Source organism: Beta vulgaris, chromosome 8 (assembly GCF_026745355.1).
Source record: "Beta vulgaris subsp. vulgaris cultivar EL10 chromosome 8, EL10.2, whole genome shotgun sequence".
NCBI classification, from domain to species: Eukaryota; Viridiplantae; Streptophyta; class Magnoliopsida; order Caryophyllales; family Amaranthaceae; genus Beta; species Beta vulgaris.
Window position 1 is genome coordinate 50500556 of NC_079209.1, and position 64084 is coordinate 50564639.

General features: G+C 34.1%; 5 protein-coding genes across 6 annotated transcripts in view; 2 read left to right on the forward strand and 3 right to left on the reverse strand.

Annotated features, from left to right (window-relative positions):
* Window positions 1-477, reverse strand: part of LOC104901655 (putative invertase inhibitor) — an 858-nt gene extending 381 nt beyond the window's left edge. Inside the window, exon 1 of the mRNA XM_057391292.1 lies at window positions 1-477. This exon is cut by the window's left edge and continues 381 nt beyond it. Coding sequence (XP_057247275.1) covers window positions 1-412 — 412 coding nt within the window. The 5' untranslated portion in view covers window positions 413-477.
* A 13142-nt stretch (window positions 478-13619) lies between these two features.
* LOC104901857 (putative invertase inhibitor) lies at window positions 13620-14340 on the reverse strand. Its single transcript, XM_010689483.3, has one exon. The coding sequence runs from the start codon at window positions 14217-14219 to the stop codon at window positions 13686-13688; it is 534 nt and encodes a 177-aa protein (XP_010687785.3). The 5' UTR covers window positions 14220-14340; the 3' UTR covers window positions 13620-13685.
* Window positions 14341-21708: 7368 nt separating this feature from the next.
* On the forward strand, window positions 21709-30265 carry LOC104901656 (oligouridylate-binding protein 1). Its single transcript, XM_010689249.4, has 12 exons — window positions 21709-22127; window positions 22879-22940; window positions 23294-23396; window positions 23518-23594; window positions 23678-23739; window positions 23826-23913; window positions 24035-24110; window positions 24229-24259; window positions 24477-24596; window positions 26762-26847; window positions 28212-28385; window positions 29699-30265. The coding sequence occupies exons 1-12, from the start codon at window positions 22014-22016 to the stop codon at window positions 29963-29965; spliced, it is 1260 nt and encodes a 419-aa protein (XP_010687551.1). The 5' UTR covers window positions 21709-22013; the 3' UTR covers window positions 29966-30265.
* A 3232-nt stretch (window positions 30266-33497) lies between these two features.
* On the reverse strand, window positions 33498-34933 carry LOC104901657 (hypothetical protein). The gene is made up of 2 exons (XM_010689250.4): window positions 34128-34933; window positions 33498-33871 (listed from the first exon to the last, which is right to left on the reverse strand). The coding sequence occupies exons 1-2, from the start codon at window positions 34751-34753 to the stop codon at window positions 33703-33705; spliced, it is 795 nt and encodes a 264-aa protein (XP_010687552.2). The 5' UTR covers window positions 34754-34933; the 3' UTR covers window positions 33498-33702.
* Window positions 34934-54606: 19673 nt separating this feature from the next.
* LOC125492540 (uncharacterized) lies at window positions 54607-56839 on the forward strand. 2 transcript variants are annotated; one of them, XM_048635149.2, is made up of 2 exons: window positions 54607-55161; window positions 55311-56839. In XM_048635149.2, the coding sequence occupies exon 2, from the start codon at window positions 55519-55521 to the stop codon at window positions 56425-56427; it is 909 nt and encodes a 302-aa protein (XP_048491106.2). In that variant the 5' UTR covers window positions 54607-55161; window positions 55311-55518; the 3' UTR covers window positions 56428-56839. The 2 variants fall into 2 exon arrangements, with proteins under 2 accessions (XP_048491106.2, XP_048491105.2); XM_048635148.2 differs by having other exon boundaries at window positions 54608-55161; window positions 55314-56839.
* The last annotated feature ends 7245 nt before the right edge of the window (window positions 56840-64084 follow it).

The following is a 64084-nucleotide window of genomic DNA, read 5'->3' on the forward strand; positions in this document are numbered from 1 at the left end:
CCATTACAGAGCTCACCTTCACATTAGCATCGACGAAACGATTTTCTCTATAATCGATTGCAGCCTCCGTAAGTGTAACGAGTGAATCCGAGTAAAGCTCTAAGCAATCTTGCAACGCTTGTTTGGTGTCCAAATCCACCTTTTTGTCCTGCAAGAGTTGTTTTATTAAGCATCTTATGTCGGTAACGTTATGTTTGATTAACGTAATAGAGATTAAGCCTAGACGGGTGATATTAGCACAATGGCTAGCTGGGGCAGATTGAAGGGCGTAAACACAGAATTTGTTGTTGATGTTAGGGTCATTTTTGGACGAGTTTTTGCATGTTTGGTTGATGAGATTGCTCGCGCCGCTAGCGCCGAAGAGGAGGAGAAGAGAGAAGAGGAAGGTGTAGGGAGAAGCCATGTTTTCCATTACAATGGTTGAAATTGTGTGATTGTATCGTTTGAGTGAATTAGAGGCAGGAGGGAGTTATAAAGGGTACATGAGTGCATGACACAGAAAGTTTAGGCTCTTTTGAGTGCACTTGCATTTTCTTTCATGTGTTGGGTGTCGCTTTGCATGGGTTGGTACTTGGTAGTGACTAGTGAGTGTAATGCACCTTTTTTTACGTTAGAAAGCCCATAGTATTTGGTTTTGTACAATTGTGAGGCAAGAGTAATGAAGAAGCCCAAAGAGAATGTCAACCTGTTGGCCCATAGAGAATTTCAAACTTGAATAAATACTTGAAATTATGTTACACTTCGTCCGTTTAGAAATAGTTGCACACTTACATTGTGCTTATTATTTACATCTTTCATTTTAATTGTCTTTGGTGATCGATTTATGTTTTACGAAAAACAAAGTTATATGGAATCTTGTTAGATTTGTTTCAATGTATATATTTTTAATAGTAGCTTTTCTACTTATTAATAACTAAAGATATTAATGTTTGAAAAACATATACACGGACATGCGTAAAAATATGAAATGTTGCAACTATTTCTAAACGGAGAAAATATATAGTCCTACTTCAACCTGAAGCAAAATTTCCCAAAAAAAAAGTTGAATTTATTTTTTATTATAGGCATAATTGGCCTCAACACCCTGAAATATAACTCAGGTGTACCCAGCACCACCAATTACGACTAGTAACCTAAACACTACCAACTATGGGGTGGGGTGCATTCCGTACCATAATTGAGGTCGGAAGCCTAATATGTTGCTGAAGATGGTGGGTTTCTATGGTACAGACTGCACCACTTCGTAGTTGGTGGTGTTTAGGCTATTAGTCATAGTTGGTGGTGTTAGGTGCACCCAAACTATAGTACAGGGATTTGAGGCCAATTTGCCTTTATCATATGATTAATATAGATTGACAACTCATAAAAATTTAAATTATTCATAATCTTGTATATGACCTGAGTTGATTTGGCTTGATTTAATTAACTGAAGACTCATCACTATATGTATTAAATTAACTCGAAAAGACTTTTTGACGACATATTTTCCCCCTCAACTCATAATGGGTCGGAAATATACTTTCTCTTACAAATTATTGCTCTCTTATTTTATTTTTTAAAAAACTTAATTTTCACTCACAACGTATTTCTTTGACTATTATCATCTTTAATTTGATAGCTCATAAAGAGTTAAAACTAAAGATGAAAATTGATGAATGCTAGCCCCATATCTCTCTCTCTCAAGGCCTAGACTCCATTATTGATTGTTGGAGGAGATTTAATCGGTTTTTACCGGTGGCAAGCTCCAATTTCTTATTTTTCTTTCTTTTTGAAACAAAATCTGGACTCGTAATGTACATGTTTGACTATTTCATCTTTGATAGCTCATAAAGTGTCAAAAACTAAAAAGAAAACTGATGAATGCTACCCCCCTTCTCTCTCAAGCCTTAGACTCCATTAATGATAATTGGAGGGGTTTTCATCGATTTTTACCAACGGCAAGCTCCAATCACTATCATTGTTTACTTTAGAATTGTAGTTTTCGTTTCCTTTTAAGTTTATAATATTGTTTTCTCCTCCTATAGGGAACATGTGTTTCACTCGATGTACATATTTTTTCTCTACTCATCGCAAACGACTTTTCTTGTTTTTATAAGTGTTTTCTAGAGTCATAGATCTGGTGTGTTACCGTGAAATTGAGTCGTTTATAAAGAATAAAGTGGGGTTAGGGATGGCAATGGGACGGGTCTGGGACGGGTCCATCTGGATCCAGACCCGTGCCCCTTTATTTTTCAAAGATCCAGATCCGTTGGGTCTATATTTTTCAGATCCAGATCCACTGGGTCTAGCGGGTCCTAAATGGGTCCTTCTTAGTTTTAAGTTTTCATCACATTATTGAATATATGTAATTAAAAATTTTCGCCCTAATATATATAGGCTCTTGTATCCATGGTTAAAGCATTCTCTAAATAAAATTTTAAGAATTAACTCATAAAATATTAAGATGTTACAACTTATAAAGTTACATGTCTTAGTGGAGTTACAACACTAACGAGTTCACAAAATCACAACTCATAAAATTTTAGAGTTTAGGTAAAAAAAAATTCTAAATTATAAAAGGGTCCGCAGGGAGGGTCTGGGTCTAGCAGATGTGGACCCGGACCCAGACCCGACACATGCTCTTCGGGACCCAGACCAGACCCGTACCCATTGGGTCTAAAATTTCTGGACCCATATCCTTATAAATGGGTCGGGTCGGGTCCAGGACCCATTGCCATCCCTAAGTGGGATACCAATAATTATCAATCTTACAAGTAATATGAATCAGATAACAACAATTCTCGTAGCTATAACATAAGGTTTAACCGTTTATCCCAAAAGGCTATAAATTCTAGCGATATGTGGGAGAGATATACTACGATGCAAGATTTCCTAGACCATTCTAGTTTAGAGAATAAAACTTATATTTGGTTCGCATTGTTATATAGTTGTTAGATACAAACTTTTTTTGTAGATGTCATATGATTCTTTATTAATAATTGATTTTACTATGAAAAAACTAAAGGTGAAAAGTGATATTAAGTGGAATAATGTATTGAGGTTGTATGGAAAAGCTAATAAGTAATAACTTATGGGGTTTCTTTATTTTCTCTTTTGACAGGAAAGGAATATTTTTAATCCTAAAAAGCCATCCAGCATCTGCAATAAAAATTGACCCTAAAATAATGGAGTAGCTCTTAAAATTTACTGTAATTGTTTCATCAAGAAGCTAAGATATTATTATTTTGACGACTAAACTCTGATATAACTAGCATATTAAGGACTAGCTAATATAACAATAATGCAATTTAAAAGAACAAAGGATGATCTTTTATGAAATTTTGAAAACTCACATGATACCCGTTTCCAAGACCCAGATTTGCAAGCCCAATAAGATTCCCCAAATTTCAACGTAAAAAGTGGACTAGCTACATCTACATACTAGTAGCCTGGCAGGGGTAAAAAAAAAACCGGGTTCCCCATTCCAATATTTGAAATTTGAGGATTTATAAGATTCAAATTCGGAAAAGGGTACCACTAAGACTTGTGTCGTGTCCGAAAATTGGGACCTGATTACTGTTGAGTCCATATTCAATTCTTATATTTTGGGACCTGATACTTATTTGGTATCCGGTGAATCCAAGTTCTTTTTTAGGGGGAAAACGATAATCAAATATTAATAAGGTGAAACATAATCTATTTCCGCCAAGGTAAGAATACCTTGGGGAATGAAGGTTACAAAAGTTTGCTCATTTCCATTACTAGAAGCTAATCTAGCACAAATGTGAGCTACGACATTCCCAATCCTCCTAGCAATCGAAAAAGATGCAAAATTAGGACTAGAAACACACACATCCTTAATTGAAGTTATTTTGAGGAGGAACGAAAGAAGAGAGGAGATGAGAGGAGATAATATAAGAAAAGAGGAGATAAACGACCGAGAGGAGATGAGAGAGGGTTAGGGTTCAACGATTTGAGGGAGGAGATGAGGGGGGCTGATGAATGAGAGAGGAGATAAGGGGGATAAGGTTCCGCATAGGTGGATGAAGGAGGAGATGGATGAGATGGCGTGAAATGGTGAAGGGGGCTAAGGTTATATTTGGGGCAACCCACCAACTAATCCGGATATGATCCCATTGAATCAGTTGAGAGAGAAGAAAGGGTGAGTTATGAAATCTAGGCCAATGCACCAACTAAATTGATCCGAGTATTGGTCCGACCAGATCAATTAACTTTAATTGATCCGATTTTTTCTCAACCAGATTAGTTTAGTTGTGTCATTTGATGTTTTTTTTCACTAATGATTAAATCTAATAGGGATCTTCCATATTTGTGTTGATGAGTAGATTTAACTAAATTGAGAGCATTACTCTCATTTTCGATTTGTTAAAACCTCAAATTATGAGCAATTTGGAGACCCATCTTTACAGTCATAGCTTCTACTAGTATTGCCGATCATCAAGCCATATCTCTACATACTCTAACTACCACTATCCTCCATGTATGGCCATGTCACACAATACCCAAGCCCACCCCTGCTTCGCCCAACACAGCAGCATCTGTGTTCAGTTGTAGCTTCCCACTTGTTGGTAGATGCCACCTTGAGTGCATCATTATGTAGTGTGCATTACTGATTTTGTTGAACACTGAATGAGCATACATGTTGTAGTCAGAACTAGCCAAAGGAAACACACTACACCCAACTCCATACATTGCCAAGGTTTGGGATGAAAATTCAAATTACGATAGGACAACACTGCCTATGCTAGTGGAACAAAAGAGAGCAAGTCATCTTTATTAAGTTTATCTTTCATCAAAACCGAAAGATCCATAAAAGAAGACGATGGAGCATCAACAAGCTAAGATATGAAAAGTAAGGGGAATGTTGTCATCTCGGAGCCACTGAAGGACGCTAAAAATTGGTATAAACTATTGCTTCACATTGCACTTGACATTTCCCATAAACTCCATCCTCAATTACATGCCTATCTTACAATCTCACCTTCGTGGCTAAAGAACCACTGCACGCCCTCCATAGGAAATGGTTCAGTTTTTGTGGACCACCCACACTCCATATTAACTTCCAAACATCACAACTATCGTAGCATCCACCCACGAATATGGCCCAAATGACCTAGCCAATAACTCGATTTGTTGAATAAACAACATAGGGTGTAGACTACCAGTAACAAGTTTCCTTGTGTCTTTTTTCGCTGAGTGGAATTTCCCTTAGCAAGCACTGTATCTTCCATTGCGAGGTGAGAAGCCAAAGCTCCATCATCTAGCACCATTAATTCGTCATTGATTAAATCTGACACCTTTAAATAAGCAGGACTCTTTAAGTTTAGTGTTGCTACTCATGCAGAAGATTCACCATGCATCATGCATCACTTTATACATTAATATCATATGTGTTCCTCACTCGCCACTTTAATCCCTCAAGAAGTAAAGATTTCTCCCCCTAAATTCTTCGCCATACATAGCTCATATCATAGCCATGCCTTAAAGCTAAGAAGTCTTTGTTCTTCTAGTATCTCGATCTTAAAACTCGAGAATCTACAAACTCATCATCCATAGAAGCCAACATCCCTGACAAGTTAACAGAGGTTAATTAAACACCTTCAAATCACATAACTCATTCCACCATTGAACTGTGGAGGATAATTTTTCCCAACTTACCTTATCCATCTTACACTATGTTTCTCCTTCGATCACTGCAGCTGCTTCCACACTCGTTCTCTCAAAATGGAGAACACCATCTTTTTTTTATCTTCCAATTATAGTTGAGAGACCCAAGTACTTTCTCACGACGATTCATTTCGAACAATAAGCATATTTTAGAGATTATGTGTTCTATTTGCATCCATATTTTTGCTAAAAGCCACTTCAAACTTAGTGAAATTAATTTCTTACCAGATGCTAGTTAATATAGGTGAGAATATAATCTCGGCCACTTTGGAGTAATCCTGAAGTGTAGCTCTAGAAAAAAGAATATTTTCATCTACAAAAAAAAAAAAAAGATTTGACATTTGTGGAGCATCATAACACACTTCAACCCCGTGTAACTGTAATCCCCCATAAATTTATGGATTTTACAAATATATACATATATATAATATATATATATAATATATATATATATATATATATATATTATATATATATATATATATATATATATAAACATAATTTAGTTTGAAATGCTTTATTTATTTAAAAAAGTTGACAATTTTGAAAGTCAAAGCAATAATTTTAAGGATTTAAGGAAGTTAAAATATTTTGTTTGAGTATGCTTTGAAAAATATTTAAAATACCATTTGGATTTGAAAGGAGTTTAAAATGGGCTTGAGGAACCCAAATTCTAAGTGGACTAGGAAAAGGATTTCTATTGATGTTAGGAGTTTTAAATCGTCAATCCTATTCATCATAAAACTCTATTGAAACCCAATTGTCTTTTCCTATGCCCAAAAGGAAACATACATATAAATACCTTGAACCCAAATTTTACCCACAAAAAAGAAAATTTCTCTCTCCCCCCTCACATACAACCGACGACACTACTCCTCTCTCCTCTTCCACGTGATTCTTTTCCTTTCATCTTCTTCTTCTTTCTTTCTTTTTCTTCAAGAAACACTTTCTTCTTCACCAAGAAACTTCACAATTTCCACCACCACTGCCATGTTGTTGCTGCTGCCGTCGCTGCAGCAGTGGGTGTCGGCGCCCCTCCTCTTTGTTCTTTTTTATTGTGTTGGTTTAATTCTTTTCTTCCTCCTCAAATTTTAATTAAAGATTATATTTTTATATTTTGTTTTAGTACTAATTATGATTAATTAGAAGCTTTTAGTTACTGCTTTAATGATGAATTTATGATTATATAAATTATGTATTGAAAGAATAAAAATTCAGATTTGATTATTTTATTTTAATTGGCTTTTAATTATCAAAGCATGAATTTTTAGGATGTTAAAGATTGAAAAATCATAGTAGCATGTTATAAACTATGAAATTGATTTAACTTATGAACTTAAACATGTTTAAGTATGTTTAAAGGAATTTTTAATAATTTATAAGTTGTTGGAATTTTAGAAAGGTTGTTCTTAATGGAGTTTTATGGATTTTAATGACTAGTATAGTAGTACTATGCTAGCTAGGTAATATAAGTAATTGAGGTTTTAATGATAAAAACAACTTTTAAATATTTTTAAAAGAGATTCAAAGTATTTTAAATTTGCTGGAAATTTATTTAAAATCCTGATTTTAAATTCTATTGGTTATTTTAGGCGGAGATTACTCTGTAGGCGATTTTTAATGTGTTAAAGGTGGCCTACCAATTTGTTACCTATGTGTTATGTGATGTAGTATCATGATTTTAGGAAGGAAAAGTTGTAGTATCATGTATAGGAAGTTTGTAAGTTCATATATTATTTCTATTATATGATCGGATTTTACATGTTTTATGCTTGTGTGCGAACATGTAAGTATGAGATTTATTTATGAGTTGAATATCATGTTTGTATGGAATATTGATGCAAGCATGTTGGTTGGGAACTTTATTTATTAATTCACATGGGGAAATTAATATATTTATTGAGTTGGATCATGTTTGAACCATGTCTTCCCTTGTATCATTATTTTCACTACTCTATGAGAACTGTGGGACTTATTTGGTAAGTTGATAATTTATGCATTTGAAAGGTAAGTTGGTTGTTGGCTAGGTCCAACAAATAAGAAGAATTGAAATAAGAAGGAATTAATCTTGAGTTGTGAGTTGTATGATCACTTATTTAATCCTAAGATGAAAAGGAATTAAGTTCTGAATGCTTGATTATATTTATATGTATTGCTTGTGTATCATAACAAGTAATAATTTATAAATCATGTAAAGTATAACTTGGATAGTAATAAACTTTAGACTAGTGCATGTCTGAAGTTGGACAATCAGGAATTGGGGTACATGGTGAGCGTGCCATGGCTTTTTCTGGTTTCTCGATATCGCAGGTCATTATGGAATATGGAGTCGCGACCGTATTTTGTTGATGTTGATGCTTTGTTTGTGTATGTTGATCATAGCTTTGCCTTATTGATCTTGCGATAACCCATTCTTGGTAAGCAGATTCTTTAGTGCATTGACATCTACAGGTTTGCAGATGTTGCATTATGGGGACCGGGGACGGATCTGGGAATGGAGAGCTTGTGTAGCAGATTATTTTATCTATTGCTTTAGTAGATACATTCTATTATGTTTTGTTTAAAGTTAACATTAATAGTGTGTGTTTGGTTTTAAAGTTACTTTGATTATTTATTATATTTCAATTATAAAGTTTAGTTATATATTTTCCGTTGCAAAATTCTGAATAAGCCGATACGTTATCACACTGGCGATAATGCTTTGATGATTCTCTAAGTATTATATTGAAAAGCTATTTTGGAAAAGAGAGAATTGTTGGGGTGATACAGTAACTCGCCATAATTTATAGCTTTCACCAAAAGAGAAGAAAAAGCTTCAACACAAAGGAGGAATAATTTTGGGGACAATTGATCTCTCTGCTGAAGTCCTTATGTTGGTATAATGTTTCCCTTTACCTGACAGTTCATTTTGAATCAGTAAGAAACAATTGTCAAACACACAATCACACATTGAACCCACTCATCGCAGAAGTCGAGCTTTAGCATAACTCATTTAAGAAACAACCATTCCACTCGATCATAGGCCTTGAAAGCCATAAACCCCGACTTTTCATGGCATGGAAGGTCTCAAAAGCAACTAAAGCATTATCAGTGATTACTTCGGTGCAAAGAGATGAGGTCCAGTAGAATTATTTTTAGCCGATTGGCCATCACTTTTGAGATTATCTTGTAAATCACATTACAAAGACTAATTGGATTAGAATCACCCATTTGTGTAGACTCTTGGCTTTTTGGAATCAAGAATAGGGAAAATTTCATAAAACTACCTTTTATTATCAACTTTTTTCGAAAAATTACCTTTTAAAAATTTCTTTCAAAAATCTACCTTATACAAACAAATTTCTTTTAATATACTATCATTTTACCATTAATGATGTTTAACCACCAATAATAGGTTCGCCGCAAAATGTTTTTAATTTCTCTCCTACCCACTCGTTTCCCTCGTCTTTCCTCACTACCCCACCGGAAACAACCCTCAAGGCCGCATTCTTCTAATGAATATTATTAACTATAAACATAAAATGATAATATATTGAAAAAAATTTGTTGTTTAAGGTAGTTTTTTGAAAACAAAAATAAAAGGTAGTTTTTGAAAGAAAAAAAAAGGTTGTAAAATGTAGTTTTTTGAATTTTTGCCTTAAATTAGTGCGGGTTTTTATTAAGCTCACATAAATCCACTAAACCATTCCACCAGCTTTGAGTAAAAGCTAAAATACCGGGTCGCACAATATGCCACATTATTAGGTCAAAGAGTGCATGCATACCATCAATAATTGAAGCTTTATTCATATGCATTTGGAACATATAAAAGTGGATCTCCTCTACATGGGTATCTTCACAAGCATGACATTTATCTCATCATGATCCTTTTTTCTATACCAAGAGCCTCATCCAGACCTGAATATGAAGATGAGGAGAAAATTTTAGTTAAATAATCAAAATTAATTCTTGCAACATCCTCCTCCTCTCTTTCCAATTGTAATTCACGTCTTGTAACTTCTTTATACTATTCTGTCATCATAGGTTCCCAGTGAAGTGTCGTTGTCCTTATCCAAGTTAGTTTGTATCTTGTTTATGACCTTCTGCTCTAGCTTCCTTGGTGATGAAAATATGAAGTGTTTTTATCCCCTTCACAAAGTTCAGTTGTTCTCCAATGAGCATGCTAGTAAGACTTCTCTAATTTGTGAACCTCATCAAGCTCCATAGTCAACTCACAACACTTCTCCATCATAACATTGTCCCGAATTCTACTTTGCCAATCTTCAAAATCCTCTTCTTTCAGTTTTCTTTTTTCTTATATATCTCTAAATGTAACTTTGGCCCATGTAGACAACTCCTCAACACAAAAACCAACCTTAGAAGTGATGTATATCCCCACCATTAGAGTATCAGAAGACTTCTGGTATTCATAATATTTTAGTATATAGATATATAATGATATTAGTGCTTTTTAAATGTTAAAATAATATTATCCCTCGTGTCATATTTTCACGTGGAGGGGGTGTTTGGAGGTGCTACCAACGAGATATGGGCTTAGTCATCTAGTTCCTACTATAAGAGCTACTTGTGGGTTATTTGGAGAGGCCAAAGAGTCGGGGTTACATGTGTTGGCTGAGTGTGGACTGGCAAAGAGGGGTGTGGGAGGCTTGCGGGTTACCACACAAGGGTTCCAAGGGGCTGCACTACGTCGCGGATTGGTGGTTACACATGTTCGATACTTTGGAGAATGAGCAGGTATGTTTATTTTTGACTTTGAGTTAGGCAATTTGGGGGGCAACGTGCAAGGCTTTGATGGAGAATGATCTGGCTAAGTCAAACTCTATAGTAGCTTATGCTCAGAAAACTTGTACGAAGCCTTAGAGGCCATACAAACAGAGAAGAAGAAAGGTGGGGGAGGTGAGCAGCACCCGACGGTGTGGAAGGCTCTGGATAGGGGGTGGGTGAAATTTAATGTGGATGTGGGTAGGCTGGGGGAGGTCGTAATGGGATTGGCGTGGCTGGGCTTGATGAGAAAGGCGAGTTGGTGTGATGTGTGGTAGTGCAGACAACGGCATGCTGGATATTCGAGTGGCCGAGGCCAAGGCTTTGCTCACTGGCCTGATGGAAGCTAAGGAGCAGGGATGTGCGCATGTTGTCATGGAGAGTGACAGTTTCCAAGTGATACAATCCCTCCAAAATGGTGTTCGTGGATCGAGTGATTTTCATTTGGTGCTTGATGATATTCTAGCTTTGGTATCTGATTTTGAGTCTGTTATTTTTTTTTTTTTCTTAAGAGAGCAGGGAATAGTGTCGCTCATGCACTATCTCATCTCCAACCTATGGAGATAGGTAAAGGTGTTGGGAGGATGAGTTCCCGGACTTTATTGTTTGTTCTGTTGCTGCTAATGATTTAATAATTAGTTCCATTTTGGGGGGTTTCCTACCAATCTAGTCATCCCTTCTTATCTCCATCCTTTGTGTCCCGTCAAATCTCGAGCTAGAACATACAATTAGGCAATGTTACCGAATGGGTTAAGCTAATTCACCAAATGGATTAAATAATATAATTACAGATTGGTCACTAAATAGATGAAACTGGTCACTTAGTATATTAAGCTAGTTACTATCTTTAGGAAGGTGGTTCATTCACTTCTTAACATTGAGCTTGGGCTGTTGTCTAATTTGAAATTAAAATTAAGTAGTCTTTCATAATGAAGATCTTAAATGATAGAACACTTTCCTAATTGCGCTCATCTTTTTTTAAAAAAAGGAAAATTTCCAATAGTACCCTCCTAGAATTAACTTTTCTCAAAGATGCACCTTCTTCCAGTTTCGTTCCCAATGATACCCTCTTAGAGTCTTTGTATTGACTTAATGCACTCATAGTAGTATTGACTTTTTATTAAATTTATGATTATGGTCTACCACAAATGATCAATAAATAAAACAAAGGATAAGAATATGGTGCCTGATCATATGTGAAGAACATAAATCGAATCAACCACTAGATTCTTTTGATTTAATATTTTGTGGGTAGATTATATTCATATCTTAGTTCCTTATTACACCCTCTTTTCTAGATTTTTGTATTAATTTGTTCATGTAATAATGGGTTTTCAAGACTTTTGTAGTTGATTTATTAATTTGGATTCAAGTTAATAAGGATTTTGTATCTGATTCATTAATTTGGATGTGGGTTTTCTTGATTTTGTTGATGATAATTTCATACTACTAGTTAGGCATACTAAATTTAGTAAAAAGTTAATACTAGGAGGGTACTATTAATAATGAAAATTTAAGATGATGTACTATTGGGAAAAGTCAATAGTAAGAGCGTGCCATTGAGAATGACAAATTAACAAGGTGCACCACAAGGAAAAATCAATACTGAAAAGGTGATATTGAGAATTATCCATCTAGAAAAAAAAACTAATTGAATAAGAATTTTGTTCTCCTTATATTGGACGATTGACTCAATCAAGGTGATATGAGCAACTAACTGATGATCTGAATCCGACACAAAATTAGCGAGTTTGAGTTAAAATTTCCGACCCGTTTGAATAAGCAGGGTGACCCGACATGACCCGCTTATTAATCATGTTGGACCAGAGTTGAACTTTATAACCTAAATCGGACATGACAACCCGTTTAATACTTAAATTTCTATGCTAATATTATTATTGTTAGTTTTACTTGTAATATATGAATATTTTTTTAGCTTAACCTAAACGAGACACAATATTAGTGAATTTGGGTTGAGACATACAACCCATTTAAGTAAGCGAAGTTGACCCGACCCATTTTAAACGAGTCGAGTTTAGATTAAGAAGGTCCAACATATTTACCAGTGAACCCGATATGAGTTTGTCATGACACAATTTGATCCATTACGAGCTCTAGACTTAAAGCCACATCAACCCAATATTATTTCGAAAATGAAATTGAAGCGACGGAAAGGAAAGAAATGGAACACCTATCAGTAAAAGACGGCGGATATTAGCCAGGAGGATCGGTTTGCTACCGATATAACAACATGGCCCATATATAAATTTTATACTATATCTTACTAGAGGTTTTAATGAGCCTATATAGCTCGCAAACTATACGAGCTCAGCTCGAAATTTTCTATAACCGAGCATAGCAGAATTCGATTCGAAAAGTTCGTGAGCGGGCTCGAAATATGTTTTAGCTATATATTATTTTTCATATTATTGAAATTAAATGAAAAGTTATAATTAAATTGTGCACAATACTTGTGAAAAACTCAAACTAAGTAGTCTAGAATATATATATGTAGTATAATTTTTTAACTCAAGTTGAGTTTTAAGGTAAATTAAAGTAGAAAATTGAAATTCGAAAAAACTCGAGTAAAAGTGTTACAAGTCAAGCCAAACAACTCCAAATTTTGTCTCGATTTGACTCATTAACACCCCTATTATAACCTAACAATGAATTGTTTGAAATTGGGAAATGATCTTTACCTGAGCTACCCAATAATCATTATGATTTATGATCAAAAGTTTTCTCGATAAATTAAAATAGGGTTTTTTCATGAGGTACCCCTGTGGTTTTTCAAAATTCAAGGGGTACCCCTAATTTTAAAAAAATGCACCAGATACCCTTATTATTTCAATGAAATTCATGAAATGCCCTTAATGACTAGCAACGTCACGTTTCCGTTAGTCATTAACCCTAATTAACTCTCAATAACTCCCTCTAATCCCAATTATACTTCTAACCCTAACCCTAACCCTAACCCGCAAAACCCTGACCCCCTAACATCTAACCCCAACCTTAATCACCCAACCACCATTACCTCTCTAGACCGCCTTTGCTGATTAATGAAAGAAAAGGATACCGAGATTCCCTTGTAAAACACCTTACTAATTAATGAACAAGCCCTGCTTCTATAAATAATACTATTAATTGTTCAAACTGTTTAGTCATGGTGTTATCACAATAGTAACAACATCTTAACAAAAACAAAACTATCAGTTAAATTAACTCATGAAAAATTTACATATGTAAAAACATAAAACTTATGAAAGCATATTCATAATACTAAGTGCTATAGCAGACAATTGAAAGGTATCATTATTTTGTTTAGTCAAAGGAGAAGTAACACCAACATCTTCAAAACCATCTTCACAAGTATTTGAAGCATCCATAATTGAACTTACTTTCACATTAGCAACATCAAATCTTTTAGCTCTGTAATCTCTTGCAGCTTCACTTATCGTAGGAACCGAATTCGAGTAAAGTTGTAGACAATCTTGCAACTCTTCCTTGGTACAATTATCCACCTTGGTGTTTTCTAGTAAGGTTTTTATCAAGAAAGTGGTAGAATTAACATCATGTTTAACTAGGTTGATGGAGATTAAGCCTAATAGAGTGAGATTAGCGTCGAGACTCGAGGGGGCGGACCGAAAGGCGGTAATACAGAAGTTATAGTCGATGTTTGGGTCATCCATTGATGCATTATTGCATGTTTGGTTAATGAGATAAGTGGTATCAACTAGGGTGGTGAGGAGGAGGAGAATGAAAATGGAGGAAGGAATATTGTTAATCATCATGGTTGTTCTTTATGGTGGGGATTTCCTATACGTTATTCATATAGTGGTTATGATTTTGTAGATAGTGGGAGAGGAGGTGTGAAAGTGTGAAACTACCTTTTGAAATTTTTGTGACGTTGGAAATAATGATGACAAGAAAAAGGAAGATAGTGTATGTTCTAGCTTTATTTGAAGTAAAATACTAACTGTTTGAACTCAATTCTTGGTTATTAAACAGAATAATATATATCAATATTAACATTAAAGTCTTTGACAATATATATTAGGAAAAATTGTTTTAAATAAGTCAACCTTTGTGCGGTATTTCCATTTTAAGTTTACATTTTGATTATCTCTGATTGAGTTAGGCTTGTATGTTTGTTTTCTTATATTGAGTTTTAACATGTTTTACTTGTTTAGTAGGTTACCTATGATATGTGTTACAATGTCCCACCGGCACCCTCTCTTGTTTTAGAAGATGGGGCATTGTAAGACGTATCATAAGTAACCTACTAAACAAGTCACAAACAGATTAAAACGCAATAGAAGAAAACAGACATCCAAGTCTAACTCAATCAGAATTAATCAAAAGGTAGACTTAAAATAAGAAGACCACGTAATGGTTGACTTATTTTAAAACAATTTTTCCTATATATTAATTTCAAATGTCTTAACAAAGTAGTTAACTTTACAATGTCATTGACTCTTCAGATGTTGCACCTTATGTACTTCCTCCGTTTCGTTTTAAATACAACAAAGGCGTATTATTTGTGAGATATAAAATATTTTTGTTGCATTTAAAACGAAACAGAGGAAACATTTATAGACTCTTTGTCTAACTCTTAATTTTAAAATACTGCTTTTTTTTTAACTTAAGAAAAGTAGTTAACTTTACAATGTATATTGAGTACATATATATGAAATTCAATAAATCTAATTAGTCATAACTTGAATTGGATGATAGAATTGAATATATGAAAACTTATATAGTTAATTTTTTGCAGAAAAATTATGAAATACTCGAGATTATAAAAGGTCGATTTGGTCAGGCAGTGTAGCAATATTCAGGGATGAATAAAAGTTTTCTTCTTTTGTCTAGAATGGCGGTTTAAAATGCCAAACAAAAATCAAGTACTTAAGTTTTCGATGGAATTATAGTATGTATGATCAAGATGTATCTTGATTCTTTATGGAGGAAGTGATAGAGAGTATCGTATATTATTAATGTCAAACCAAGAGCTTAAGCTAAGGGTTGGAGTTTTAGGAATATTTTTATACTCTATCATGTCCCTTCAAGCGAGAGCCCATAACACATGCCTCTCTCATACATGCGCTAGATATTCAACTTAGAAAAGAGGGGTGGATGAAATTTGAACCCTTTGATCTTTATGTCATGCTGGCTTTGATACCATGTCAAAGAACCAACCCAACTAAAAACTTAAGCTAACTGTTGAGCCCCAATAATAGTTTTATACTCTATCAATTACTAGAATTTAAATGTTCAAAATTTAATTTGATTCTCTTTTTAGGTGATGTGGTAAGTATTTTGAGAATAATTGTTGATATTTAAACTGACAAGTTTATCTCATAAAATCATTCCATAAACTGATATACAAGTTCAGTTTATGCCATAAACTAAAAAAATACTGCATAAATCGATAAAAAAAAAAAATAGTTTAACTGACAAAAGCATGCTTTTAATTGATACAAAAGTGTCATAAGCTAAAACTCGTCTCATTCATTTTAATGGCTGAGACACAACCAAGATGCTTTGATTAAGGAAGATTGTGATATATTAACTGACAAGGATCCTGCTATTTTTCATTGCATCTAATAAATTCTCCCAATTAGATAACTAATTTAGGAGGATACAATAGGTATCCTACAGGTGATCAATATGGGCTCGACCCAATCATGAGCGGGTTTTGGGAACGAATTTTTGGCCCGCCATTGGGCCTAGCCCGATTTTTTGGGAAGAAATTTTGGGCCACAGACAACTTAATATATGCAAAACTAAATATTTGGTTTGGCCCGAAAAGTCTGCTTGGCCCGGCTCGAATTTGCGGGTTATGGCGCGGGATTCTTGGCCCGAGGCTTTGGCTCAAAATGGACCATTTTTTTGGGCCAAACCCAGCTCGGCCCGACCCGACCGATGATCGTCTCTAGTATACTCCTAGTTATGAGCTTTTTCATTATTTTTATATTGTTATTAGCTATTTGTAGGAATATTTTTATTGCCTATGCGGGATGCGCGCGTATCTGACTAACTCATTGTAAAGGTTCTAGTTTCGAAATTTATTGTTAAAAGGAAGTCGCCAACAAGTACTGAAAGGAAGACTCATAGACATCTTAGGGACATATACAATGCATATTTCCTCGTAATGACTTCATATAATTGATCAATGAACCAAAGATTGAGTTAGGGGTAAGGTTTGGCTCCACTTGATACGATTCATGCCTAGGTTCTATGCAAATAATTAAACACAAAATATGTTCATGCAATCTAAATTTTAATCTATGTTATTAAACAGAAAAAACTAATTTTTGGTGATATATTATTTACGCAATCAAATTATAGAGATTCTAAGTCAATTGTCCAAGTTAATTATCTTATTAAGCATGAGAACGTTTATATAAGTCTTGATTAGCATAATTAAGCATGTGACTGGTGATGATGAAAGCGATAATATAAGCATATAAGCATGGATATGAATAAAATAATACTTCCTCCGTTTTTTTTTAGATGTTACACTTTCTATTTTAGGAAATTTTAAATTAGATGTTACACTTTTATTTTGGGTAATAACTTCTCTCTATCTCTCTCCTATCACATGCTCACATGGGGCCCTTTTGTTTTTCATTCTCTCTATCTCTCTCCACTCCAAAAATTACCTAGGAGTCCGTGATTTGAAAAGTGTAACATCTAATAAAAAACGGAGGAAGTATAGATATATATAAAAAGGAAAGATAAGAGAATTAAGAATATATAAGAGATCAGCGTGAATTATTTGAGGATATATATCATGAAAGTAAATTGTTAGTATATATAATAAGAAATAAATTGAAATTGACTCTCAGGGATTATACCTTTGTCGCTTGTGTCTTGAATAACGATCGACGATAGGAGCAATCTTGAAGCTTGAATGTAAATTTAATGGAGATTTAAATTGTTTAGTTATGTGTCTAAAGTGTTTGAAGTGTTGTAGAGAGAGTTTTTGAGAGGTATTTCGTTATATGACGGTGTAGGAAAGCATCATGAAAAAGTGTGAAAAACCAAGTAGAACACGAGGCTATTTATAGGGAAAACGAAACCCAAAAACCACGTGGAAGATAACAAAAGAGTTGTGCTTGGAGTACGTAGCGTGAGCTCCACGCATGGTCATGCATGCCGTGCATGACACTTGTGCCTGAAGCAGGTTTCCTGCGTCAGTGTAGGTGCTTTGTGTTTCGTTGACTGTCTTGATGTTGCATACATCTTGGGGGTTTAACGCATCTAGATGCACGTTGCGCAACAACAAATCTGACCGATTTTTGTTTGTTACAAGATTTCTTTTATCTTTGATTAAATAATACTCCCTTTGTTCCATACTATAAGTCTTATTTCCTTATAAGGTGTCCCAATATATAAGTACTTTTTCTTTTTTTAATTATTAATTATGTCCAAAATACTCTCATGAAAATAATTTAATTCTAAAAAATGTAATCATAATTTCAGCTCTTAATGCACACATAATTAATGAGAAAATGAGATCTTTTACCCATTGAACTTCTCTACACATTAAACCGTGCAACATTAAATGTTTAGTTTTTATAATTTGTTAAAAGAAAAAAAAAACAATGTAATGTTTTCCAATAAAAATGAATCTATTAATTCAAATGAAACAAAATTCTGCATACCTTAATTCCCGTGTAAACACAGAATCAGGACTTATATTATGGGACGATGGAGTATCTTATAAATTCGAAAATCAGTTATCTTAAGGAATAAAAATATGATTTTCATAATATCTTTTTTATCAAGAATGATTAATATTTGAAAAGTACAATTAATTATCATGAATAATTAATTGGAATTTTTGATACTGGGCTTGGAATAAATAAAGAAACTTTATGTTTGGAATAAATAAAGAGACTTTACGTTCTTAAAACGATTTTGGACTTAGCTTGTTGGATTGCTCTTTTTTTAGATCGAACCAATTATGACGACAGTATGTTTCATCATTGAGTACTAAATGGGAAGACATGATTATGTTTCTACTATACTACCTCCATTTTTCTATCTATACACTTGACAATGTTTACATATTTCAATTTAACTATCATATGTGAATATATATATAAGGAAAAAGTATAATAATGTGGAATCTTAATAGATTTCTCTTGACATGTATTTTCCAGATATCAACTTTTTTAAAGAAATATTTTACTTGTTTATAGTTAGAGATATTAGTGTTCAAATTTATATATTAATAGTATAAGAGTCAAATTGTGTAACTAAAAAAAAAAAAGTGGTATTAAATAGGTTTATCTTCTTTTGGTTGCTTCACTTGTTGGATAACTTGGATTACTGTTTTTTCTTGTGGAATATGGCAGAGACTGCACCTTTTGCAAATTGGGGGGCTCATAGCATGGCTTTACACTTTTGTGATACTCAACCTGTTAGTCTGTTACCTGTAAAGAGACCATGGAATGCCTTACAATACCTTTATAATACCCTACCATCTAGATCAAAGTAGCCCATTAATGTACACAAGAGCCCATCTAAGCACATATAATGACATAATCCAACGACGGGTTAGGTTGGCCCATGTAAAGACTACCATAACAAGAAATGTGAGGTGTTTTCTTGTAAGGTTTATCTAAAGTTTGAATATTATCAATTCATATAGGGGGTTTGGTTAAGATAATTGGGATGAAATAGTCTAAAAATAAGAATTTAATGGATATATTCTTTCATGTTATAGATTTGATATTTTATGGATCTTTATCTAGGTTAAAGAAACTTTTATTTACCCCTTCACTCTCTTTTCTCCATCCAATTTCTTCCTCCCAACCCCACTCCAACCTCCAGTCTCACCCCCATTCTCCATCCTCCACCCTCACCCTCTCGTCTTCTCCTTCACACAAGAAGCCACCACATCAGCACCTGGACGGAAGCCGAGGGCAGAGCCATCCTAGTCGTTGCCTTTCCTAGCCTCATCCCTCATTCTCTCACACAATATGTCTCTTCCTCTCTCCTCCCAGCCCCACCCCAACCTCCAACCTCACCCCTCATTCTCTTTCCTCGCTGAACGCTCAAAGCACTAACAAAATGCCTGCATTACTGAATATAGTGCACCTTATTAGAACTCTCTAAGGCGTGGTTGTGCTCCTTGACAAATTTAGTCACAACCCACTTGTTACCCTTTAACTCAATCTTCAGCTTGGCTTCACATATGTCAGAAGAGTTCCTTTTTCAACCCTTTTTCATACATACAAATTGTCTAAACGACCAACACTATCAATGTTCAATGGTAGCGTTGAACGAGGGTGGAGGAGAGAGAATGAGGGGTGAGGCTGGAGGTTGGGGTGGGGCTGGGAGGAGAGGAGGAGAGAGGGAGAGAGAGGGAAAGGGGATAGAGAATGGGGTGAGGTTAGGAGGAAGAAATTGGAGGGGAAAAGAGAGGGAAAGGGGGTAAAAAAGGTCAAGTCGATGCCGGAAAAATCAAGTCAATGCCGGGAAATGATTGAGGGGTATGATCTGATAAGAAAATAGAGTTTAAAGTTGTTTCTCACAAAAAAAAAAATTATAAGGTTGTTTCTCACAAAATGACACTTTTAAAAGATTGTTTCTAACAAAAAAACTATAATTAATAAGGTCAAAGTTTTTCTAATAGATATATATTTGTAACCGTATGATATCTAAGATCTATACCTTTTACTTCGTATCGCAAAATAAGCTAAATGTCCGCCAAATAGAATTTTTATCATTAAATCATATATCTCTATAATATAAGCCAAGGCGGGAGCAATGGTGTCCCCCTTGGAATTTACTTAAATGCCCCCAACATAGATATTATATTTAAAATTTTCACAAACAACCTGTGGCCACCTAATCAACCCCAATTCCATGTATAAACTTGCCAAAACAAAAATATCAATCAAATCAAATTTAAACCCAATCAACTCATATAAGATTCAGTCACATAAATTTGCCAATAAAAAAGATTCAATCAAAAAGATTCATAATCAAGAACTTACCAAACGTTAATACTACATACATAACAAAAAAAATTACACGGCATAACATCCTCTCAAATCAATTTTTCCATAACGCAAACTTCAAACAAAAAAAAAAACAGTTCTCTTCATAGATTGGAGATTCACGACATAATCAAATACGAAACTCTGAAATTTGCCAATTCTTTACCATTGATCAGGTACACAGTTCGTTATTAAAAATAAAATTATGTGTTGTTCTATGTTTAAATCTTAAAAAATATGTACTATGTTCGAGTAAAATTAAGCTCAAATTACAATAGCCCTTACGAATAAGTGTTGTATTTTATACTCTTTTTCCAAAAAAAAATTTAACTTAAATTACAACTTATTTAAAATTTAATTCGAAGATAGTTGAGATTCAAATTAAAATTACATCATAAATGGTCGAAAAAAATGAAATTTCGTCAAAAATGACTTCAATATTCGTGCCCTGGATATAAAAAAAATTGAGATAAAATATGAGAACTCAAATTGTCTTTGTGCCATCTATTAAAAAAAAATTTGAGAAAAAAAAATAGTTAAGCCCATATATTAAAATCAAAAAATCAAATTTCGTTAATATAACTTTATTATCCGTGCCCAAATATTGAAAAAAATTGAGACATAATATGAGAACTCGAATTTGGGGGAAATCAAAAAAATACTTAAACCCAGATATTAAAATAAATAAATGTGTCCATAAACGAATTTCAACATAAATTGCAGAGCTTGAGTCATGACCCGCAAGCAAGCTCGGCGAACCATGACGGGCTGAGCGAAAGCCAATTCCATGACCGCCAAAGCCAATTCTGCAACTTGCTTGAGATAATCCTCAACTAATAATCGACAGTCTCAATTGAATATAGAGAGAAAAATCAAGTGTGTGGTTTGAATCAGGGAAAATTGATGAAAATGATGTTCAAATGAATAGAGAGAGAAAAAATATTGCGTAAAATTCAAAAATATTGGTATGATAATTGAGGGAATAGTGATTTAATTTGAGGGAAAATATCGTCGCATGCATTAAAAACTAGTAACCTCTAAGGTATGACCTCCATTTTTGCTAACAAGGATAGATTGACCACAATCTACCACAAATGATATGCAATGTGACTTCCACAATCCAATTAACCGACAATCCCATTGATGATTGATCTACATTTTAATTTCTACACAATCCAACTACAGTACAAATATCACATACTCCACCAAAATGAGCGAAATAGAGGATAAACAAATAGAGTACAAAATATTGGGTATAAAATTCAACCTCTCACTTAATTAATGTGATCTTCTTCCTCAAACTCTAACTTTGGCTATCTCTCATTTTCTCTCTCCTACCTCCCTTTTTTTTCTCTTTTATCCCTCGCTTTCGAGGGCTTTTTTAAATTTTTATTTATTTTTTCCCTTTTCCTTCTTTTTTTTATTTTTCATTTTCCATTGTTTTGCCACAGCTTCTTCGATTACACTCTTGAATTTCTCTCTGTTATTTTGGGAAAATTCCCCCAATTTCTTCGCTTTTTTACAAACCCTAATAATCTGATTTTGGAAGGGTAAAAATTTTGAATAAAAAAGATGCATCAAAGAATGAAGCAACATCAACAACAACAACAAGCTCTGATGCAACAATCGATCCTTCAACAACAAGCTTCTCTTTATCATCCAGGTGTTTTAGCTGCTCCTCCTCAGGTACTTGATTTTCCGTTTAATTCTTCTTTTTTCGCATACTTATATCTTCAATTTTTGATAATTTATATGTTTTTTCGGTATTTACAGGTTTCTAATTTGATTTTTATTGGATAATATGGGTTAAATTTGATAGTTTTTTTTCAAGTTGAAAAATTGGGAAGTTGCCCCTTTTCACATTTGTAGTATCTGCACCTAAAATTGATTGTTTTGGGGGAAATTGAATGATGGGTAATGTGGTTTTTGCATTATTATGTATCGAATTCGAATAAATGTTTGTTCTTTGTGGATATATTGAGTTATAAGTTTCAATATTTGAATATGTAGTGGTGTGTTTGAGTGGCAAGGTATGGTTTTGTCATTGACGATATATGTGAGAGTTTAGTAATTTCAGTAGAGTAGTTTGGTTGTTGTATTGTTTTGATCAATTAAGTGATGGTTGATTTATGTTAAAATTGTTTAATGGTATTGGGATGAATGATTGATTGTGTTTGATTGCAAAATGTGTTAGGACAAAGAGAGTTTTTGTCTTTGCTGATACTTTATTTGTTTATTGTGTTCTGGGGTCAATTTTCTATTGTTCATACATGGTTGGCCTACTTTGAGGATCGGACGTATTCTAGATGGCATATCTTGTGCCTTGCTACCTGCTGATGAGGAAGATTTCCAATTGAAATAGGAAATTTTTTCTTTTTTAAAATTTTGTAGGATCCTTTTCTTTTTTTTCTCTTGTTTTTACATTTTTATTTTGCAGATAGAGCCTATCTTGAGTGGAAATCTGCCACCAGGCTTTGATTCAAGTGCATGCCGCAGTGTGTGAGTGCCTATAGATATTTTTCTTTCTTTCTTTTCGATTTTTTTCTTTTTTTAATTTTATGCCTTTGAGTTTTAGGGATTTTTCCTTTGCTTCCTTCTTTGACCTTGGGTTGGAGTGGCAATTTTTTTAATAGTTAATAAGCTCCTTTTTAGTTTGCCTGTAAGACGTGCCTTCTTTGCAGAGTGAGCTTGTAGGGTTACAGTCCCTGGTAGGTTATCAGCTTGATGCTCTATGTAAACTTGTAACTTCCAATCATTGCTTTAAGTATATGTGCTGTGCAGGACTTTTGCTACATGTATCAGTGTTGGTATTGTTATTATCTAGTGATCTTATCATTGAGGCTTCATTGTAGGTATGTTGGGAACATTCATCCCCAAGTCACTGAACCACTTCTTCAGGAGGTTTTTGCTAGCAACGGTCTGATTGAAGGATGCAAGCTGATTCGGAAGGAAAAGGTAGGTCACCTTTTGTTTAACCATATTTTCTGGAGACATCTGTTTGATTATCCTGAACTGTCTGTTGGCTCTTCTTGTTTTTGTTGATTATGATATGCCCCCCTATATTTTTTGTTGTCAGTCTTCCTATGGCTTTGTGGACTACTATGACCGCAGATCAGCTTCTCTCGCTATTGTGACCCTTAATGGCCGGCATCTGTAAGTATGCAGTGCAATATTTTACTGGTGAACTGCTCTGATAATGTAGCTGTTAGTTGAGCTGTTGTTTAATATAATTTCAGATTTGGACAACCTATCAAAGTTAATTGGGCATATGCTAGCAGTCAAAGAGAGGACACAACAAGTACGTTATTGTTCTGGTGATTGTTTGACCTTCTCATTTATTTGGTCTGGATTTCTGACAGATAAAGCTCTCTACTTTGGTTTTAGGTCATCATAACATATTTGTTGGAGATCTGAGCCCTGAAGTTACGGATGCTACACTTTTTGCATGCTTCTCTGTCTATCAAAGCTGCTCGTAAGATGCATTAAGTTCCTTCAGCTTGCCGTTTAGGCAGCATTGTTTAGTGTTTACTGTTTACCCTGCTGAATGGTGGCCTGTTGGGCACTGAAAATTGACTTTTTCTCGTTCTTTGCAGAGATGCTAGAGTAATGTGGGATCAAAAAACTGGGCGTTCCAGGGGTTTTGGGTTTGTTTCATTTAGGAACCAGCAGGTATGTTGCAGTCGCAAGAAATTTTATCCCCTGTATTTTTATGCTGTGTATAAGGATGATATTGCATTTATTAGTTACATGGTTTCATGCAAAAATTGACCTTCTGTTTACTTTACAGGATGCTCAGAGTGCGATCAACGATGTTAATGGTATGGAGTGTGGACTTTACTTTTTTTTTTTTGGCGATATACTCCTTTTTCTCACTCTTATTTGCATTAATGGTCATTGAAAATAACTTTTGAATGGTAAAATCCTTTAATTTTCCTGTTACTTATTTGGCTCAAACTTCTCTTGCATGCCTTTTCTGATATGATAGTTGAATATGAGCTCATCAGTCTATTTTTCCTTCTAATTTTTGTCAAACAGGAAAATGGCTTGGAAGTAGACAGATCCGCTGTAATTGGGCCACTAAAGGTGCTATAGGCAATGATGACAAGCCAAGCTCAGATGCTAAGAGTGTTGTGGAGCTCACAAATGGGTCATCTGGTTAGTGTTTATGACACACAATTTACTTGTTGTACCAAGTGTTTGTTGTAGGGAGCTGTGATTGCAATCTGTTGCCAAATATCAGTTTGTATATTGAAGCTGTGAAGGGCCTTTGCCCCCCCCCCCTCCCCTCCCGATGTCCTCCCTCTCTACCAATGAACTTTGTTTAACTGTTTATTTGAATCGATCTGTTTCAACTTTCAAATATGATTATTTTGAGCTATCTTGCGTTCCAAATCTTTTTTGATATTACTGAAATGTGGAGAAATCCGAAAAATGGCAAGTATGAATTTCCACATTTCTGTTTTTGTTCTCAAATCCTAGCAGAAATTATACACTTTCCTCCGAGCAATATATTCCCATACTCTTTTCTAGAGTCTTGCTGAGCTCTTTTATGATAGCATGAGTTACTAGGAGCCAGAGTGAAATTATGGGTCCCGTTTGTTCTTGGGCAATGGATAGCTTAAGATTGGTTAGTTACATTTGGGGTGTGAACAGTTGTGAGGAGAAAATGTTGAGGGAGGATTAATGGTGGTGCAATATTCTATGGTTGGAGGATGGGGTATTCCAGTTGGTACCTGAGTGCTATTGATCAAAGCTTTGCATTTGTGATCAAGGCTTTGTAATTGTTGATATGTTGTGCGAGTAGCATGTGCTTGAAAGCATGGTGTCAAAACAAGGCTGCATCTTATCGTATCGCCCGTGTCGTAAAGGTTTTGAAATCTACTGAACCGATTTTACCCGCATCGTAAAGGTGTAAAAAAACCGCATTTTAGGCGGATTTTAGGGATATTTCATGGTTTAAGCTGATATTTAGCGGTACGACAACCGCATCATCCCCGTTCCCGCATTACCGTGTTCGTTACCGCGACCGTAACCTTATTTTCGAACTATGCTTGAAAGTTTAGCATTTGCTTATCACACAGAGTGATATATGTAATATGATTCACTTTAATTGATCAATGGTAGCATTTGAGTTCTAAAGTGTTGCCTAAAGATCCCCGAACATAAATTTTAATTATTTTTTGAATAAAAATCTTGGATGCTCTAGTCCCAGATAAATGTCCAGACTATTGCATTTAGAGAAAAACCATTTGATAGATTACAGCCATAAATTTAATAGGATTTCATCATCAACCACGTGGGGACTTAATTGTGCGTTATTACTGTTTCTTATTTGGGGTATATTGGGATATGAGTTCCTTTATCTTGAAAAATTACTTTCTCCCTCTTTTTTTTTTTTACTTGCAAGCTTTTCCCTTTTAGAAAGTTGCATATTACTTGCAATATTGACATTTTTGGCAGTATATTCTCTGTCTCTCTCCTAGCACATGGGTTCCCTTTTTATCTCTCTCTATCTCTTCCCTCTCCTAAGTTCTCGTGCCATGCTCCAATGTCGTAACTTGTAAGTAAGAAAACACAGAGGAAGTATTGATTTGAGATATTTCATGCTTTATGGTAAAAATTTAATTGGAATCTCTCATAATTGATATTATTTTCTTACAAAATTGTATCTTGCATGACTTCTTTTATGTGGGATAATTAGGTAAAATTTCTAATGTGGGTTGTGGAAATGTCCAATTCACGGAAATTATTTGATGCTTTGTCCAGCACCAATTTTCCTTTCAATTTCTGCTTTCAACCACAAAGGATCCAGCATCAAAATGATTTTAATTCTAGTACATTATAAATTATCTGTTCGCAAACTGACAATTAGAGTTACCTATTTGGTTTGTTTTTTTTTTTGAAGTGTTGGCACATTTATAGTTTTCCATTTTACTGCGAAAAAAAGCTTGAAAGCTTATATATATCTCGTGTAAGATTTCCGAGGTATAAGACCTCTGTTCTTAAAGTCTTTGTTTTTCTCATATTAAGTTCTTGGGCCCACTAAGGCTTAGACTTAATAAGGTGCCAGACTGCCAGTACTCTTCTGCAAATCTATGTTATTCTGGCTGTGTTAGAAACTTGATCCAACATGGGGTATACACCATTGATTTGCCAATCTGGACCAAAAACATGCTAATCTTTCGTAGAATAGCCAAGTCTGACACTTATTCATGTTTTGCACTGGTAATTGAATCTGAAATAAAACTGGCAATAACATCATTAGAGCGGTTTATCTGTAATTTGAGCTGGAGCTATCAATTTTTTACTTTGATGTGCAGATGAAGGTCAAGAAAAAGCAAATGATGATGCTCCAGAGAATAATCCTCAGTACACCACTGTCTATGTTGGCAACCTTGCTTCTGAGGCAAGTCAAATTTAAATTGATCAGTACATGCTACTATATGTATTGATGTCATAGACATGTTCACTCTATTCTCTAGGTTGTGACTTGTTGATTGCCATGTAATTGGGTAAAGGAAAACAAAAAACTGCCCTTTGTGCTGGGGAGTTCGTGATTCCTAGCATTGCTCAATCCCTTGATCGTGACCATAGAATGTGTCCCCCTTGCAGTAAACACGAGATCTTATCCCGTTACAATCACTGTCCAACAATGCTGGAAAAGCGCGCCTAGACCAGGGAATTAAAACTCTTCCGTTCCGTTACAGAACGGCCGTTCTGTAACGGATTTTGGATTTGCCGTTCCGCGAAATCCCGTTACGGAACGCCATAATAAAATTCACATACTTCTTGCCGCGTTGTCCGTTCCGTAACGCGAACTCGCCGCGTTAGAACGCTATTATCACCGTTACATCCGTTTTTTTCAAACATTGGCCAAATTCTTTCTATGATTTAATTATATAGTTAATGAAACATGATATTCTATTAGATTTGATTATATTATGTTGTAATAATGCTTCATAAACTAAAAAAATGCAAATAAAGTTGAAACATAGTTATGTGAATTTTTTTAAAAAATTCACGCTGCATCGGCCGCGAAACGTTCTATTTGCCCGTTACAAGCCGTTCCCGCGACAACGTAACCGTTCCCGCGAACGCGACCGCGACCGAGTTTTTTTTCCCTGGCCTAGACACGGCTGCCCAAGTGTTTTGGAAGGCTTGGATTAGGCTTTTTGATGAGGTGAACTGACGCATAGAAGCCCATCATTGTCTTCTGTCTCCATGCTGAACCTTTTTTTTCCCCTTTTGTCTACCATTAACTCCATCGCACCACCACATAAAAATTGCTAAAATTGAGTGGCTGCATTTATTCTACTGGAGTCCACTGTCTGCAACTGCTCTCACACACATACTTAAGCTATAAGAAGTGTGCCTCTCTTTGATGAGGAACACGCTTCTCGCCCCTGTTTTGCACCTAGTTCAGGACCCCCATCACCTGCAATTTTAGCATTTTCGAACATTTCTGTGCATGATTCCCATCTTTTTTTTTTTATTTATTTTTTTGTTTTTGTTTTGGGGGTGGTTGTGTTGGAGATGGTAAAGATTGGCATTTGGGGCTTTAGGGTATTGGGATCAACTTGACTTATGACAGTGCATCTATGTATACCTCATAATCCATCTGACTCTTTTATTTGATGTTCATTTTCTGTTGGATGATATTTGCTGATATAAGTATTGCCCTATGAGACAGAGTGAGTGTGGCTTAGAGAAATCACATTTGCATAAGAATTTGCTTTCTTTGTGTAAAGCTTTTTCCTTGCAAATTTGCAGGTTACATCAGTTGATCTTCACCGTCATTTCCATGCTCTAGGGGCTGGTGTTATTGAAGATGTCCGTGTACAACGAGACAAGGGTTTTGGTTTCGTGAGATACAGCACTCATTCTGAAGCTGCTCGAGCTATTCAAATTGGGAATGCACGGGTCCTTTGTGGAAAACCTCTAAAGGTAACTATCCATGTATACGAGTCATTTTGTGTTTGTTTGCGTGTGTTGGGGGAGGGGGGTGTTTCTCTAATAATTCCGTGTTTATGTTGTTTATATAATGGAAATCTGATGACATTATCCTTATAATTACTAATACGTCAAAGTGGCGTTTTGGATTTTTTGTTTGTTTTGGTTTTGGTAAAGGGGGGGAGGGTGTGGTGTGGTGTCAGATGTTCTTTGCTTTAACGTACAGATTAACCAAGCCTAAGCCTTTGCTCTTCTGGGATACTAAAAGTATGTCTAGTCTAAATTCCAAAATGATGTTCGTCTTATTTAATTTTTGACCTGCATATATTCTTGCACACATGTCCCTACTGCTAATGTATGGAAGTTCTTATATGCTGAGCCATCTATTCAGACTTTTGAATTAGCTCCTTCTCATCTTGTCCAACTGCTTTTATCTTTTATTTGAATTTTTTTTTACATATACTGTGAGTTTAGTTTTTTTTCTGATGCAATCTTCTGTGCTCTACTCTGCTTTAAGAGCTCATTGGTATTCCTCCTGTAATAAAGGGGGTTGCTATGGGTAAAACCATGAAATGCAAAAGAACATATAATAATCTTCATCGAAGAGATTGAGAGGACAAATGATTACGTAAAACTGATAATTACTTTGAGAAGGAGAATTGAATTATTTAGTTGGCTCCATGGTCTCTAAAAGTTCCCATATGCTCCAAGGACAGAAGATGATCCCAAATGGTGTCAAAATAAGGCCGCGTCGTATCGTATGGCCTGTGTTGCAAAGGTTTTCAAATCTAGCGAACCGATATTACCCGCATCATAAAGGTGTAAAAAATTGCATTTTTGGCGGGTTTTAGGGATATTTCCTGATTTAAGCCGATATTCAACGATACAACCACATCATCCCCGTTCCCGCATCATCGAGACCGTTACCGCAACCGTGACCGAAACTGTATTTTCGAACTATTCAATCCTAAGTGATTCTATATTATTTTTCCACAAAAGCTCGAGTGCTTGATTTTATTGGAGACTTGGAGTTTGTCTTTGGAGCTATTATGTAGCCAATAATCAAAATTTCAAACGTTGCAATACTTTAGAAATATGACTGTTTTTTTATAGGTAAGTTGAAGTCCCTTGCCGGGCCAGGGGGGTGGAAATCCCTTTTGCAAGGGATGAGACTCGATCCCGTCTTGGGATCGAACGTGATGCCAATACCAATAGGCTATCACCTATTTTTGAAGATCTAAAGTAGTATTACTTATGTTTTAGAGAGAAATGTTATTCTAATGATGAGGCATATCTCGTCGTTGCAGTGTTCTTGGGGGAGCAAGCCTACTCCAGCTGGAGCAAGCTCCACACCGCTTCCTCCACCAGTTCAAGCACTAGGTTACACTGCTGCTGATCTTGCTGCCTATGAACGACAACTTGCTCTAGCTAAAATGAGCGGTGTTCATGCTCTCATGGGTCAGCATCCACTGAAAGCACCCATGGGTATGGGTGCTCCTGGGGGGAGTCAGCCAATCTATGACCCTGCATACCAGAATCTTGCTACATCACAGCAGCTCATGTATTATCATTGAAGTGCTCCTAACTTTTCTATAACTTTTTTCATTCCTTCCTGATGGATGTAATGGTGTATTAGCTCTTTTTCTTTTTCCTTTCCCCTTTCCCTTTCTCTTTTATCTTGGAATCAGTTGAAGTGTTGTATCGATATAATCTTAATATGTGCACCGCTTTATGCATGTATTTACAGAGCTTGTATTTTCGGTATTACTATATGCTAAGAGATGATGAGCATGCCAGGCCTCGTTACGAGACTCAGTGAGCATGTTGCAGATGTAATTTATTGAGTGTTTTATTACAACTTTTATTTTTCTTTCCTTTTGGTCTATTTGTTTGTCAATCGAGTATGGCTAAACAATAAACACTTTGTTCGCAAACGAGTAAGAAGAAATGGGGTGGGGCTTACGCAAGTGGATTCATCTGAATGTGCTCTCTCCTCTCTTTTAGCTAACAAACAGTGTCATATATTTTTTTTTCTTATGAAAACTGAGGTTGCTTTAGAGTGTTGGTTGGTCTGAGATTTGAGGTCAGCTGTGATATGTGCATGTGCAGTATGATATTCATACGCATTTGCTGAGTTTAGGTCTGTTGTGCTAAAATAATTCCTTACACCAGAAGATTTTACCTGAAATATTCGATTGCTTTTTTCTTGTTTTTGGGTTTTTGTGTTGTCTTCATATCTTTGTTTCTGGTATATATTCTGGTCACAGGGGTTTTGGTGATATCTCAGAAAGTGAGCGGATTTTACCAAATGCCAACTAAACGTTAGGAAATTGAAAAGTTGGAAACTTGTTTGCATCAGCAGATTATTGTCATACTCTCTAAACTTTCTGGTAAGGTTTTGGATCTAAGGAACAGTTTTTTTCATGGAAAAAGATTTCAAAAAGGTTTGAACATGTTTAGAAAATATACAATTTATTAGAATAGGCGGTCTAATTTTAGACGAACTCGGTATCGAATTTTTATAACAAGCTCATTTCATTTCACTCTAACCCAACACTATTCTAGTTATCATTTTTCTTCTCCTTCCTTTGTTTAGGGTTCATAACGGAGGAAAATGTTTAAGGAAAATTACGCTAATGATACAGATGTTGTTTGCCCATCTACAATCATTTACATGAATTTGACACACTAATAACAACTTAAACTTGGATATATCTTTAGACAATCATTTGCACAAGCTCTTATTATTCTATTATTTTCTACTATGTCCAAACATCAAAACTTTTAATAATAATAAACAATGTACAGAAAAAAAATTCCCAAAGTTTAAGTATTGGTTAATGAATTTTTCCATGTTAAAACGTGTTAGACAATAGTAAAAGAAAAAAAGATGATTATGCTATATTGTTTTAAATCGCTGAAAATTGTTCAGTTAGCTTCATGTTAACTGAAGGTTTTTTTATTTTTTATGTTTGGAATCACTACTTGAGAATTGAGATGATATATATATATATATATATATATATATATATATATATATATATATATATATATATATATCGAGTAGGATGGTTTACCTGAAGTTTAAATAAAACAAGGAGCCTAGAATATTTATTACATTCTTCATCGTCTGAATTTCACTAGGCATAACAATAACCGTTTTTTGATATTAAAATCGCTACCTCAAGTACTAGTAATTTTGTAGACAAAAATTAGTATTTCAAGTAGCTTAGCAAAGGAAGCATATACAAGGTGGATGATAGTATGAATGTAACTAGGATTTTCTCTAACCAACCGCCTTGTTGCATGATTGAGTACATCTCGAATTGTAATAACGTTGTTGTTGGAGATTCTTAATTAATTTTATGTTTGTTTGTTCACCAAAAAAAAAGTAGCACTTTGTCTCCGAAACCAATATAACTATATAACTTGCAAGATTTACTTCCAATTCAGGATGGACTATATATGTCTCATAAATAAATTGTGAACCAATGGAAATTGGAAGATTATTTTATTTTAGTAAGAAGTATGAAGGAAAATCATTCAGAAAAAAAAAAATACAAATAGCTTATAGTTGTCTGGAGTCCATTTGTTTTTTCATTACTAAAGTCCATTGACTTGAACCTTATTTTGCCACTAATAGAAAAAAGAATCATATCTTGCGAGATCTTATATTTGATTTGGTGAAGATATATTTTTTATTGTATGAACTTTTTAATTTAATTTTTTTATAATATGTAATTTAAATAATAGATGGTCAAAGTTATGCCTTGAACAATTCGGACAAGACTACAAAAGAGCTAACAAGTAAAAACCATTAAAAAAAAGTAAAATTGTGAAAACTCTTGAGAATATTTTATTTGAATAATAATATATGACAAACTAAAATCTGATTTTTAGTTGATAAATGAATTAGAATTACATATACAGACTTATGGAGAATCATTTTCGATTTTACTTTATCAGCCGTACTTTTTTTTAGGGAATTATCAGCCGTACTTTTATTTATTTTTATGAAGTGTTTTATACTTTTATCAGCCGTACTTTCATTTTATGTATTTGATCTTTTATAAATCTAATATTAGGTTCATAAATGACTTAAATAAGTATATGTCCTTATTTTCGTTCAATCTCTTAACATTAAGTATGGACGACTTTGAAAATTTAAAGAGGAAAGACTTGAAATTCCAATTGTAAAGTGGTCCTCCAATGCAAATTCTCATAACAGAAAAAGTGTTCTATTCATTTCAGGGGAAACTCAAAAACCCATAAAACTATAGCTGATTTCCTCATACATAGAAATTTCTGAGCTAACTATTAAATTCTGACTGCTTTTAACACTTCTTCTGTTGCTAAAAATTTCTGATACTCTTTATTTATGCAACATTTAACAATATCAACAAACTCGATAAGGCTATTTAGCTAACAGTTCTCTATAAAACGAAAAGATATTATAAAAATCTTGCCGTTATGGCAATGCCATGGTTCACAAAACAAAAGGTAAGTATGTCAAATAATACCTCTTACGGCTCGTTTGGTAGTCGTTAATAAATTGCGGTAATAGGAATAAATTTTAAGTGTAATTTATTAGGAAAAAATCTCCATAGGGAGACATTTTTTCTCCATGAACAAGCAATATCATCCCTAAACTCGTGTTTTTGTCTCCAAGGGAAGCAATTTTCATTACCACTCATTACCACCTACAAGGTGGTATTAGATGGGAATGAAAATTTAAGAAGGAAAGTAGACACTTTAGGATAAATTAGCATTACCATGGAAATGGGCAATGATATTCTTCACAAATTTATACACAAATTCATTCTCATTACCACCATTTATAACCAACTACCAAACGAACCGTTAGTTTTGTGGAGAACAGCGAGTTAAATAATCTTTTTCGAACATATTGATTTTTCATCCAAGATATTTAATCTGAATATATATTAATAACTAAATATAAATTCCGAAACACAAAAAACAAAAAACAAAAATCAAACAAACTTGAGAAGCATATAGTAGCTGTAATTCACATCAAAATTTATGATTCTCATTACAGTTACATCTAGCTCAACTCTGGCTTCTCAAAGCCAATAACTAAATAAAAACTTGTTTTCTTTTTTTTTTGTCTTTCTCCTTTTGTCTTATTTATTGGAGATTTTACTAGAGCAAAATTCTGTATTTTATGTATAGTTACAGATTAACAATTTATGGGTTTTTTTCTTCTTCTTCTTAAACTAACTAATCTTATTCTACATATATCTTAACCAAGATCATAATATACTACTAAGAAAATTTATTCCTAATAACATTTTCAAACAGCTACAATCCCAGTTGAGAAGATCTGTCCTCTACTGGTATAACTGTATGAAGAACTCGAAACCTCGCCAGATCTCGAAACTTCTGATCTGCATTGTTCTTTCCTTTCATCAATCTTTATCTGTCTTTGCCTGCACTCTGCACTACAAAATGCCTTCTCCCCCCTGTTCATCGTAATAATGTTACTTTACATATATACATACTAGAATTTTTTGCACGCGATGCGTGCTTGAATTTTTTTCGAAACAGAAACTCGATTTTCTTTGGCATAAAAGTCAAAATTTGAACATTAGACATATGAAGTATAACTGTTTTTTGTTGCAAAATTTGATTGGTTTAGTTTCTGTCACATAAATATAAACGCGCGTCAAAAAAGAAAAGCGTAACAATTAAAAGAACGAACAAGGTAGTATAATTTACCTGTACATGAAAATGTCCTTGCCATGGAGACCTTTCCTACACAAGTGACATGAGCTGAGAAAATCGGAATCTGAATTACAAATCTCGTCAGAAAATCTAGCTGGTGAAGATATGTTAAAAACACCGATTTTCTTGCTGATTTTTGGTCCTATAGATTGATGATGACCATATTCACTAACACCATCATAGTAAATTCTAGTGGTAGTGGACTTATTTGGTCCACGACATGTAACATAAGTAAACTCTTCATCAAAAACTTCCATCATTTCATCCTCTTTTTCTTTTCTTAGCTTACCATTGAGGATGTTTTTCTCGATTTTGGTCTTATTGGATGGACTAACGTTGATCGGATTCGAACGGGTCGAAAATTGGCTGCGTATAGCATATTTTGCTAGGATTTCACCTCCCGGACACCCAACGTTACAACTAGACTTGTTGTCAAGGGCTACAATTATACCTAACCCAACTCCGCCTTGTTGGTCGTAATAATAACTTTTTAGACTCTTTGGAGACTGTAACGCCCTATAATTTAATGGACTTTTTGGACTCGTCATCGTGTCTATGATCCCGGACCTTAGGACTCCGGCAAGCTTACCGATGGCCGGCCGGGATCGCTTGCCTAGCATATTTGATTGATTGATTGATCGATTGATCGATTTTTGAATAATTGATGGATTATAGTATTGGAAATGTGGGTGGGATTTTTGAGTGTGGGATGATAAAATTTGTGTGTGATGTTGGAGTAGAGCCCCCTTAGATGGGTCTCTCCAATAAGCACTTGAAGGGGGTTGTCAATTTATGTATGATTGAGTGGTTAGACTTAGCCCACTACCCTTTTTTATTAGCTCTTTTTTTTCATTGTAATATTTTATCCTACCTGTAAATTTCATTGTGGGTCCTACACTGCTACTGCATTATTACTATATTGATGATTTGATTTCTCTAAAAAGGTACCCACGTAATACACCATCTTCATTATATAATTCAGCTGCATCTATTTGGAGTGCTGTTTGCTTTTCTATTTTGATTCGCCTTATTTTTATGCCCTATTCTAAAAATATAAATGTACGTTAACTCATCATTATTCTTTATATCTTAAATAAACCATAATTATTCTCATTTTTTTCCATCTTAACATATTAATTTCATTTTTTAATCTTTGTGAAAAGTTAATGAACAAACAATAGGGACTTCAAGTTTGTCACTTAATCGGGTCTAATTGATGTCATTTAACTAAATTGATAAAGTTTTTGCATATAATACTATTATGTGATATCGATAATAAATTAGGGGGGGTTCTTGGCCCTTGCAGTATATGCGACAGAATAGGGTCCAAAAATAGAGGGGCACCGAAATATATTACTATATGTATTAAATGGTTGAAAGAAAAACAAAAGGAAAGCATTTGGATTAGTGGGTTTTTCTTTGACTGCTTCAAATCCCCAATTCCCCATTAATGGCTACTCTCTTCTCTCTCCTTCTAACTCTCTCTCATTAATTTCTACTCATACTCCTTTTTTTTTTGGCGATTTTCCAATAAAATTTACTCTATTTATATCTAAATATTTGTTTATTTATAATTATTGGATATGTTGAGAATTTTTTTTAATTGAGAATCTAATATCTTTTATGAACTAAATATGAAAAGCCTAATTTTAAGAAAGCGTATAGGGCCCCCGCTATGTTTGCCCCGCCCCTGTAATAAATATGTTTATATTACTGTCTTATGTGACTTATACTTTAAAAAACTAAATGCTTCAAGTTCATATTACAAGAATCTTATATTCATTTATATAAGTCGGTAAAGATATTTGAGTGTCATATTTGACTAAGTTTTAGTTAGTCAGACTGAATACAAGAAATTTTAAAGCTCCATATACGATTAAGTTACAAAAATATCCCATGATATTCATGCGACAAAACTTTAACTAGTTACATTCTACTCGGAGATTATCAAAGCAAAATATTAATATGATATAATATGATTATTTGGTGAAACTTTAGTTAGCTAACATTTTACCTTACAAAATAAGTGACAGTTTTATTTTAAATAAAATCTAATACAGTTTTTTTTAAAATCTTATTCGGCTAAGAAAAATATGGATTTATAATAGTCACAATAATACATATCATAAAAATCAAACATATTACAATAAGATCCATATTATAAAACAAAACAGGATGTGTTTTGGGTGTAACATGTTACACCATAATTTATTGTATAACATGTATTATAATATCTAATCTAATAAAAATCATGAATTTCATATCACTTTATTATTTATTTCAAATTAATTAATTTCTTTTTAAAAAATATCAGTGATATGTGGGTTATTACACCCAAAATTTTTGCAAAATATCATTATGAACCACTAATCATAAACCTTTCAATTTATAACGAAAAAGTCTACATGTAGCTTGTCATGTGATATGGAGGAGTATACGTACTCTAGAAGAGTTAATAATAGTAGAAATAAAAGTTAATCACAATTTTCAAGACCAAAATAATTCATAAAATGTCACCTGTCAATAAAAGAAAAAAAAATAGTCCACTTCAGTGAATGGGACCCACAAAAAAGAATCTTGGCCCACAATTGCCCTTGGAATCTGACACCAAAAAGGATACTCTTAAAGGGCATAAGTGGAAAGAGGACCATTTTTGTGCGTGTCATTCTTTGGACGGATGGGCTAAAATAGTTGAAAATGACTGGAAACCACTGTGGGGCTGAGCCCACTTCATTAATGGGCCCATCTTCTTTTGGAAATTTAAATTCCTTTTCTTTTTTCTTTGGCCTAATATTTATATTGAAAATGACCTTTTGTGGGGTTTGCCGGTATTGTACCGCTGCTTTGAAATTAGCCTGTTTTTTAGTGACTCAAATGTCCAAATTGCCCCTCACTTATATCATCAATTTCTTTCACTTTCTCTCTCCTAATAATTTTGGGTGTCATTTTCATAATAAAAGGAATCTATTATTTTTACTCTTTTTTCTTTTTTTGCTTATTCATTTTTGGCATGCAAGAATCTATTATTATTATTATTAGGTAGCTTTTCGTTTCTTATTTGTTTGTGTGATGATTATTATTGGGTAGCTTTAAGAGGAGAGGTGATAGCTCAGTATAGTATCCTTTCGAATTTATTGTTTGGGGTTTAAATTTTCATCTCGAGTTTCCAACAATATGTTCAGGGTTCGTTCGTTATCGTTTTTTGTTTTCTATTTTTATTTTTTTCGAAAACTTAAAACGAAAAACAGAAAATTAGAAAAAGTGATTTTGCGCTTTTTAGTTGTCAGTTTTCAAAATCATCATTTCCCAATAAATTTGACTAGTTTTTTTATCTATTATAGGACATATATCATAGTGAAAGTATTGGGTCAGACCGTTTGACCCAAACATTTGGTCAGACGGGCTGGCCCAAGTTCATTATAGAGCAACCGATATAAGATGTGTTATTTCTTCTCCATCACAACTTAACACCTTCAGCTACCTCCCTCTCCTTGACGACCTCCACACCTTCTGCAACTGGTCGGTGTCGTCAAAGTTCATCAAATTCTCTTAGCACGAGAAAAAGCATCTAACAGAAAATGTCGTCGAGAAGGGAGGAGAAGATAAAAATCTTCAGCATCAATAATGAACTTTGATTTTTACAGAAAATGTCCTCCCTTCTCGAATATAATAAAACTTTGATTCTAACAGAAAATGTCGTCGACGACGACTAATGACCTTCAGCATCAATAATGAACTAAGAGGTTGCAGTAGCCTTGTTATTGTATATAGTAGGTTTTGGAGGAGGATGGGGAGGGGTATGGTTGTGGAGCTCCAACGAAGATGGACATGGAGGAGAGTTTAGTGCTGAATCTCCGATCAAGACTACCTGAAAAACACAAATCCAGAGACACAAGGAATGAAGAAGAAGGAGAGAGTGAGAGAAAGCAGAGGTTAGTGTTTTCTTTCAGTTGGACTTTGTTTTCTTTCAGTTGGACTTTGTGTTTCTTTCAGTTGGACTTTGTTTTGTTTTAGTTGGACTTTTTTTTCTTTCAGTTAGACTTTCTTTTCTTTCAGTTGGACCAACTGAAAGAAATAATGGGTCAACTGAAAGAAATAATGGACTAACTGAAACAAAATGAAGACTACCTGAAGAAAAATGTAGACTACCTGAAAAAAAATAAAGACCAACTGAAACCCAAGTAAGTCTAATTGAAGCACAAAAACCCACTGAAAAACAAAGAAGACTAACTGAAAACAAAATGAAGACTACCTGAAAAAAATTGGAACCACCTGAAAAAAATGAAGACTACCTGAAAAAAAATTGGAACCACCTGAAAGTCGTCCGACCAAGATTATGGTCGGACGAGTCCGACACAATACGTTCTCTATATCATATGACTTTGAAAATCAAAAAACCAAAAAACACAAAATCATAGTAATACCGAACGGGGACTCAAGTATTTATTTTTGGAATGTTTTGTCTTATAATCAGTCTTTAAATTAGTGTGCCTTACAAGCTAGTAGTCTAACAAGGGGTGGGTATTCATATCAATTATCTTTATTAAAAAAAATATTGGGTAGCTTTCATTGCCAACTTGCTCTTTTTTTTATTCTTCCTAAACTAGATGTGAACTAGTTTCTACTCTAGCCAAAGTTAAGAAAATGTAGACCTGCCTAGAGTCAAAATTGTGCCAATATAAAACAAAAACATAAGCAATTGAAATTGCTTATATTGATTTATATAGCTTTGTTTTATCTGTTTTTTTTTTTTGGTTTACGTTTCTTGACATGGACTAAAACAAAGTTTTACATAATGTAAGTATAATATAAACAAACAACTACTGTTAGCTAAATGCATTAAAAGACCTTAAACTTACGCTATTACAACTAATAATACTAGATTTTTTTGCACGCGATGCGTGCTTGAATTTTTTTCGAAACAGAAACTCGATTTTCTTCGACATAAAAGTCAAAATTTGAACATTAGACATATGAAATATAATTGTTTTTAGTTACAAAATTTGATTGGTTTAGTTTTTGTCACTTAAGTCTCTCGCCATTCTTTTTGTTTTGTTTTGTTTTTTTTTACTTTTCAAAGTTAAATTCTATGAACAAAATAGAAATTTTAATGAATTTATTTATGATTTCTAATATTATAATTTTCTAGTTGATTTTTGAATTAAGTACAGCACTTCATAAAGTGTAAAGAAAGTAGACACTTTGATTTCAAGTCAATTTTTTCATACGTTGTAGTTTGTAAGTGAATTTTTAACTTTTTGTAAAGTTTCCTCATTTTAGTGATTTACATAACGTAAATTATGCAATTTTATGATTTTAGTTAACTTGTGAGTGATACTATATTTTTGATATTTTTGGTTGAAGCCTCCTTTGATTTGTAAGTGAATTTGTAATTTAGAATAGGAAGGAAGTAACATAGTCTCTTCATTCGGGGACACCATAGCTCCCCTCTTCCCTTATATAATAGAGATATGTTGTACTTTAATTCTTGAATGACAATTTTACATAAATCTTTTTACCTTGATAATTAATCGCTATTATATAATATAAAAAAATAGGTCCAAATATATGTAAAAGTTTCATTATATATAGGAAACACTATAAAAAAAAAGTAAATAATTTTTTTTCCTTGTCTAGATTCTAAATTTTGATTTCACTACAAATACACCTCTATTTTTTATCATGACCCACCATTAATTGAGAATAGTGATTTGTAAGTAAATTTTTGTAAATGTTTTTGTATGTATTGACGTTCTAGGTTATTAGCTAGTTTTAGTTTGTATGTATTTTAAGTTTTAATAAAGTTTCCTGATTATTTTAGTGATTTGTGTGATTTTTATAACGTGATTTTCTCAATTGTATGGGTGAATCGTAAAGTTTCTTCTTTTAAGTGATTTATGAGTGAGTGTTGTAAATTTATTTTCGGTAGTTTTCTTTGAGTGCCGATTTTGATTGACATTCCTTTTGTGATTTAGAAAAGGAAGGGGGGCAAAATAGGCGTTTCAAAAGAGGACACCATTGCTCCCCCCTTCCCTTATATAATAGAGATCATAACAATGTAAAAGACTAAAATTCGGAGAGACAACAAACTTTTCTAGGTTTATGAGGTGAATGTTATATAGGCGTATTTGAATTTTGAACTTTTACTTTTTATATTACATAGATTTCAGGCCTGTTCTTTTCGGCAGTTCTTTTCGGCATAAAATAGTTGAACTGAATTGAATTGAGCTGAACTGAATTGAATTGAGCTGAACTGAATTGAACTGAATTGAATTGAACCGAATTGAATTGAACGAAAATGAATAGTGATATGTAAGAGTAAAAGAATTGTCCAGAGCTGAACTGAATTGAATTGAACTGAAAATAAGATGGAGAACACATGCCTACTAATCTACTCATTTTCAAATTTTCAAGTAAGATTTTTCACCCTTTAACCCTCATTATCTTATCATATTTGACCTACTAATCTTATTCAGGAATTTCATACTCTCTTTCCTATCTTTCGCTTATTTACTTATGATGTTAGGGTAGATTTATATAGAATTCAAGAAGTGCTTGGTTACCGTATCAAATCGAAGCTAGGGAAAAGTTTCTAATCAATTAAACAACATATATTTGTTTATAATAAAGTTCTTTAGTCTAAGTTGATTATCATATCTGTGTACAAGATGTGTTTATATTTTCAATAATATTTAGATGGTAATATCTTCTAATAATAATGCACCTAATGTTGATATTTTTCATTGAAAAAAATTAGCGTCATGTTTCTAAAATTTTGTTGGAAGCTCAACAATTTCTCCAAAAGAAAAACCTCAAAGTAAAGAGTGGAAAAACAAAATAAAAATCTCTTGTCCCACATTGAAAAAAAAAATAGTTATGGTTCACCTTATTTATGAATATTTGATGGAGTGCTAGAAGTATGGACGTACCACACGCGCGCGCGCCGAATGGGTCGGGCGTGGGCTGTGGGTCTATGGTCCGTTTTAGATCTACTTTTTTTTGACGCAAATTGCAAGTATCTCGAATTGCCTTTATTAGCGTATTCTGTAATTAATCATTGCTAACAAGATTTTCGGAGCCTAATTGATTTCTCATTCCTTATAATCAACCTTTTCGTTTTTCTAATTCAAGCCTATTTAAGGGCTGCTTTCTTTCGGTCAAAATACACACTGAAAATACTCTCCTCTAAACTTCTCCCCAAAAAAAAATACTCTCTAGTTTTTGGGAAATATTCTAGTCTCCATCCGATCGAGGAATGTGAGTGTACACATATCTTGGAGTCGTGCTAATCGTGGAGGACAATCGCTTGATTTCTACTGCATTGGAATATCGCGAAATCGTCTTTTAGGATAGTGGTAATCCATGTCACGACAAACTATTCTTCTCTCACGCTTCAACAGATAAGTTTCATTTTATTATTTTATTTGCAATGATCTAAAAGACGGTTATGGCTTCCAAACTTATGATTCCTGATATGGCTAAGATGGAACCTCTTGATGGGAAAAACTATAAACGTTGGGCTGTTATGATGCATTTATATTTGGAACAAATTGATGTTGCATATCTTCTTGATGATGTTGTTAAACCTGTTGATGAATCTGATTTGGATGTTTTTGAGTCAAATTTTGCTAAGGATGATAGAACTTGTAAGGGTATGCTGCTGCACCATATGTCGAATGCTTTGCTGGATATTTATATGTTGTTTGACCATAAGGCATGTTCTCCCTAGCTTATTTTCAATTCAATTCAGTTTAGTTCACTTCAATTCAATTCAGTTTAGTTCAGTTGCAATCAGTTCAGTTAGGTTACAATCAGTTCAGTTCAGTAATTTAATTCTCTAATAATAAAACAACGATAATAATTATTATTATTTATCATTATTATTACTACTATTACTATTACTATTATAAATATTAAAATCATGATTACAATTACTATTATTCAGATAATTGGTGCATTCAGTATATAGGATTTTGATCCACAATACAGTGAAGTGTGAACAACCACCAAATAGCTGGAAAAAGGAAGCAATAATATGTTGGTGGTTTAGCTTTAGAATCAAGTATGTAGTTTGTATTTTTTTTTAAAAAAAATTAAAAATTCTTAAAAATAATGTACACATCCTATTATATTTGTAACATTTTTTTTAAGTGTTAAGTGATAAAGTATATTCTATATTTCGATATTCCAATTTTGTTAGTCAAGTTATTAGTTTTTCTGTTTATTACGGCCTACTCCATCTATCTCACAATAATTTATTATTATTATTTAATAATTTATTATAATAATTTATCATTATTTTATTTAATAACTTATTATTTTTAATAAATCATTATTATGAATTTATTATTAATTAAATTATATTACATTATATTATTATCACTACTATTAGTTACTATAATTTAATTCAGTTCAATTCAGTTTAGCTGTTTTATGCCGATGAGAACATTCCCTAAGAACATTTGGGATGCATTAGAAAAGAAATATGGAACTCATGATGTTGAACCAAACATTATTGTGTTAGTAAGTGGTTAGGCTTTCAAGTTGATGATGAAAAACCTATAATTGATCAAATCCATGCCTATGAGAATATTGTGCTGATTGAAAAATTGCTTCCTTCTTGGAAAAAATTTCGTAACCAAATTAATGCATAGTAAGACAGACCTAACCATAGAGGAACTGATAGGTCACCTTAAGATTGAGGAAGAGAACCGAATTAAGGACAAAGGTCAGTCTCTTGTTCGTGATCAATCTATTTTTCCTATTTCCTCTAAGGCAAATCTGGTAGAAACCAACAACTTTGGGAAAAATAAGGGCTCTATCGATTCCATAGACCTCAAGGAGGATTTCAAAAGTACAAATTTAAGGAAAATTGTAACAACTGTGGGAAACCTGGTCAATAAGGCTAAGTTCTGTAGAAGCAAGAAGCGAAATCAAGCCAACCTTGCTGAAGCTACTGATGACATTTTGTTGTCATGTTAGAAGCAAATTTAACCGGTAATGTTGCTGAATGGATTGTTGATACTGAGGCAACTAGGCACGTCTGCACCAACAAATACATGTTCACAAGCTATGGTAAGATTGATGGTGAAAATGTCTTCATGGGTAACTCAACATCTGCCACTATTCAAGGCAAATGTAAGATTGTTCTAACCCTTACTTCTGGAAATTGCTTACTCTTACTAATTTTTGCATGTACCAGACATGAGCATGAACTTAATTTCTGGAATCCTACTCATGAAAGCTGGTCTCAAACTCTCTTTTGATCTTGATAGACTTGTTTTTACTCGTAATGGGGAGTTTGTAGGGAAGGGGTTTTATAATGGGGGGCTATTTACTCTTAATTCAAAAGTTGAAATTATGAATAAATATGCTAGTACTTCTTCCGCTTATATTGTTGAGTCTATTAATTTATGGCATGCAAGATTGGATCATTGTTAACATTGCTTCGATTAAAAGACTTAAATACTTGAATTTGATTCTAAGTTTTTCTAAAATTGAATTTTCAAAATGCGAAGTGTGTGTTGAAGCAAAGTTTGCAAAGAAACCATTTAAATCAATAGATAGGCAAACCGAAGTACTAGAACTTGTTCATAGTGATTTGGAAGATTTTAAAAATCATGAGAGCAGAGGTGGAAAAAGATATTACATTACTTTTGCTGATGAATGTTCTCGTTTCACTATGGTTTATCTTCTCAGATCAAAAGCAGAAGAGATGTTTCTCAAATACAAAGCAGAGGCCAGGTAAAAAATCAATTGGACAAGAAGATCAAGAGACTTAGGAGTGATAGGGGTGGTGAGTATGACCCCAACACTCTTAAGGCCTTCTGTGAGCAAAATGGAATAGTCCATGAAGTAACTTCCCCTTACACTCCCAAACAAAATGATATTGCTGAAAGGAAGAGTATAACTCTCAAAAATATGATGAACTCTATGCTTATTAGTTATGTACTTCCTGATAACATGTGTGTGGGGTGGGGGGGGGGGGGGGGGGGGAGGCTATTCTTTCTGCTTGTCATGTTTTAAATAGAGAACCTCATAATAAATTTGATAAAACCCCTTACGAATTTTGGAAAGGCCTAACATCGAACCTGAAATACTTGAAAGTGTGGGGGTGCTTAGCACAAGTTGGGATACCCGACTTTCAGAGATATAAAATAGGTCCTAATTAAGAATGTTGAATCTATCTTTATAACTTATGCCTATCAAAGTGTTGCTTATCGGTTTCTACTTAAAGGTGCTAACAATTCTTATGTGGGTGGTACTATTGTTGAATCAAGGGATGCTGAATTTTCGAAAATAAATTTCCTTGAATTCATCTCGCTATAGTAATGATTTATCATCCTCTAGTTTACACCTGTTTTATCTGTTGCTTCTTCTTTAACTAATGATGATTCTGTTTTCGAACCAAGGAGAAGTAAAAGGGCGCGAAAGGAAAAATGTTTTGGATATGATTTCATTACTGCTTTCTTGTCTGAACCACTCTTGATTGACCATTATTTTGTAAGTGTGTTCATTTTGGAAACTGATCCCAAAATGATGAGGCCATGAGGTCAATTGATGCATTTTTTTTAAAGAGGCAATCAATAGTGAACTGGAAGCAATTCTCAACAATAATACTTGGGAATTGGTTGATTTGCCTAGAGGTTGCAAGCCCATTACATGTAAATGGATCTTTAAGAAGAAATTAAAACTCGATGGATCCATTGACAAATGACAAGTATAAGGCCAGAATAGTAGTTAGGGGTTTTACTTAAAAACAAGGAATTGACTATTTTGACACTTACTCCCCCGTCACTAAGATTGCAACTATAAGGACTTTAATTTCTCTTGCTTGCATTCATGATCTCATTGTACATCAAATGAACGTAAAAACTTCTTTTTTGAATGGGGATTTGGAAGAAGAGATATATATCATTTAACCGAAAGGTTGTGCAATTTCGGGTCAAGAAAACAAAGTATGTAAACTGGTCAAGTCATTGTACGGACTCAAGTAAGCACCAAAACAATGGCATGACAAGTTTGACAAGACTATGACAGGAAATTGGTTTCATGTTAATGAAGGAGACTCCTGTGTTTATTTTAAGCATGATTCAAATGGCTGTGTGATTATTTGTCTTTATGTGGATGATATGCTTATTTTTGGTACTAGTCTTGATCGAGTAAAGGAGATTAAGAAATTTCTAAGTTTCAAATTTGAAATGAAAGATATGGGTGAGGCAGATGTGATTTTGGGAGTCAAAATTATAAGAAATCAAGATGGGATTTGTCTTAGAGTCTTGGAAAGTCTCATTATGTTGAAAAACTCTTGAAATTTTTTGGCTTATTTCACACGTCGATCCAGTTAGAACCCCATATGATCCAAGTATCCACCTAAAGAAAAATAAAGGTGATTCAGTATGTCAATCTAAATATGCTAATATCATTGGTAGTGTGATGCTTCTTATGAATTACACTAGACCTGACATTGCTTATTCTGTAAGTAGACTAAGCAGGGACATTTGATGGGATTCACCTACTTAGGTGTGGAAGTGTGACCACTTTCTATGAGAATTGCATGGGTTAATTCTCTAGAGCACCTATGAGCATCCACTTCTGGACGTATGGCCAGCATAAGACATCATTGTTATTCGTGGAGAATCAAAATATTTTACATGTTCAATTGTGTGTTTAAGTGATGTATCATTTCCTCCCTATTAGGTTCAGGACTCTAGTCACTTGATAGGAAAAGGATCCTAGCTTAAAAGCACTAAGTGTTAATTCAAGTCGCAAGACATTGACACTAATGCAATTGTTTTGTTTTTCCCAAAGCTAATTTAATTCCTTTTCTTTTCTCATTTGTTGAACTTGTGGGGGATTGTGGGAATTTCAACAATTTCTCTAAAAGAAAAACCTAAAAGTAAGAAGTGGAAAAACAAAGTAAAAAGCTCTTGTCTCATATTGGAAAGATAGCTATGCTTCACCTTGTTTATTAATAGGAGTTCCTTAGCACTCATTGTTTGATGGAGTGCTAGAAGTACGAATGTACCACACATGCGTGCGCGCGTCGGTCGAGCCGGGCTCGTGGCCAACGCGGGCGGGGGCTGTGGGTCTGTGGTCCGTTTTAGATCTCATTCTTTTATTAGCGTATTCTTTAACCGCGGCTAGCAAGATTTTCGGAGCCTAATTGATTTCTCGTTTTTTATGATTGACCTTTCCGTTTTTCTAATTCAAGCCTATTAAGGGCTGCTTTTTTTCAGTCAAAATATACACATAAAATCCTCTCCTCTAAAATTCTCCACAAAAAAATACTCTCTGTATTTTAGGCAATATTCTGGTCTCCATTCAAATTTTTCAAGGTGTGTAAGTGCACACATATCTTAGAGTCGTGATAATCACGGAGGACGATCGCTTGATTTCTACTGCACCGGGTAGCGCAAAATCGTCTTTTAAGATAGTGGTAATCCACGTAATGGCAAACTATTTTCCGCTCATGCTTCAATAGATAAGTTTCATTTTATTATTTTATTTGCAACAATGTCATCATTGTGCTAGTTTTTTTATCCAAAAGATATTTACATATGGTTGTGAAAGCTTCCCTAGGAGATTAAGCTCTCACACTAATCCTTTTCCAATCAAGCTCTAAGAAAATGTTACCCCTTAACAATGTCTTTTATTTTGTGAGGCATCAAACTTTATTTAGATAATTAAAAATTAATTGAATGAAGAGTTTGAAAGAATCATAAAACCACAGGGTATTTCGAGTGTTTATTGTCATATAGTTCATTTAATTTTTCTTTTAAAAGCAACCAACATACATTGTGTTAGAATATCAAGGACTCTTGGGTCTAATAATATGACTTTTTATCTCTTATATGGGAGACCAAGGTTAAAATCTTGGTGGAAGCAAAAATTTCAGTATTGTTGCAGATGGAGAGGTTAGGGCTTGTTGGGCCTCTGGGAAAGTGACCATGTGCGAGGGCAACCTAGAGGAAATGGTATGTAGAAGATTCCTTTGGACAGGGAAAACACTTGAGTCTAAGAAGGCACCAGTTGCTTGGCATACTTTCTTCCTTCCTAAGATTGTTGGTGGGTGGAACATGGTAAACATGAAAAATTGGATCCAAAACTGCATTGCTTAAACTCCTATGGGCTATTGAATCCAAAGCTGATAAACTTTGGGTGAAATGGGTTGCTGCTTATTATCTGAAACATTCCACAGCCCTAAATGTTGTTATCACTAACAACATTTCTTGGATCTTGAGGAAGATCATCAAAACTAGAGAGACACTAGAAGATATTGGTGGTTGGGAGAAAACTGCCCATAATGGTCAGTTCAGTATCAAGAAAACCTATAAGAGCATTCAGGGAGCATTTGAACCTGTCAGCTGGCAGAAGGTCATATGTAATAACAATGCCAGTCCCAAAAGCATTTTTATCCTATGGCTTGCTCTCCAAAACAGGCTGGCCACTTGTGATAGGATCAGCAAGTGGATGCCTAATTGTAATGTTGTCTGCTGTTTGTGTAATGTTGAGGTTGAATCTGTCCAACATTTATTCTTTCAGTGCAGTTTTTCAGCTGGCATTTGGGCTCATTTGATGCGTCAGATGAGGAAGACTCCTGTGGTGGCAGGGTTTGCAGAAACCACTAGAATGATACAAGAAAAAGCTCGAAGCAAGAAGGATGAAAATAGAGTACTAGTGATGCTCTTCACTGAGGTTGTTTACTCTATATGGAGGCATAGAAATAGGAAGATTTTTGAGCAGCAAACTACTACTGAAACTGCTTTAATTAGGGAAATCTTATTTAACACAGCTTGTAATTGTAATGAGAAGCAAAGACAGCTTCTCATTACAATGGATCCTGTTTGGTGTATGTTGTTTCTTTGTGATGTTACATGCTTGTCTGTAGTTCAGTCCTCCTATGGACTGTGGTGTTGATAGCATAAGTTGTATCTCTCCAAAAAGTTTTTTTTGGTTTTCAATCACAATTTTGAATTGTCAAAAAAAAAAAGTTACTGATAAATAGTAAGGTGAAGGTTGTCGCTAAATGAGATTATTATTCGATCTGGTAGCCCTTTTGGGCTACGTTACTAATATTGTAAATTACTACATATATGGTTAATTTCTTTTGAATGTAATATATGGTTAATTATCTGAGTGATTATTCATCGGATGTCTGGGTAGATAGAGTTCTTTTTCCTTTGAAGGAGCAATAACATACAATATTAAGTATTATGAAAATCCTTATAATTTAAGACTTCCCCAAATTAAAATCCTACATCCACATTTGTAATGGAGAAAATTTACCTACTATTGATATTCGTTGTCTACTACGCATTTTTTATATTCAACAAATCTCTCAAAACCTACTTTTTTTTTTTTTTTTTTTTCTTTTCTTCGGAAGATCTTTCCATACTACCTTGACACTCCTATACACCAATCTCTTTTTATAATCTTCTCTATAACATAAAAAATAATTTTAGACTTCATTTTTTAATAATGCTCCCCAAAATCCCTACCATGTTAGGTTGTGTCATCTTATTATTGTATGGACTGCAACAATAATTATTATCTTCTTTCCATTGTTTATACCTATATGTAACCATCGCCACATTGGTTTACTAATGACATCTCCAATTCTTAATTTATAGCTATACATCCACATATCATAGCATTCATATACGACCATAGCAGTTTTCGTTGTTAATTATTTTTCCCCCTAGAACGACCAACCATAAACATGGAATTGAAGAACAAGAAGAAATTTACTCCCAAAAATAAAATTATTGGAAAAAAAATTCTAACCCTCAATGGCTCAATGTATAGTTTAGATTTCACTTCAAAATTAAATAGAATTTTATATTAAAAAAATTTCATTAGTCACTTACTCTCTTCATTGTTTTTTCTTTTTCAGCCCATCTTTTTTACATAGTCTCTAAGATATATGCGTATGCTAACCATTTTTGTTTCGAAAGAGACCATTTTTTTTTAAATGATACATTAGTTGAAATTATAGAAAGCTAAATATATAGAACTAGACTTTGAATATTATGACAAGTAATAACATAGACCTATTTTTTTGTTTTGATCGTATATGGAGTTGAATAGTTAATAAAAATAGAATAAAAAAGAACGAATAAAGTATTAATTAGCCTATAACGACTTATTAAAAACAAGCTATGTAGAGGGTAAAGCCTATAAGTCTATAACCACATAAAAACAAGCTAAATTTTAATAGTCCGTAATCTGTATTATTATATACAGTTAACCTTTTTTTTAGGGGATATACAGTTAACCTAAAGAGTTTATTTAACTAAATGTATGTTCCAAGTAGAGAGAATTTTCTGTCATTTTTGTCCCAGGTATAGCCGTATAGGTGTTGTACTTCTAGTTCTAGTTACCTTCAAGGTATTGGGATCATTCTAGGCATATAATTGGGAACTTTCATACATCATTTTATTCTCTTTTTCCTTTTTAAAACTCTGGGAAAGGTCTTTTACATCTTGAAACACACTTTTAATTTATTCGCATTTCTTTTGAAGTGCTTGAAAAGATTTACATATCTTCAATATTCTATCGACTGCCTTGCAAGTTTCATATAGCCTATAGGAATATAGCAAAGCCAACAATTATATTACAGGTGTTGCAATACTTGTAAGTAGGGATGGGCATGGGTCCAAGACCCGACCCGGACCCTGTTGGACCCGACCCTAATTTAAGGGTCTGGGTCCAATTTTTTCAGACCCTTAGGGTCCGGGTCCGGGTCTGGGTCCAAGTAATTTTTTGAGGGTCCGGGTCCGGGTCCTGATGTTGTAGACCCAGACCCGACCCTAGACCCTATACATATGTAATATATAAATTTTAAACTTTTTTTTTTTTAAAAAAAAAGCTGATTGTTTTTAAACCCTAAAGGCCTAAACTAACAGTTTAACTTTAAAACCAAAAGAGTGAGACTTGAGAGTGAGACGCAGTCACGCCTCCACTCCACTGCCGGTTTCCTTCGACTTCGCTGCCGGTTTCCTTCGACTTCGCCGCCGGTTTCCTTCGACTTTGCCGCCGGTTTCCTTCGACTTTGCCGCCGGTTTCCTTCTACTTCGCTGCCGGTTTCCTTCGACTTCACCGCCGGTTTCCTTCGACTTTGTCGCTGATTCACGCTATTTCTCTTTAATTTTTTCAGTTTTCTTTTTATTTCTCTCTGATCTTCGATCCTTCTCTTTGTTTTTTCGAACATCTTTTGTATGAAACTGATTTATTTGTTAAATTTCAAATTGATTTGTTTGTCGAACTGATTTGTTTCATTGTTTGTTTCGTTTGAAATGTGGTATTTGTTTGTTTCAAACTGATTTGAAATGTGGTATTTGTTTGTTTCAAACTGATTTGTTTCATTTGTCAGTTTATGTGTATGAATTTCAGTCTTGGTATTTTGTTTGAGTTGAATTTGTAGAAAATTAGGGTTAAAAAATTGAAAATTAGGGTTAGAAAACTGAAAATTTGGCAAAATAAAAAAAATTTAGGCTTGGACCCTCTAGACCCTCCAGACCCTACAGACCCTAAGGGTCTGGGTCAGGGTCCAATTTTTTCAGACCCTTAGGGTCCGGGTCCGGGTCTGGGTCTGTAAAAAAAATTAGGGTCCGGGTCTAGGGTCCGGCCAGACCCGACCCAGACCCGACCCTTGCCCATCCCTACTTGTAAGCCACAAAGTGGTATTGTCTTCAAATCAGGGATGCGTATAGATCGGGTTTGCAACAGGTTTAGTAAGATTAACTCAGACCCTTAACATTTTATGTAGAGTAGACCTCCCCCAAGCTCATATAGGGTGCAAAAATAATTCAGACCCTTACCCGGATCCAACAGGTTTAGCAAGTCCAGAGACCTAGGATCCAGAATGGCTCTTGAGTTTATATCAATTTCGGTTATCTTTTTAACTTATTTATAAAATCTTTCATGATGTTGAGAATGTAATCCACATGTATTCCACATTGGAAGAATTGAAAGTATATGACTAGTATATAAGCTAATGGGTTACTCCACCTATCACCATATGGTTTTAGGATGGAACCCCATTAGGCTTGTGTGTGGTCATACTCTTTTCTTGTGTGGGCTTGTGCTGAGCCCACCGAGATTTATCACATGAGTTGTTAAAATGATAAATTATAGCTCAATCTCAAATAAATTTGACTTTAATGTATTATATAACGATAATGACCCTACTAAAATGTCGTATATAGAGATTGAGACTTCTATGAAGTACCGACTATGTGATAGATTTTTTTGTTGCGTGATTGGATGAATCTTCTATTAATATTGTAGTGTGTTATTGTTTCTTGGACACAATAGATGTTCCATAAACCCTTTAACCATCAATTCAACAAGGTTAAGTAGTTATATGTTTCTACTATGAAAAATATGAATGAGTATATTAATCGGGTCTAAAGCGAGTTTGTGGCTTAATTTATTGGATTCGAAACCAAACCCTTTTTTAAACAATTAGACCTTAATTCGAACCATACCTAATGGATCTAAAAATTTTAGACCCAGTCCTAATGATTCTTAAAAAAAAATAGAGCTAGACCATAAATAACGGATTGTGTTCAAGTGGATTCGGGTTAATTGGTACCCGAGTCCACGCTATCCCTACTCCAAATTCTCAATTAATTAAAGCCTAATTTCTATCTATTAACACATATATTTCTACTGATTAAAATTAAGAGTGACCAATACATATCTTTTTATCGATCCTCTAAATCTCTTTGTAAGGTTTTCAAATAATACTTATAGCAGATTTAGCAAACATCAAATGCTTGGTGCTTATATAAGGATGTGTTCTTTTTACTTTAAAAAGAAATTTTTTAGGTTTAATAAGTTTGGATAAGTTCGAATTATGTTTAACACCAAATAAAATAAACTTTGATATGTTCAAATAAATCTACATAAGTTTGATTCAAATGAAATGAAGTGAAAAGGATACACCTTATATAAGAAAACGAAAAGAACTATTATACTTAGGCTATGTTTAGTTGACTTTATTTTTACTTATTTCAGATCAAATTAAATCAGGCCAAACCAGGTCAGATTAGTTAAGATCATGCTTATATTTAAAAATTAATTATTATTATTATTATTGGTGTTATTGCTACTACTAAAACTACTGCTACCGCTACTACTACTATTGTTACTACTGGTGCTATTGCTACTACTGCTACTGTATGTTCTTTTCCAAAAATTAACTATGTTATTATTATTGTTATAATAATAATTATTATTATTATAATTATTATTATTTTATAAATTTTTGATAATAATATAATTATAGTAGTAATAGTATACTAGTAATTAAATACATAGTAATAATATTATTTTTGTATTCCATGTTTTGATGATGCCTAATACTTAGGTCTTGTATAATTTTTATTTTGAAAAATATAAAATCCCAAAAATATTGTCAAGTTAATTTTTATATATCTTGTGGAGAAAGATTAATTATTTAATCTAGTCAAGGTATTTTTATGCATTGATTATTTAATCTAGTCAAGGTATTTTTATGCACTTTGAATTTTATTATATGATATGTTTAATAGAGTTCTAGTAACTTAGAGTCTTTTGGATAAAAAGATTCGAAGGTTATTAGATCTTGTTGTTCTTGCTTTGCTATGAACTATATGTTGAAATATTTGTGCCTACAAATAAGGGAAGTGGTGCGAGATTTTCTCAACAAACTCGCTGGTTGTTTGCGCACAACGGCTAGTGGAAGGTGGTTAGAAACTGTTGTACAAAAGTAACAAAACATGGTGATAATGCAACAAGTTTAGCGCCATGATTCCTAGATCTAATTAAGCATACAACATGGCTACAAATGTGGAAAGCAGCGGATAACAATCGCCAACAACCTGCGAGATATTTCCACTAATGGTAGTGGGGTAAATAACTATTGCTAACATCGCGGGATATATGGCACAAAATCATGGATCAAGAGTGCCTACAATTTAGTTGAAGAAAAACGTGGATTTCTAATTGAAGAATTATGACTGCTGCAGCAGCTATTTACAGAGGGAGAATTGTTCGAAGAAAAATAACAACTTTCAAGCATCAAAAGTTTATCTTAAGTTTTTATGTATTTTCTTCTTCTCCTACAACCACATATCATTGTAATACTCTTAGTGTTTGGGTGAGAGAAAATTCTGAGAATATCTTTGTAAACAAGAGAGAGAAAGAAAGAGGTAAAAGAGAAGACTTCGAGTGAAGTCAAATGAGTATCATCAATTTAAGGGGAATTGAGTGACTGAGAACAAGTTTCTAGAGGAATAGAAAAGTGTCCAGTAATAGGTTGTAAAGAGAGTCTTTTGGCCTATTATATTAACTGAAGTGTTGAGTCAAAATCTCTTGGGGTCAAGGTTTTTCTTTCTTTTGGGCCCAGGAAGTTTTCCTTGTAAAAATCTTGTCTGCATGCATTTTCTCTTTCATTCGAAGTAATTTTTATTCTGCAATTTAAAGTCGAAAATTTTCCCTCAACTACAATCCCCCCTCTTGTAGTTGGTCTAGTGTTCATGATAACAATTATTAGTAATAATCTAAATCTAAATATAAAAAGAAACTTTTCGAGAGCATAGGGAGCTGCTCAAGATTTCGTTTAGTTAAGTGTTTTTTCAGTTGGTATTGTTGTTTTATCATTTCGTACTGTTTATGTTGTTTTTCATTTTATTTGTTTGTTGTTTCATTTAGATATGTATTTCTTTCATTTTATTATGTTTTTGTTTCAGTTGATGTTGTCTTTGTTTCATTTACATATTTTGTTTTTTTTGGTGTGTTTTAATTGTTGTTTTGTATCATTGACATATGTTTTCCTTTCATTTGATATTGTTTTTCTTTCATTTAGACATTTCTACCTTTCATTTGGTATTTTTGATTTTGTTTTTCTTTGATTTTTTGATATTTTCAGTTAATTATAGTATTCTTTCAGTTGATTCTTGTATTCTTTCAGTTGGTGTGTAAATTCTTTCAGATTATTATTGAATTGCTTAATTTGTTTATTTGGTTTATTTAATGATTCATGTGATTTTTTATGTGTTTCAGTTGTTTAGTATTTAGCTTCTAGCTTCTTTAGTATTTACATATTATCCTTTTTTTGGTAATGGTGTATTTGTTTTCAGTTGGTGTGTTATTTGGGTGTTTGGTTTGTTTATGTTTCAGTTTGTTGCTTGTTTATTTCATTTGGTTCTTTTTTCCTTTCAGTTAGTGCTTCTTTTTTCATTCAGGTTTCATTTTACTTTGTTTCAGTTAGTCTTATTATTCTTTCAGCTTGTGTTGTTTTTCTTTCATTTGGTCTTGATATTGTTTTGCTGCTTTTAACTAAGACGCGCGTGATTTCGTCCGACGAGAATGGTTTGTGAGACGAGTCTGACACAATACCATCTCTTTTCATAAATGTGAGCCACATATATAAACCCTAAATAACAACCAATCCCTTTGGTAGGCTTGTCAGGTAAGTAGTGGGCTAACTTTGATAGGAGTGGGGGTTATTCGAGCTTACTACTCGCTGGACTGGCAAGTGGCCTTGGCGTTGGCCCAGTAGATTATGAGTCGAAATCTCAAAAGGAGCCCATCATAGCCTACTCTTTTTTTTTTTTTTTTTCATGTGAGGAATATCTTAATGTTGTGAAATAAAGGGAATCAAAAGATTGTGAACTGAAAGATAACAGAGAATTTTTTTTTCTCGTAGTATGTATTGTAACTTATGGGAAGAAAAGCTCTAGAGAGAGAATAGGAAGAGAGAGAAGCTCTCAAGATGGGGTTTCCACAACCCCAACCACCTGAAACTTCCAATTTGTACATCTCTCCTATGCTTTTCTCAAGTCCTCAATCACCCATGGGTCACAACTCCACGAACTCAATCGACCAACCGCCTACTGTAATCTGCGCGATTCTGTTTCGCAAATCTCAAGTGAAGAAGGTGATGATTCATCTTCCCCAGCCAACGTCACAGCCAAGCCGCCATAGACAACACCTTCGAACCACCCAACATCGACGACGCGAGTGGTTTTCAATCCAGGTAAGTATTCTCTCTCCTTTACTAAATTCATTAATATTGATTAAGTCTAAAATTGCAACAATTTTTCTGAATTACAAAGAAGAAATCAGACAAAATTTCGAATTGCTATATATTATGATCAAACCTCCTTGTGGGTCTTATGTTTTTAGTAGGTATGTCAGCTTAAACGATCGAATTTCATGGAATTCGCCTCAGTATGGTAGCCACCTATGGAGGTTTTGTCAAATTTATCAATTGGTCTTGTGTTCGTATGGAATTCACCTCGACATTGTTGTACTAGTTGTCTTTCAGTCCTGCAATACTAAGTATAGTAACATTCTTTATAATTGCCTTTATCTGTTTACCGCACAAAGTTTAATGGCTTATATTCCTGTTGAAATAATCTTATGTCATGCACTACACGAACAAGCAGTTTTAAATTGGTCGCAATGTATATTCATGGAGTGGGTTACTATACTGAAAATATATGTTATCAGTTTCTTCTATCTGGAAACATTAACACAATTACACCATGATACTACTGTTTATCTGCACATTCGATGCACCACCATCGTTTATATGTATGCCTCCCAGTCGAGGAAATTAATAAAGGCTATAATTACATGGTACATGACATTGTTATATTTTTCTATGTGCCATATCATCACCCGCCACGACACCTCAATATGGGTGCGCTATTGGAAAAATATATTGTCATTGTTAAGCAATATAACACATATTGAAATGGTCTATGCTATTAGATTATCGCTCTATGAGTATCTAACCAGTGATTGGATAACTGACATAATTGGCTTGCAATTACTAATATGTATGATTTATCTCATGCCAAAGCCACGACACTGTAGAAAGATTGTTCTCTCTTTGCGATTGTATAAGCATAATTGTGATTGTGTTAATTGCCGCAACTCTGTGAGTAAATGTCAATTTACCACTATTGTGCCCGACTTTTGGGACTGGCGGATAGCCTTGCCCAGCATCATTCGATGCCTGTCTAGACACTTGTTGTCTTTGAAACGTTATATGCTCAATCACTATGAAAACTACTGTGGGAAGCAACGCAAAGTCCTTGGAAAGCTCATACATTGTCACACTATACGACTGATATATGTATTCAAAGTGAAACATAATTTTATTGTAACTCTCTTATGGTTTTGGATTGGAACTCTCTATTATCCTTGCAATAACTCTACGCGATTGGTTTTTGACCTAGCCCAAAATTCTGTGATGCCTACCGCAGGCATACGACGTTTGTCGACAATCGAATAGTATGTTAAATATATGTCTTCCATGAAAATTATTAGTTGGAATATTCAAGGTGCTAAAAAACAGAATGCATTTAGTGAGATTCTTTTTCTCACTCGAAAATACAAACCTGATATTGTAATTATACTTGAAACCATGAGCTCAAAAGTAAATCGCAGAAGATTCTTTCTACTCTAGGGTTTGATGATATACTCATTATAGATCCGATTGGACATAGTGGTGGAATATGGGTACTATGGAAAAATGATGTTTATTCTATTATACCGCAAACACCATCGCCTCGTTTGGCTCACTTTATAGTTCAAGAAAAATGCTCATCTTTTACTTTTTGGCTTACTGGTATTTATGCTCCTGCCCAAAACATTGATAAAGCTCCATTTTGGAACAATGTAACTGAATTTTTCTCCAGTCTTCACCTTCCATGGTGCCTTATTGGAGATTTTAATGAACTCTTGCACATCAGTGACAAAAAAGGGGGGAATTATGCCACCCCTTTACGTTGTCAAATTCTTTCGGACTTCCTTTTCTCTTGTCAGGCCCAAGATGTTTGCAGCCATTCGAATGTTTTCTCTTGGAGAAAAAAACATAACAACCAGTATATATATGAAAAACTTGACCGTTGTTTAGTCTCTCCCCAATGGGCTTCAAAGTATCGAAATCTTTCTTCAATATGATGCTTATACTTGCTCTGATCATGCACCTATAATATTAACTACAACTCAAGTAAGACAATATAAGCCAGCCAGATTTCGGTTCCAAAATGCATGGACTAATGACCCTACTACAAGAAAAATTTTAGCAAATATTGGCACCGACAACATTCACGTTCGCATTTTTATAATATAACCCGAAAACTTCAGTTTATTAAACAAGAACTGAAAGTATGGGCAAGGAAAAAATTTGGACATGTCCAACAAAAACTGGAACAAAATCATACTAGATTAGAAAATGTCCAACAACAATTACTCCAGTTTCCTAGCAATCCTCATATTGAGCAGCACTTAGGACGACTAGTTCGCCAACGAGAACGACTATTAACTTTCACCCAAAAGTTTTGGGGAAAATATTCTCGAAAACAATGGTTGACAAAAGGAGATCGTAACTCTGCATTTTTTCATTCCAAAATTACTGCTAAATTCAAACGTCAACGCATTTTGTGTATTAAAAATCATTTGAATCAATGGGTCGATTCCCCGAATGAAATACACTATGCTTTTTTATCAGAATTTCAAGAACGCTTTCATTCTGCCCACCAGTGTCATCGGCATGTCTCCACACCTTGCATCTCACCTATTGTCTCCGATACAGATAATTCACATTTAGTAGCTTCTGTTTCGGACAAAGAAATTAGAGACGCAATCTTTAGCATTGATCCCACAAAATCCCCAGGATCAGATGGTTATGGGTCTAAATTCTTCCAACAATATTGGGATATTGTAGGTCCTGACATCTGCAAAGCCATACATGATTTCTTTCAATCATGGTCATCTATTGCGTAGTGTTAATCATACATTAATCACTTTGATACCGAAAAAGCTACTCCTGAAAAGCCGAATCAATTCAGACCTATCAGCTTATGCACCACATTATACAAAATTATATAAAAATTTTGGTAGAACGTCTTCGGCCAATTCTTGTTAAAATTATCAGCCCATTTCAAAATGCATTTACTCCTGGAAGACTTATACATGATAATGTACTTATTGTTCAAGAAATCCTGAATATCTTTAATAAAATCAAAAAGTAAAACGGGATGGTTTGCACTGAAATTAGATGTGGAAAAAGACTATGATCGTATCGAATGGGATTTTTAGCCCATGCTCTTAAAAGTTATGGTTTTCACCAACAATGGATCAAATGGATCATGCAATGCATCTCAATTGTCTCTTACTCACTATCATCAATCAAGACACAACCTCTGTCTTCACCCTTCTCGAGGACTTCGCCAAGGTGACCCTTTATCACCTTATCTTTTCATTTTATGTATGGATGTCCTCTGTCGACAACTGGATTGTGAAGCAAAAAATTCAAAATCAGGAATTGGAATCAAACTAGCCCCACATTCGCAGATAATTCCAGGACTATTCTTTGCTGACGATGGCTTACTATTTTGTAAAGCTAACTTAGAGTCTGCCCATCGACTAAAAAATATTCTAGACTTTTTTTGCCTTAATTCAGGACAGTTAGTGAATTTTCATAAATCAGCGATCATGGTTTTAAAAAAAGTTCCGAATTCTAGACGTAGATCGATTGCTGGTATTTTTAATATGACCCCAAAGGTTTTCTTGGGAAGGTATTTGGGCGTTATATTCTCCAATTATAAACCAATGCACAGTAATTTCCACAACTTAGTTCAAAAAATTGACAGCAAAATTAATTTGTGCACAATCATTTTCTCTCGAAAGCTGGAAAATCAGTTCTTATTCAGAGTCATCTAGAATCATCCCCAGCTTATCTTATGGCAACAACTCAGCTTCCCAAGAAAATATGCTCTACAATAGATAATATCAACCGAAAGTTTTTCTGCATCCTCAACGAACTCTTCCGGACTACCCTAATTGCATGGTCAAAAATTTGTCGTCCTAAAAAATATGGTGGGTTGAATTTTCGAAAAACGGCCCATGTAAATGAAGCATACTTAGCTAAAATGGGATGGCGAATCCTTTCTGACCAACACTCTCTCTGGCCAACTCTTATGCGCCAAAATATCTTCGGAATACTTCTTTCTTTGAATACAAAACTAAGTCACGAGATTCTCATATTTGGAAGTCCATTCTCCGATCTCGAGAGCTATTAAGGAAAGGAATACGTTGGAAAATTGGATCTGGAACACATATTTATTTTTGGATTGACAACTGGTGTACTAATCAAAGCCTTATTGAAATGCTAAATCTTCAAATCACGGCTATTGATAATCTGCAACTTACTGTCAGTAGTGTCATTCTTCCATCTAGGCAATGGAATGTTTCTCTCCTTAATGAATTAGTTCCATCCCACATCGTCCACCTAATTTTGGGGATTCCTATCCCCAGTTATCCCACCGTAGATGTTCCTTGTTGGGGGCTTACTAGCTCTGGTGAATTTACTATAAAAACAGCCACCTGGCTCGCTCATGGAATTACTCCTCACACTATACCTTGGTCTTTTAACTGGATATGGAAGATCAATATTACCCCTAAACTACAAATTTTTCTATGGCAATGTCTTCAAAATGGCTTACCGTTAAAATCCAATGTAGCCAACCGTCAAATCACTAATGACGCTCTTTGTCCTCTTTGTAATTCTGATACTGAGACTCTTGACCATTTATTTTTCACATGTTCTCTAATTAGCCAATATTGGAACTCAAACTCTATACGACCAAAAATCCGTTATATAGTGCCACAAGATCTTATACAATGCCTAACGTGTATCCGTCCCTACCCTAAGGCCTTACAAGTATTTTGTTACAACTTGTGGAGTATTTGGAAGGAACGAAATTCAATTATCTTCGACGAAATTATGCTTAATTTAAATCGTATTTATTACAGAGCTTGGCATTTGTATTTGGAATGGACTACTCGAACTACGATGGATTTTTCCTTTACTATCTCTTCAATTCCTTGTTGCAGGTCCCCTACTCCCATCGTAGTTAGCTGGCAGCCTCCCCCCTCCAGTTGCTTCAAGCTCAACTTTGATGCTTCAGTTATTGGCTCATCAGCCGCTGCCGGTGTCGCCATTCGCAACTCCGAGGGTCTTCTTGTGGCCGCTCAAGTTTATCGATTCGGCCAAACCTCAGCGCTCGTTGCTGAAGCCTGGGGCTTAAGAAATGGACTGATACTTGCCATCCAACAGCATATTCAAGATCTATATATTGAAGGGATAATCAAGTAGTTATAAGAGTGCTGCAAAGGCATTATAATTGCCCCTGGACTATCCAAACCCTAATTGATGACATTCGACAATTGCTTCGTCATTTTAGATTCTACACCATCAAGCATAATTTTCGAGAAGCAAATCGGGTAGCAGATCTTCTATTAAAAAAAGGTCACACTAGTTCTGCTGCCTCGGTCGACGTGAATATCTCTACGGATCCTTTGTTAAACAAATTAGTTCTTCTAGATTCGTTAGGAGCCTCCCTTGAGAGAAGGGTGTCCTAACTTTCATTATGTACCAAAAAAAAAAAAAAATGTATTGTAACTTATGGCAAATGATATATTTATACTACAAAAACACTATTAAAAATCAATATATGTTTTTAGTATAGGTTTTGTGAAAATCTTGCTAAACATTAAAATATGACATTCACTTTTTGACTCATAACACTCACCTTTGAATATCCATCTTTAAAAACAAAAGATCTAATTTATTTAAAAAAAAATCGAAGCTCTAAAAAAAAGAAAGATATTTCAGACTTTCGATCCAAAAATCTATTTTTTTCGAATACTGGATCCGAAAATAAAAATAGGATATGATATTCGAAACTTTAGAATGGATCGAAAAATTATCAGATTTTGTACACCTTGATATGGGTGGTACCATTATCAAATCTTTTGAAGCAATCATGGGCATAACATACATTGGTCCGTTGCACCGTACCACACACCCTCCATCCCTTAAACATTGCCTCATTTTTATTTTGTTAACTTTAGAAAGAGTTGCGTTTAGTAGATTGTTTTATACTAGTAGAAAAATGATGATTTGCGTCGATTGGAAGTCCCTTTTTGCGTCGATTATTTGATTGTTCGACGCAATAGCTAGTGTTATATCACCATGGTAGTAAATTGGACAATTGTTTGAGACTGAAAAGGGAACTAGAGTAATATTTACAGGGGCCAAAGGAAAAGCCAATTAAGGGTGCACAAAATAGTTGACCGGTTGAGTACTCAAAACCAATAAGGAACCACTAATTTCGGATCTGGAATCGACTATACAATTATGGTTTAGCGTACACATGGGAATTGGTTGATAACAGTTTCGGTTGCCAACTTCTTGGAACCGAAACCAACCGGGTTATTGGTTAAATGAGTTCAAAATATGAAATTTACATGATTTTGGCTAAGTATTTTTTTGCCTAGTAAAAGATGCTCTTTTTGTATTTTTCTAAACTCTTATAACTTAAATTGACAAATATAGTTTTTTTTATATCATTGAAAAATATATCAAAATAACCGATTATCTGTCGGTTTTGGTCTCTAACTTTTAGAAATCGAATTAAATATGGGGTTTCAGTTTTGTTTTTATGGTAATTTTAATTATTCTCGTTCTTAAACCTTTGCCTGAAATTTATCATTAATGTCTTGCTCACCCCTAAAAGACATACAAGATCAATCCATTGGATAGATTACCCACTTCTAACAAATCGTTGTAATATAATTGTTTATGTTGAGTTGGATTCTACTCTATAATAAATTCTATAAATAGTGGATAATTTACCAATTGGATCAACCAAGTTTTATTCCTAAATTACCAATATCTTCGTTGATCTCCAAACATATGTTAGTCTTTGATTATGAGACTCAAACAGTACACATCTCAATCTTCGACTTCATAAAAGAATAGCTTTAGGATATTAAATTTTAATACGAGACAAATACTCTAAAAGGCCGGATAAGAAACCTTTTAGGGGTGTTTGGTTCACATAGTGGTATGAGTTTGGAATCAGGAATAAAATCAAGGTGGTATAGGTTTGGAACTTGATACCTGATACCATGTGTTTGGTTTTATTTGGGAATGGAATTTTTTCTTCTATTTAATACCTAGACTCCTAGAGGTATTGGTATGAGCCAAACCCACCTCCTCCCTTGGGTTTCTAAACCCCATACCTTATGGGTTTGATGTTTGAGTTTTAAATCTATAAAATTATTAAACAAACACTAGGTATGTGTTTTGCTCATTCTGAACCCATAGCTTCATACCAAAATGATATGAACCAAACACACCCTTATTAGTACTTGGTTTTGGATAAAGTAAATCTACATAATCTTAAGAAACCTTACAATTAGTTATAAATAGTGGCTCGTATCTCCATCAATCATCATAACGACAAAAATTCCTCAAACTTGCCATATTGTCGAGTAAAGATGAATAAGAATAACCATATGATTATTTGTGTTCTCTTAACCATAATCACTATATTAAGTTTTTCACATTCGACGTTATCAACTGTTGTTTCTCATGATGGACGTGCGCTTCTCATCAATGGAGAGCGTAAGATCATACTTTCTGGTTCCATCCATTATCCTCGCAGTACTCCTCAGGTGTGTTAACTGTTAATCAACCGCACTTTTTTTGAATTAACTTCAAATCTTGAGTCACTAAACTTGTTCTATACATTATTTTGTGACAAATAAATTTTCGGCATATGGGAAGGCAAAATTTTTAACCTAGGTAGGGAAGGCAAAATTCGTCGTACTGTAGATCACATGCGACGGATAGGTTTTCTGCATCATTTCTTTTTCCGTGCGACGCACTTGAGAGATGCAAATCGTCCTCTTTCTAGTAGTGTTTTTGAACAAGCATCAAATGGATAGGTGACTAATTTGAACAAGTATCAAATGGATTAAAGTAGTCTCTAATTTGAAGACATCTAAAGTCAACATGAAATAGTGACTAATTGGCATATCATGGTCTCTAATTGACATATAACAATCACTTATGAACATAAAACTTACTGAATCAAACATAACTTGTAATTAGAACCTAAAGTTGAGTATTACCACTTAGCATAATTTTGCAAAATAACAAACCAGTGGTAATTGTTTTGTATGTACTTCTACTAATTACACAAAGTTCTACTTTTGTTCGAAACTAATTAATCATCATTGTTAGTAACCAAAACAATTTTTGTTCAAACTACTTTCTTAGAGAGGATCTAGGTGTTGGTTTGGATTCCTTCACAGGAGAGTTTTGCTTCGTGGAGATGGTTTTTGTAGCTTTTGCAGCACTACATTGGCTGTGTTGGGCACGTCTTGGTGTCTTTTCGATCTCCTGCAAAACACTTGATTGGCTTCAACTACTTGCTTGGTGGGAATTTGAGGTTGTTGTTTTTGTGGCTGTGGAATCAGATTATACAGCAAATTCATTTACAATGAAAACCAAATGATTCATATGCTTACAAAAAAATAAAGTGGCTACCAAAGAACTTAAACTAGTCACATGAGGAAGTAAACTAGTTACTTGATGAAATGAACTGCCAGAAAATTAAGCATCTTTCAAATAACAAGAACCTAGATGACAATTCATTAGGAGAGCAGTATGTTGCAATGAGAACTTGTTTAGCCTTATAGAAGAATTAGGAAAGCAGTAAGTAATTGAATTTGAAACTTCTCACTGAACGGATGGAGAATTGAGTTGGTCACAAATAAACCTAAACTGGTTACTAAATGAGCTAAAGTGGATACTTAATTCCTGTAACAGTTTTAGTTTCATTTGTAGTGTTGTTAGTGTCCATATATTATAAAGGAGTCTCACAATTGATAATAAGAAACTAATCAACAATCAAGTTATAGTGGATAGTAAATTAATTAAAGGGGCTACCAAAGAAATTAAACTGGTCACATATGAAAGTAAATTCCAGAAACACGTTCAAGATTCTTCCTCTAGCTCTCATACATCTCCCTCTCAGAAGGTTTGGTTTTCAACCCTTCAAGCTCCAACTCCAGTAACTTTGCTTCACCAT

Bases quoted from the DNA above. Each gene is read 5' to 3' on its own strand.
- LOC104901857 (XM_010689483.3), bottom strand. From the start codon at position 14,219: ATGATGATTAACAATATTCCTTCCTCCATTTTCATTCTCCTCCTCCTC.
- LOC104901656 (XM_010689249.4), top strand. From the start codon at position 22,014: ATGCATCAAAGAATGAAGCAACATCAACAACAACAACAAGCTCTGATG. The intron at 26,848-28,211 runs GCAAGTCAAATT...GCAAATTTGCAG, and splicing joins TTGGCAACCTTGCTTCTGAG to GTTACATCAGTTGATCTTCA. The intron at 28,386-29,698 runs GTAACTATCCAT...TCGTCGTTGCAG, and splicing joins TTTGTGGAAAACCTCTAAAG to TGTTCTTGGGGGAGCAAGCC.
- LOC104901657 (XM_010689250.4), bottom strand. From the start codon at position 34,753: ATGCTAGGCAAGCGATCCCGGCCGGCCATCGGTAAGCTTGCCGGAGTC. The intron at 33,872-34,127 runs GTAAATTATACT...TACGATGAACAG, and splicing joins AAGGACATTTTCATGTACAG to GGGGGAGAAGGCATTTTGTA.
- LOC125492540 (XM_048635149.2), top strand. From the start codon at position 55,519: ATGGCTTATATTCCTGTTGAAATAATCTTATGTCATGCACTACACGAA.